The sequence below is a fragment of the Arvicanthis niloticus genome, chromosome 14, assembly GCF_011762505.2.
Source record: "Arvicanthis niloticus isolate mArvNil1 chromosome 14, mArvNil1.pat.X, whole genome shotgun sequence".
Taxonomy (NCBI): Eukaryota; Metazoa; Chordata; class Mammalia; order Rodentia; family Muridae; genus Arvicanthis; species Arvicanthis niloticus.
Window position 1 is genome coordinate 5,121,736 of NC_047671.1, and position 68,265 is coordinate 5,190,000.

The 68,265-nt window shown below is 39.8% G+C and overlaps 1 protein-coding gene across 1 annotated transcript; it reads left to right on the plus strand.

The window, feature by feature from the left end:
- The first annotated feature begins 13,341 nt into the window (after positions 1–13,341).
- C14H18orf63 (chromosome 14 C18orf63 homolog) lies at positions 13,342–47,713 on the plus strand. The gene is made up of 12 exons (XM_034518528.1): positions 13,342–13,475; positions 14,535–14,613; positions 16,056–16,112; positions 19,864–19,975; positions 20,527–20,568; positions 21,889–21,965; positions 25,936–26,045; positions 32,836–32,932; positions 33,030–33,115; positions 34,680–34,863; positions 45,726–46,736; positions 47,630–47,713. Exons 1-12 carry the CDS (start codon positions 13,342–13,344, stop codon positions 47,711–47,713), a joined length of 2,073 nt encoding a protein of 690 aa, XP_034374419.1.
- The last annotated feature ends 20,552 nt before the right edge of the window (positions 47,714–68,265 follow it).

A 68,265-nucleotide genomic window follows, 5' to 3' on the forward strand; every position in this document is an offset into this window, starting at 1 on the left:
ATTGAAATTTAAGTCCTAAATAAGGAACAGCACTAGGCACAGCGCTGGAGCCCTCCCCAGGCTGGCACACCCCTGCCCCTACCCTTTTGTCAGGAAGTCAATTCCATATATAAATTACAGATATCTAAAACAGAAGTGGGGGAAACAGAAGACTGAATTTATTTACTTATTTTAAAAGCCCTTTGTAGTTTTTGTTGTTGTTGTTGTTTTAGGTCTTTTCGACAATGGCAATTAACTTCAGAAACATAATATTAGTGATAGCCACATCAGTGATTCTCCCAGGAAATCAGGAAGGTCCTGAACTCTGTAGGTGCTTGGACATACATAAGTTCCCTTTCCCTAAGCTTCTCCAGAAGGACCTGCTCATTGGAAAGTAAACATTGCTCAAAGCATTCCAAACCATTTTCATTGTTCCTTTTCTTTTTAACCACAATGAAACATTTCTGGTTGTAATTGTTACTCAAAAATACTTCTAACATAAATTCTTTGTATTAAGATACTAATCAGCTTGGTTCACATACAACATGTGAATATTTTATTTTCATCAACCAGCTAAACTATAATGTAGGAAAAATTCCCAAGAAATCCAATGGGGCATTGTGGGGATTGGATAGAGACAGAGTTTCTCTGTGTAGCCCTGGCTGTCCTAGAACTCACTCTGTAGACCAGGCTGGCCTTGAACTCTAAAGATCGCCTGCCTCTGCTTCCCTTTCATTTTAAAAGCACAGTTTCATAGAAAGTTACAAGTATGCAATAGATATGTCCTCTTTCTCTGCATCCCTCACCCAGTTCCCTCCATGACCACATAATCATGTAACTATGCAATACCAAAACAATGCAGCTCACACCTGCAAAAACAGCACACTAGAGACAAAGACAGGCAAATAGCAAGTTAGAAGCCAGCCTGGGGCTACCTAGTAAGTTCCATGTCTACCTTAGTTATATAGCCAGACTTTGTTATGAAGAGAAGGGACAAAAGAAATCCACACCAATACAGCAAGGTTCCCTCTAGTTTTAAGACTGGTGTATGTGTGTTTGTGACCTCCGTACACCCCAGCATAACTGCTCTGTAACATGCTCTAGCTGGCACTGTATTCCTGAATTACACTCACATCCTCCTGTATTATCCCTAACTCTGATAATAAGGAATATGTCTCATATTATATATTATTATATAAATGGAATCATACAATAACATATTTGAGATCAGCTTTCTCACTTGTCTTATTGTCCTTGAAATCCATCCCAGATGTGAACTGTATCAATAGTGATTTCATTGTCTTCATTGAGAAGTGGTATAACCATCCTGGCAGGAGTCATCAGATTGCTGATACCCCAAAACTGGAGTTTCCATATCTCATGCTGGGAGAAGGAAAGGACTAAAGTCTGGTGTCAGACAGAGAAGAAACTTGTCTCCCAGGAAAAGGATTTCACACAGTTGTGACAAGTTGTCAAAGCCCAATGCAGGGGAGACTGGAGCTGAGATAGGGCAGTGACTAGGCTTAGCCAGAACCGCTTAGTCATGCTTAACTTTTACCTTCTATTTAAACCTAAACTTCACGTCGGACAAAAATGAGCTGAGGTAGGGTGGAGGAGGTGGCTAGCTCTCTTTTTTTGTCCCTTTCCCAATGCTTTCTGCCATTCAGTATTAATTGTTTGTTGGCCTGTTGGGGAATATTGACTAAGCCTGGCTTGTTAGGGCTTCCAGGGCCCAGGCTTTGTCCATAACAGCTCCAATCATCTTTCACTGAGTGGATGTGCCATGTTTCAGCAGCTCGTTTAGAAATTCCCTGCTTAAGGAACGTTTGGGTTATTTTCAGCTTTTGTTTAACTACAGAAAAGTTGCTATGAGCAATTGTATACAAGTTTTGTGTGAATGTAATTTTTTATCTTTTAGCATAAATGCCAAGGAGAGTGGGCCAAGGAGAGTGGCTGTTGGGAAATACAAGTAACTATGTATGATCAGTTTGTCAGAAACTGCTAAGTCATCTTCCATGCCACATTCTTACAGCAATGCCTGAGAGACCCAGGTTCTCAAAATGCTCACCAGCTTTGTCTTTATTCTGTATAGTCCTGACTTCCATTTAATAGGTGTGCAAAGCAGAAGTCGTAAGATTCCACTTTTCTTTGCTTTTGTAATTTTGAGTATTGAGAGTATTTTGTCCTATAAAAAAAGAATTTTATGAATATACTAGTCTGTTGTCAGAACTGTGAAAAAATTTTTAACCCATTTCTGGCTTTTCCTCTCATCATCTCAGTCTTTGTCAAAGCAAACAGTGTTTATTTTGAAAATGGTCAATTTTTATTTAGTTCTTTGTGTTTGTTGTGGTGTTTTCTGCGTGGTCCAGTCTGGCTGGGAATCTACTGTGTAGCCTAGTCTGCTTCTAACTCCTGGTTAAAGAGCTCTTTCTGTTTGATTCTTGAGTAGCTTGGACTACAGGCATACCTTGCTAGGTACCAACTGCAACACAGTCCAAGCTTCGTTTTCTTTGTGTGGAGTAAATGACTTACACTGGAGTTCCTTTTTCTAGAATCAAATTGCTCAAGCATTATTTGTTGAGAAGACTTGAAAGGAGTAAGAAATGCCCTGCACATACCCTACAGTAATTAATACGTGGGTTATTTGTCTGTACCTAGCAATCAAACAAATACAGGAGCTGATGAGCAAGAGAAAGCACATGAGTGGTATTCATTTTATGTGCTCATGGAGATCTTCACAAGAGACTAAAGTGTGTGGGGGGGGGGGAGCAAGCAAGTCATACGTCAAGCCCTTTTATACATTTTAGATAAAGAACAATAAACTTTTGTGGCTATGGCAGGCAAATGGACCTCTGAACTCTGGTGGTCAATTCAAGGGAAGTCATTAGGAGATAGATAAAACAGGCAATGGAAGACAATGTCTACAAATGTATTGCTGAGATTTTAATGGAAATATCCTTCAGAAACAGGAGAGATGGCTGAGTCGTTCAGAGTACGTACTGCTCTTGCAGAGGACCTCGGTTCAGTTTACAGCACTCACCTAAAGCTGCTTACAACTGCCTGTAAGTTCAGGTCCAGTTGCCCCAGAGCCCTCTCTAACCTCCAATGTTACCTTCATGTATGTGGCACACATACAGACAAACAGGTGCACATGTGTACACATTTTTAAAAGAATGTTTTCATTAAAACTGTATGTTAAGTTAAGAAGAATTGTTTACTGTGGTCAGTTCTAATATATGAGCACAGAGTATTGACACACAGATTCTTCTTAGATATTTTTCATCTGCTCTTTTAATTTCATCATACAAGTTCTATGTGCTCTTCATTGGGTATATATCTAAATTATCATTTTTGCATAAACTTTTAGGTATTTCTTATTATTACTGTGTGTGTGATGGGGGGGTTACATATGCTAACAGCATGTATGTGAGAGACAATTTTGCTTCCCAATTTCCACCTTTGTGTGGGTTCTTAAGGATTGAATCCATGTCACCAGGCTTGCTGGGCAAGTGCCTTTTACCATTGAGCCATCTTGCCAGTCCTAGGTGTTCGTTTTTTAGCAATTATAAATGCTGTTGTATTTTCTCATATACACCCCATATTCATTTTCGATATATAATTACATAACTAGTTATTATACTTTTCTTGAGTCTGCACTTTGATGAACTCAGCTTCTTTGCATATGTCTTGAGATTTCCTTGTAGCTCACTATATCATCTTATGCCTTTCCTTTTCTTTCTTTCTTTTTCTTTTCTTTTCTTTCTTATTCCTTTATCTCATTGACTAGAACCATCCTGAAAGGTGACTATAATAATATACTTGCTTGCCGCTGCAGTAAAATAACTGGGGGAAACCACTTTTGAGAAGGACAGGTTTTCTGGCTCACAGTTTGAGGGTACAGTCCAACTTCTTGGGGAAGGCATGTCTGCAGGAGTTTGAGGTCGACACTCATGTTGTATCTGCAGTCAAGAACAGCAAGAGTGGCTGGAGAGATTGATCAGCAATTAAGAGCAACATCTGTTCTTGCAGCGACCGAGGTTTAATTCCCAGCGGCTGTCTATAACTTTAGTTCCTCTCCTGCTCTCTGCAGACACCAGACACACATGCAGGCAGGACATTCAGACACATAAAATACACGAAGCTATCTCTTTTTCAAAGAGGCAAAGAAAGTTGTCCCTGCCTATTCTGTCTCCCAGCCCCTGCCTTCCAAGTGCTGGAATTAAAAGTATGGATGTTCTTTGCTAAGTTGAAAAGCTTCTCTATGCCACCAGCTTTCTGAGAAGTTCTATCACAAGGAGGGATAGAGCTTTAACCTTGTCTGCCATCAGCAGAAATGGTCATATGATTTCCCTTCTTTAGCCTTTTCCTTCGAGGAGATGTGTTGTGTTTTAAATATTGAACTAGCATTGTGTTTCTAGAATAAACATCATTTGTGTGTGGTATGCGATTTTTGTGTATACTGTTGGGTTCTGTTTATATTTTGTTTACAATCATGTGCCTGTGTTTATGAGAGATGATGCTATCTCAGTTCCATATTGGCTGCTGTAGTTTGCAGGATTAAATATTGAGGGGATCTACCTTCATAAAACAAGGTGGACCTGTTGCCTTCTTTTAAGGAATTTGGTAAATACTTTTATGTAAAGATTTCTTGGGATTCATAGTTAAATAATTATATGGGTCTACTATGGATCAGCAGACTTCTTTTGAGTTTTTTTCTAGTTAAAGGACTGTTTATATCTGTTTCATAGTGGGTGAGTTATGATCATTTGAACTTGTGTGTATATGTGTGTGTGTGTGTTGTATATAAGTATGTGTCTATAATCATGTATGTGTGAATTCAGACATACCATGTGCCACTAGAAGACAAGGTTGGGTTCTCATCCCCACTTCACTTTATTTCAGATAGGGACCCCCCAACATCTACCTCTTTGTAAGCCAGGCTACCTTTCTTGGGCCTGAAAACTCCAGGCTGACCTATCTCCATGGCATACCTCCTCATAGTAGCACAGATATTATAGACACGTATCCTTGTTTGTGACTTTACGTGGGTTCTGGGGCTCTGAATTCTGGAGTCCTCAGGTTTGTACTGCAAGTGTTTTACCCACTTGGCCATTGTCTGAGTTAGGCTTTTACTGCTGTGGACAAACACCATGACCAAGACAACTCTTACAAGGACAATATTTAATTGGTGCTGGCTTACAGATTCAGAGGTACATTCCATAATCATCAAGGCAGGAGCATGGAAGCGTCCAGGCAGGCATTCTGCAGGAGGAGCTGAGAGTTCTACATCTTTATCTGAAGGACACTAGGAAAAGACTGGCTTCCAGGCAGCTAGAATGAGGGTCTTAAAGCCCATGCCCAAAGTGACACATTTCCTCCAACAAGGCCACACCTACAAATAGTGCCACTCCCTGGGCCAAGCGTATTCAATCCACCACAGCCATCATCCAAGCCCTGTCTGAACTTTTTCATTATGTGGTCACTATATGTGTGAGAACCTGATCATGTTAGTCACTTAATAATCCTTCTTACTAATGTAGGATCTATAGCTATGTCCTCTGTTGAATTCCCAATATTAGTAATAGGTATGTTGGATTTCCTTTTCTTTGTCAGTTTTACTAGAAGTTTGCCGGTCTTGCTCATTTTGTCAAAAGGACAAAAGATCAGCCTCTAGTTGCCTGTGTTTCTTTTTCCCTCCTCTCTCTTTTAAAATTTTATTTATTTTTGTTTAAAAGGCATTTTATTATAATTTTCTTATTTTAGCCACCCTTTCTTTGATTATTGATCTCTGACTTTTCCTTTCTTCACATATATGCATATAATGAACCATATTATAGCTTTTCCCTTGAAATCATAGGACCATCATAGGACAGAATCGCCCTATGACCTAAGCATAGCCTTTTCTTGAGGTTATGACAGCCTCTACAATTCAGTGCTTCAAACTTTGGTTTCAAATAACTTTTTATGTATCTCAAAACAAAACCTTGAACCTGGGGAGATATATCAGTGGATGAAATGCTTTCTGGGCAAACATGAGGACAGGAGTGTAAATGCCCGAAATACACTTAAAAGCTGGGTAAGTGTGTTAGCCTCCTGCCATCTGAGCTCTAGAGAGGCAGAGAGGCAGAGACACAAAATGCCTTGGGCATGCTGGCTAGCTAGACTAGCCAACATGGCGAGCTTAGGTTCAATGGGAGAGCTTGCCTCAATAAATAATGTAGAGAACAATTCAGTAAGACACACATCAACCTTATTTATCAACACACATGCACACACACCTTCACACCCACCAGTGCACATATACACACAAACCAAAACCAGTACACATATACACAAAAAAACAAAACCATCTTGGGATTGGTGACCTGAATCCTATCTTTACTTTTATCAGATGTATGATAAAAGTATAATGATGGCCTAGTTAGCAACTGTTGCAAGACATTAATTACTTCATGCTTCACAATGGGATCAGCACATTGGCATCAGTAAAGATTACCCAGTGCAATTGCTATTCTTACTCAATAAGACTTCCTTACTCTAAAACACAGGTATGAGGAAGTGGTCTACCTGGCAAGGTACAGTTAACAGGCAAATTTAGAAACAGAAACCTAAGAAATTTAAAGTTCATAAATATTTACAGACACCATATGACTACTACAGCAAAAATATTGTAATAAACATTTAGAAAATCAATTCTACTCTTAACCTTCTACAAATAAAAAATATACTCTAAGAAATATTTGTCCCACCCTCTTTCCCTGATTTCCTTACCAATAAACTTTTCTACTAAAATGGACTTCAATTTAGATACGAACACATCTGCATAGAATTGTGCCTTTTGAGTATCATGTTTTGATTTGCATTTCCTGGTAACTAAAGACCCAATATTTCTTTAAGTGCTTCTCTGTTAGTTGAGATTCCTCTTTTGAGAATTCTCTGTTTAACTCTGTGTCCCATTTTGGGGGGTCATTTGGGTTGCTGGTGTTTAGTTTCCTGAGTTCTTTATAAACTTTGGATATAAGCCCTCTGTCAGATATAGGGTTGGTGAAGATCCTTTCCCAATCTGTAGGCTGCTGTTTTAACCTATTAAGAGTGTTTTTTGCCTTACAGAAGCTTTGCAGTTTCCTAAGGTCCTATTTATCAATTGTTGATCTTAGAGCCTGAGTCACTGGTGCTCTGTTTAGGAAACTGTCTCCTGTACCAATGCGTTCAAGGGTATTTCTTGCTTTCTCTTCTATGAGATTTGGTGTATCCAGTTTTATGTTGAGGTCATTGATCCACTTGGACTTGAGAGATTCCATCTTACACCAGTCAGAATAATAACTAAGATAAAAAAACTCAGGCACATGCTGGTGAGGATGTGAAGCAAGGGGGATGCTCCTCCATTGCTGGTGGTAGTGAAAACTTGTGCAAACACTTTGGAAATCAATTTGGCAGTTTCTCAGATAACTGGGAATAGCTTTACCTCAAGACCCAGCTATACCACTCCCATCCCACAAAGATACTTGCTCATCTATGTTCATAGCAGCTTTATTTGTAATAGTCAGAAATTAGGAGCAACCTAGATGACCCTCAACTGAAGAATGGATCTTGAGACTATCATTCTGAGTGAGGTAACCCAGTCCCAAAAGGATATGCATAGTGTGTACTCACTTATAAGTGTATATTAGACATGAATACAGGATATGCATACTACATTACACAGACCCAAAGAAGCTAAACAAAAAAGGAAGGCACAAGCAAGGAAGCTTGAATCTCACTTAGAAGGGGGTATAAAATAGTCATAAGAGGCAGATGGCGGGAGGGAACTGGGAGGGAGAGGGGGTGGGAAAAAGAATGGGGGGGGATGTTCAGGATCAGGTGTGGAGAGGGACAGAAAACATGGCCAAATGGCCATGACAATGAATGGAAACCTGCAACTGACTAGAGTGGAAAGGTAGGGGGCATCTCTGGGAAGAGACAGAGACCTTGGATATGGAAGATGCCCAAGAATCAATAGGAGTGACCTTAGCTGTGAGTCACAGCATTGGAGATATAGAACCTGAAGAGGCCACTCCTGTAGCCAGGTAGGAACCCCAATGGGGCGATATGGACACCAATCTACCTATAAAACTTTTGAATATCATGTTAATGTAGAATATCTTTTCCTTTCCAGAAATATCTGCATATTTAGTTATAGCTAAATAATTGTCCATCTAACAGAAGTAATTCCAAACTTTTCTAAAATATGTATTCATTTAAAAATAAAACATCTTGGTCTCAAGAGATGGCTCAGCAGTTAAGACCACTGACTGCTCTTCCAGAGGTCCTGAGTTCAATTCCCAGCAAACACATGGTGACTTACAACCATCTGTAATGGGATCTGATGCCCTCTTCTGGTGTGTCTGAAGACAGCAACAGTGCACTCATATATGCAAAATAAACAAATCTAAAAATAAAAAGGAAGAATTTTAAAAACATAAAAAATTAAAACATCTGTTTATTGGTTGAAGTTGTTTTATCCCATGACTATTCATAAACACTAACAAAGCTACAGAGATTCCTTTAGGGTCAGAATGAGGAATTAAAGTACACTAAACTATCATATCTGACCATACAGCTAGTAACAGTATCTGGAGACATGGTCATTCGTAGGGAAGAGCACACTGATCTGTTATCCAATTCTAAACTGTCCTCCCTGAAAACATGCATACTGAACAGGGTGTGTCTGTGTTCCTAATAACAATTAATGAAAAGAAAAGCCATAAGTTTGAAGGAGAGCAGAGATGGATGTATGGAAAGGTTTAGAGGGAGGGAAGGGAGAACCGCTGTAATAAAATTATAATCTAAAAAGTAGACAACATTTTTTAAAAGCATTTGGAGTACATTTGTGATCTAGAGCCATTTATCACAGTAACATTAGAAAACTAACAAGTTATTGTATATAGGACACTGTGCTATAAATTAATTTATATTACATAATTTTGCATAGTTTTATACAAAAACCCAAATGTTTGAAGAAGGGGAATTATTGATTTTAGCTCATGGCTACAGAGCGGTCAATGCAGAGAGGTCTGGTCCCACAGACTTGGACCAAACAACATGGGGTGGGAGCACGTAGCAGAGGATAGTAAGCTAATGAGAGGATGCAAACATTGAGGAAAGGACTGGGGACCAGGTCTAACTTCTAAAATATATCTCGACATGTTCCATTTCCTCTAGATGGGCTTACAATACTAACGTTTACATGATAGCTGAGGGCCAACCACACACAAGTCAAAGGTGAACATTTTATTTTCACACCCTAAGAACACTCTTTGGCACATTTGCCTATATGTCCCTCTTGGGACAGAAGCAGGGCAGTATAAGTAATTGATTATTGTAGGTATTGGTTTAAATGGTAAATTTATTTATAACTCCTTTGTCTTCAGCATAAACTGTAAGAAGCATGGAAGTCTTTTTATTCACATGTTAAGTACATAGAGTTGTTTCTTAAAGGAAGGGATGCAGGCTGGTGAGACGGCTCAGCAGTTAAGAGCACTGACTGCTCTTCCAGAGGTCCTGAGTTCAATTCCCAGCAAACACAAGGTGGCTCACAACTTGATCTGTAATGAGATCTGATGCCCTCTTCTGGTATATCTGAGAACAGCTACAGTGTACTTATATACATAAAATAAATAAATAAATCTTAAAAAAAAAAAAAAAAAAAAAAAAAAAGAAGAAGAAGGAGAAGGCTGGGAGCAAATGTGTTTACTAGCCCTGCTGACCATTGCTCCATCTATGTGGCTGAAATGCTTCTGGTATTGGGTACTCCCCTACAACTTTATCATAAGCTTGTTTTCTCTCAGTCAATCTGTAGGACCTATTTGTATGCACTTTATAAAGATTTACGTATACTCTGTGGTGATCACAGAATTGAGTTAATTATCATCAGAATAAGTTCTCACCAAATTGTGCTGTGCTTAATTAGTCCTAAAATAAATTACTTGGGGTCAAACTTCAGGAGTTTGAACTAACACTGGCTACTGAGTCATGATGAACCAACTACTCTGGCTTGTCACTCTGCTGGCCAGGGTGGTCGCAGAGACCCCTGCAGCAAGCAAGAACAATATTAAAATAATATAAATAGGAGAATTCCACATACCATACGTAATTATACAAAGTGCTTAGGAACCCTGACAGTCACAGGACTAGAGACAATGATGACAATCAAGCCAAAAACTAGGGGATTATCTCAACGGTCCTCAAAATCAATTTCATCACCAATGAATTGTTTGGCTTTGCTTAGAAAACTATCACGTATTTTTAAACAAGGCCACACAGACTTTTTTTTTCCTTTCAGAATTGTAGTACCATGATGATGAACTATTAGCATACTTAAGAAGCAGAACTTCATATGAGTTGCTTATATACAAAATCCATTAGTGTTGGAGGTCTTAATTATCAGCAGTTAGGGTGAGCTCACTGGTGGAGATTTTTTTTTTTCTGGGCATGAATTCTGATAAGCACATTTTATCTGAGTCGTTTCGGTCTTGAATCTTGAAGAATGTTACAAGTAAACTCTGTCTCAGTAATTTGCATGTCTGCAAAGAGAAAGCTCTTTAGAGTCTTGCAAAAGAACATATCGAGAAGAGCGAATCTCTCATTACTTCCCAACTCTCGTTTTCTGTGCACCTAACAAGAATGAGCTCACTCCGGGATTACTGTTTTTTCCTACTCCGAGTAAATTCTTCTGGGACAGAAAATACTGTTTGCTTAAATGCTCCATCATCACACACCTAGAAGAGCAACCGTGTATGGCGTGTGCTTAATAACTATCTGTCAAATGAGTCAGAAGGCCACATTTCAAGCTTTTTAAGACTTTACAGTTGGTGGAGCTTTATCCCCACAATAGGAATTCTGGAAGTTGCACAGAGCAAAGGAATCTGAGAAGAAAGGCATCCAGTAACCAGACTGGCTCAGCCAAACTGTGTAGGCCGCTGCTTCACGGCTGTCCTTTTGCCCTGCCCCGGGTGGGCACCACCCACTCTTAGGCATCTCGGTGACCTGCACGATGCTAATTGAACTTTGGATTTGATGGGGGAAAGCCCAGGGGTAGTACTGAGTGGTAACAGAACATGTATTGGATAGCAGGACTTGGGACATGCTGGCACAGCAGGCCATGCTGAAAACTGCTCCCTACGCTGAGATGGTACCAAAGTACAGCGGAAGGAAACAAGGCAGTGTGGAAGGCTGTCAACAGAGAGCATGCTGGGAACAAGAGATGCACTGGAGCAGCCGCCAAAGGCCATTATAAAGCATGGATAAGCACAGGGCCTCTGGGAGTTCTAGACCTGCTGGGAGCACATGGCCCAATGGGAGCCGAGAGTCGATAACGGTTCGATTCTGACAAGAGCCCTCTTCTGCTAGGCCAGCAGTGACTGGGTGGGTGCTGCCTGAGCTGAGTGAAATCCTAGCCTGTTGGGGCCTGACCCCAGTGCTGACCCTGCAGGGAGCAGGAAACTGCCACTGTCCTGACAGGAGCCGGGAATCTGACAGGAGAGCAAGCGGGGCAGGAACACAGCGGTGAACAGAGCGGGAAAGTGGGGTGGGAGGGGAGGACTTCCCAGGAGCGTATAGCGCAGAGCCTGATGGGAGACGCGGGGCCCGAGCGCAAGGCCTGATGGGATTTCGAGCGTGTGGAACTTGGCGGGAGCTGTCTGAGGAGAGCAGGTTCTGACTGGAGCACGAAGCTTGCCTCGAGCACAGGGCATCCCCGTTGCTCCGTGGCTGCAGCACAGTGCTGAGGAGAGGACAGAGCGCCTACAGACTGAGGTACAGAGAGGGCAGGCGGCGGCGGCCATAGAGGGAGCAGCTTTGATGCCGGCCTGGCCTTTCTTGCCTCCTGAAGGGAGGCTGTAAAATTTATATATATATATATGTATTCTTTAACCTTGGAGTGGTTTACAGAGAGAATCTAAAATAGCAGAGCTCTTGGTTATACTTTTTTTTATATTTAAATTATGTGAGAGGCACCAGGCCTTAGGAAGCATGGTGCTTAGGATCGCGAGACTCCTGGGAAAGTCAACGGGCCACATTCTGAGGACTGCACCCAACACCCCGGTGTTGAACGGAGCGAGCTCTTTTTGATTAGCGCTAGCTTTAGGGCCAGGAGATTAGTACTCCATTAAAATTCATGTGTTTTGATTTTTTTTTTAATTAGACACTTCTAGAATCACCTTTTGAAAATTGTTTTTGAAGATGATGGAGATACTGCTGTCACTGAGAAAGTGGAGCAGCCGGAAGGGAACTTATTCCGAGGGCCCGTGGGAAGCATAAGTGAATCCAGAACTAAAATCTTACTGAAGAAAATTTCAAATGCTTCCTTCTGTGGTGTAAGTGAGCTAGGCGTGCTCAAGACGAAGGCATTCCTCCAATGAAAACAAAGGCTTTTAGTTAAAGAGATCAGAGTAAAGTCCACCCACACATCAGATTCCCGGGCTAGTCATTTCTTTTTAAAGAGAGAGAATATGATCGTGTTGAGTTTAACGTTCTAGAGAACAGATTGACCTTCCTAGCCTGCTGTACATTTACATACCAATTTTGTGAGATGCATGATATACATACCAAAGGGCAGAACTGAATTAGCAGCTTTTAAAGGCCCCTTGAGTAGATAGAGGTTTAAAGCCAAATAAATTGTTGGAAATGAAATCTACTTAACAGAGATTCCAACTAACATTTAATTTCATGTAAAATAAAAAAAACAATATATTCTTTAACCTTGAAGTGGTTTATAGAGAGAATTTTAAATAGCAGAGGTCTTAATTATACGTTTTTATATTTAAATCATGTGAGAGGAAAGACTTTGTTTTTCTGAAAACAAAACTTTAAAGATGGGCCAGGATCAGTAGAATAAAATTATTAAACACAATATGGCAAGTACCTAGAAAACACTTAGGCATTTAACAAATTAGTGGTTTTAAAATTATTATTATTTGTATTTAAATTAAACATTCAACTTGTGTTGTGTAGAACTGAAGATTTAGAATCTTGGGAGAGTGATGAAAGTGTTCTAATTTATTGCATGGTACATAACTCCATGAATATAGTAAAGAAAAAGCATTGCATTTTACACTAACTGGATAATTGCAGGTGGACAATATCTCAATAAAACTGTGCTAAATACAAGTGATTAGAAATGGTGAGAAAACTGTGGAGGTGAAATGGTGATGTTTTTGCTGCTAAAGTTTACTAATTTATTTTTTATTTTCTTATTCTAACATGACATCTGATATCATCTGCTGAGTTAGTATTGAAGCCTTATATGGCTAGAACTGTTTATGTGCTCTTTACTGTCGTTTGTTTTTGAAGGTCTGGTTCCTGAAACACAGTCTAGACGAAAATATGAGCGAGTCCAAGCCGCAGTCCCTGTTCTTTATCATCCTTCCGGATTTACATAAACTCTGCGCTGTCCAGATAATACTGAGCAGCAGCGTGGAAGAACTAGACATTAGGAGTACTCAGATAAAGATGTGCAGGTGAAAACATACGTCTTCTAACTAAGCTTTTAAACTTTAAAAACACCATTATTGTTATTTTAGAAGGTTCTTCTTCAAAAACATCTACTAAATATGTATATACACTTTGAAAGCCAAGAACCCAGGTATGTTGGATTTAAAGTGGGTCTTAAAATACTTGAGGTAAATATCTCGCTGTTGAGCTTTTATGTTTGTGACCTCTTGTGTGCTTTAATTTTTTTTTTTTAATTCTTGGGGCTGGAGAGATGGCTCAGCATTTGTGAGCACTGGCAGCTCCATCAGAGGACCTGGGTTCAATTCCCAGTACCCACATGTAATGACAGTTGTGAGACAACTGTCTGTGACTCCACTTCTATGGGATCCAACAGTGTCACAGAGGCATACATGCAGGCAGAACACTAATGCACATAAAACAAAAATAAATTTTAATTCTCTAATAGACTGAATTCATGAATTAAGTCAGGCTCCCCCAAACTTAGAGATACTAAGTTCTTTATAAGGCATTTAAAGACACTAAAAGATGAATATAATTTTTATACCAAAACATGACAATGGAAAATATTTCTCAAAGAATCATCTTGTAATACCTGACCCAAGATAATCTTTAAGGAACAGTTCAGCTGGGGCCTGATTATTAAAGACTCACATATATTAGTTCCTTTAATTGAAGTACTTAAAGAAGGACTCAAGAAAAGATTATGTTTAAATAAGTATCTTTAAAGAATAAAACTATAATCCCAGCAGTCTAGAGGCTGAGAATGAGGATCTCAAGTTAAAGGCATTGAGCACTATACAGTAAGATGCCGGAACAGGACAAAATGCTCAAGAAAGCAGTCTGGGAGTGTACCCTGTTTTGTATTCTTTCAAGTGCATCGGGAAGTCTGCAACCTCCCTGTTTGGGTGTAATTTAGTTATATTTACTGCAAACTACCTCTGAGACCTTGAAAATAACAAAATAGGTAGAAAGTGAGATTTTAGACTATTTCTAAATATTCCAGTAACATAGGAGTATAGAAGTAGACAAGTTCAGTTTGAAAATAATGTATTTCTTCTCCATAGGCAACTGCTACTTTTGCATGAAGATATTCTTACAGCACCTGTGCCTGGAATATTAAACCAAATTTCGATAGTGATGTCGGTTAGTACTACTGATTATTTGAGACAGTATTGATAAACAATAATTCAAGTATGGCATAAGAAAGTACAGATGGTTTACAAGGATTAACTACCCCCCCACCCATGTTTTAGTTTGAGTGAATGCTCCATTCACTGATATGCCTGATGTTTAAATCTACCTTGTGATTCTAAATTAACGTTTAACTTTATCTGGCATAAATGCAGAGATAAAGACCACTAATGAACAGAAAGTGTTATAGCACAATATCTAAGACACAATTTGCTTTAATGCATTTTTATCAGTATTTTAGTTATACTTAAGTTTCTTATCTCAGTAAATCAACTTTTTGTTATTCTTGGAAAATATCATATATGCATATAATTTATTCCTATCATATTCTCCCTCCAGTTTCCCCCTTCAAATCCTTCCATATATAATCTCTTCCTCCTCCCAACTTCATATCCCCTTAAAAAAATCCACTGACTCTAGTGCTGCCCATACATTCGTGGGGTAGGGCCATCTACTACATGGTCACCTAACAGGGACCACACCCCTAAAGAAAGGAGATTCTCCCTTACCTAGGAACCATTACTCAATAGCTTCTCAGCTAGATGTGGGAACTTGTGTGTCCCACACATTCATGCTGACATGTTGATTGTCTTGATTTTATGCAGCCCGACAAAACTGCTATGAATTTGTGAGTCCAGAGACCCCATAACACCCAGAAGAAACTATTCCACAGCAGTTCTCCCTGACCTCTGTCTCTTACCATCTTTCTGTCTGCCCCTCCCCGCCATGATGTCCCATAAGCCTTAGGTATAGAGAGTATGATATAGTTATCCCATTTAGGGCTGAACAGTTCATAGTCACTTACTCTCTGCACACTGGCCAGCTGTGCGTCTCTGTATTGGTCACCATCTACCACATGAAGAAGCTTCTGTGGCGAGGACTGAGAGCTGTGCTAATCTATGCATGTAAACATATATAGAAGACAGGTGATGCCCTGTCTGTTTAGCAAAACGATATCGACTAAGTTAAATAAAACTCTTTAAAAATTTAAATTTAAACTTCTATTTATGTCTGTGTCTAGACCTTATGTGTTTAGAAGTTTTAGTTTAAACTTCTATTTAGGTCCATGTCTAGGCAGAATGTGTTCTTTGTGTCTAAGCTTGTCTTGTATATTTAAAAGGGGTTAAGTACTTATGGGAAATTTATTTGCTTTTTTCCTTTATATGACTTGGAGATCATGTCAGTATCAGGCAACTTCACCTTGACAATGTACCTGTCACAGATCCTACTTCAGGGAAAAAAGTGGCTACTGCAGTGTCTTCGACGGTAGAGAATAGAAGGGTAGCGGGAATCCGTGCCCTCTGTTGTATTTTGCTTAAGATCTTCGTGTGTAACAATATTTTATTTTATTTCTATGTTAAGTCCTTTTTACAAATGTGGACTTTCTGTTATAGATACCATTTTTTAAATCTGGGAGACTTAATGCCTATATTGAGAAATACGGAGCTAAGGTATGTGTTTGGACTAGTAATAATATAGATGTTATATTGGTTGTATGTTCTACTTCTTTTATCAGTGTCCCAGTTTGCTTCCTGTTGCTGTGATAAAACACTATGACCAAAAAGCAGTTTAGGTGAGAAAAGGGTTTACTTGGCTTACGCTTTCATATCACAGTACATAATCAGTGAAAGCCAAGGCAGGCAATCGAGGAAAGAACAGAAGCACAGACCAAAGAGGACCTCTGCTTACAGGCTTCTCAACATGGCTCACTCAGCTTGCTTTTTTACATAACACAGGACCACCTGCCCAGCAGTGACAGCACCCACACTGGGCTGGCCCTCCTACTTCAATCATTAATAATAATAATAATAATAATAATAATAATAATAATAATAATATCCAAAGACTTGCCTAGCAGCCAATCTAATGAAGGCATTTTCTCAGTCGAGGTTCCCTCTTTCCAGATGACCCTAGTGTTATGTTGAGTAGCCAAAAATAAATAAATAAATAGCCAAAGTCTAACCAGCCCAGTCAACAAATAGAATTTGTACTATCTTTTTCACAAGTTTTTGTTATGCATGGGAAAAGACCTAGATTTTTCCAAACAATTGTTTTGTGCACATTCATGGAGAAACAGAGAAATTAATGGTTTTCTGAATTTTTAGACAGGAAAAAAAGTGAAATTCTGAGAGATGGAATTATTGCCACAATTACATAATTAATATATAGAGAAATAAAATTATAGATTGTGTTCTATACTGGTGAGCTTCTTTAAAGAGAGAAAGTTGACATGGGGGTGGGGCAGTACATCACAGCTTCAGAGGACTGAGCACACTGTGCTGGGAAGATGAAGCTGAGAGGAGCTGCTCACATATGTGTCCCCCGAGTGGGAGGAGAGAGAGAAAGGCCTGCATTCTCCTGCTTCCTGTTCTTTCCTCTTGCATTTCAGCCTGGCCTCAACAGCAGCCTGTGGGATTGCACCACACTGCTCAGAATGAGTCCCACCCCTCAGTCAGTTCTCTCTGGAAATCCTCGCAGACACACCCAGGAGTGTGCTTCCTAGTCCTTTCAGTACTTGTCAAGTCCGTCAGTTTGACAGTTAACATTACCCATCATAGCTATGAATCAGTTAAGATCCCTGCCATCAGGAATTATCAACTGAAAAACAAATCTCCCTACCTTTAAAAAAATTCTACTTTTGGCCAGGCTTGGTGACACATGCTTTTAATCCCAGCACTTGAGAAGCAGAGGAGGTGGATCTCCATAAATTCGAGGCCAGCCTGATCTAGAGTGAATTCCAGGACAGCCAAAGTCCAGGGAAACCTTGTCTCAAAACAAACAAACAAACAAGAAAACTTTTTAAAAAGAAGTCATGTCTAATTTTATTATTTCTTCCCTAAATGTTTTATGAAACTCAACCATAGGGCCATTTGCAATTTAGACTCTGAAAAGTTTAAATGCAATTTTATTTTACAAAAAATAAGGATATTAATTTATTTATTTCAAGGATTATATCCCTTTCATCTAAACTATCAAAATTGATTTGGCAGTCTCTCATTTTCTTTTGCTATAAAATCTGACGTGACACATCCTGACTTTTAACATTGGTTATATATGTGATCTTTTGATTTTTTTTTCTTTTCTTTTTCTTACTCTCTGATCAGTCTATCTAGAGAGTTGACCGTCATTGATGTGAAATTACTTTAATCCTGGCCCAGGGCTTCTACTCTGCCTTAGATCCTTTAGTTTTTGGATGAAAGACACACTCACAGCCTTTATATTTAATATGTCTTATTAAACAACACAAGAGCTGCGCAGCTGCCTACTCTCTGTGCTGTTAGAATCTATTCTTCTATTGATAACCCTGAGCTATTACTCACTGTTTACTATGTATTATCTGGGCTGATCTTAACTCCAGTTGGCCAGCCTTCAGGGCCATGCTTTTATGGCTCACCTAACCCATGCCAGCTTCTCCTCCCTCTTCCTCTCCTCCCATGGTGGCTTCTTTCCTCCATTCACCTTCTTCTTCTCCTTTGTCATTCCTCTCCAACCCCAAGCCCAGGAAACCTAAACCCCGCCTACGTCTCTTCTGCCCAGCCATTGGCTGTTGCCATCTTTATTTACCAATCAGAAATAACATAGGGGCTAAGTGCAGACTCCATGTCGTGGGGCCCCACATTACAACGCTAGCAAAAGACCAAACCTCAACGGGGATTAAGGAGGGTGGTTGGTTTCATTGATTTTTTTTTTCTTTTGTATTTCGTTGACTCTTTTTTTTTTTTTTTGGCTTTTCATTTATAGTATTTCCTTTCTTCTGCTTAAAGTGACCACTGAAGGTTGAGAAGTCATTCTCCTCTGACATAGACATGTTAGAGTTGTGCCTATTCCCTGAGTAGCTGGCTCTTTGACTTCCTAACACCTCTTACAAACAGGCTGCAGGTTTCCAAATGGGGCTTTCCCAGAGATCTTTCTGCTGCTGACTTCTCATGCAGTTATTATTTAGAAAGATATTTCATAAAGCTTTAATTTTTAAAAAAATACTGAGATTTTTTTTTTAAAAACTCAAGCATATAGTTTATCATAGATTTAGTAAACATTCTTTGTCATCTTGACAAGAATATGTATTCTGGTCTTACTGTATTAAGTAGTCTATAAATGTTAAATGGGTCTTGTTGCTTGACAATGATAAATCTACTAAATTCTTGTTGTTCTCTGTGTCAATTACTGGAATTGGAATATTGAAATTTCTGTAAATGTAGATTTCCCAGTGATTAATACTGGAGGAAAATTCTTGGCTCTCTCACTTTTCTACTTGTCTTTCTTACAGATTCCAACAAAATTTTCTGGAGTTTTTTGCCACACTTATTTAGCAAACAACTTTGAATTTCATTATAACCTTCAGCAATTCCCTCACATGTGTGTTAATCCTTACTCAGCAGAAAACTCAGGGAGCACTGTGCTGATCTGCAGTCTCCTCTCTGCAGAGATGGCCTCTCCAGCACTCTTTGGCCCCCTGTGGACCCTCGGCTCTGTCTCCTCAATCTTCAGAGACTAACAGACTCTCTGGATTGCTTCTTCCATAACTACAGCCTGGAAACACACTTTATACAATAAGCCAGGGGGAGTGATGGGGAATATTACCCCTCTGTAGAGGAAAAGCCATCAAGATACAGCTCATCTTGTTGGTCCCCTACCCTATGGAGAATAATTCTTTGTTCCATAATGTCTAATATTTGATGAACTATTGTTCCAAATAACTTGCCCAGATTTTTTTTTGAGACTTCAAGTGGGAGGATAAATCTGATTTCTATGACTTGGGAGTCAGTGAAAGCCTTAATATTAAAGATTAATTTTGAATAAGTAGATATATATTCGGTTGCATGTGTGCTTTTGTACTGAGCCATTTCTAATGTTAAACTAAAGGGAACAAAATGAAATAAACCACAATATCATTCTTGCTTGAGTCCCTCTGTGTGTAGTAGCAGGATACATGGTTGGAGACTCAGCACAGCTCTTAAGTGTAGGCTTAAGCGTGAGCAGGAAACTGGGCATATAGCATTGCCACAGTGGTAGCTCCAAAATGAGTATCTCTTTAAATTCTTTAGCCTTATGACTAAACAGTACTAGCTGTAGGAACAACTATAGTTTTAATCTAGAATTGCTTAGTTTATTGGATGTTAATCTGAACCCTGAAGACTTTGCCTGAGTTTATAGTTTCATAGCAATTTTCTCAATTTGCCCATCTTTTTTTTAACGTTTTAGATGGAGGCTCCACAAAGAGTAACTCCTGCAATTCTTCAAAACTGCCTTTCGTACTCACTCACAGCTAAACTTGCTCCAGCCTGGAATAGAACAGGTCATCTCTTGGTGCAAGGTGACTTTGTGTTTGCCAGTCATTGGGACTTTCTGAGCTAGGTTATTTCTAGTGTACCTCTGTTTTTTTATTTCAAGGATTCTTAATTTTAGAAAAGAGTTTTAGCTCCAACTCTAAACATTCTCAGACAAGCCCACAATAATCTTCTTACATGGGGATAATATACAGAGACCTGTTGATGCTAATTTAAAATGCTTTTATTATTTAATACTTGACACTTAAGAATAAATATGTTATGGACGATTTGATAAAATAAACACAGAATGTCAGTATTGTTGGACCTAAAGGGCCATCCTAAATTTTTGCTGAAGTCTGATGGTTTTCTAAGTATTTAATAGCAAGACATAAATTTTTGAATGAAGTATTGGGTATTTTGGCCCTTTTCAATGAAGAGATACTTTTTGAATGATTATATTTTTCTATGAGCTGTCATTACATATTTGTTTTATAATTTTCATAGCTTTGATACTTTTTCTTCAAATGGCTATATTTATCAATAATGATTATTTCAGTATTATAATAATGTGGTATATCTTGTGAATTTTTTTAAGGAAGAGATTTTCTTTCTAATATGGGAAAGCAAAGTGCAGTTGGTAAGTAAAATGTATAAAACAATAGACAAAGCATTAATATGATTAACAGTTGTTTAAAAACCCATGCTAGGCTATTACAGTCTTTATGATTACCTTGTGTCAGAAGATACTAACACAGAGTTATGATCAGAATTTCACCCAGGAAGTTACTTCTCATTCAAAATATATATCTACTTTCTTAAGAAAAAATTCACTTAATTGGAAGAAAAGATGTATTTTAATTTCTCTATTTATAAAAATGACTGTGAAGATCTTTAATTCTGCAAGTATTTGAATATATTTTCCTAAATTATATTATCAAAATTGTACTTCTTATATTAAAGCTTATTTTTATTAGAATTTTATTTTTATCCTGAAAATATTCTCTAAAGGAACATGACTAATCTTAAAGAGAGACTGTATGGTAACGTCCAATGTAATTGTTTGATTGTTGCATAGTTGCACTGAAGGTAGGTTGGTCTCTGTACAGTAGTGCTGAGGTAGCAGTGGGGTGGGGATCAGAAGCCTCCAGTGGGCATTCAGTCAGACATGTCAGGTTCCCCATCAGTGAACATAGTTTTCAAATCCTCATCTGTCGCTCACAACTAGTGCAGCAGAGCAGCCTGTCCTGCTGAACTGCGTCTCCTGTCTGGAGCTGGGTTTGTGCTCAGTTAGACAGTAGCAGTTGCTCTGATCTCACTCTGGACGAATCAGCTTGTTACCTAAACTTAGCTTCAGTCCACTGGCATGACATCTTAGCTAGAGCAGCAAGACAATTTAGAAGAGTAAAATTCTTGGGCTCCTGTTAGAAGATTGTTTTTATTTTGTAAAGATTGTTTTATTTACTTTGATAAAACTCAGAAATTGTGAGTGTATACTCGCTAAAGATTTACAAAGTAAATGCAGCCTCCTCACTGTTCCCCAGCTCAAGAAATGATGTGGTCAGCGTCCCTGAAGCTTCCCAAGCTCTCTTCAGATGCCATTACTCTGACGTGTCAGCACAGCGCTGTTTATGAAGCCTGGTGTGAGACCTCACTAGAATTTAATAATAGATGTCAGATTTGCAGAGACCCTTTAGTGAGTGCCCTTTAAACTGTAGGAGGGATTATTTTTCTTACTGTTATCCTGTTGGAGGAACTCCCTCCCACACACATCCATCTTGTTTCAAATCTTTGTCTTAGAAGTGAAATTTGTAGACTGCCAAACCTATGGTTCATTATTTGAACTTTACTATATGTATAAAAAACTGTTCTTAATGTATAAACTGATATATAAAGTAATTGCTTTACTTGATAGGATGGAATACTAACTCCAGAAAACTTATGGCTAATTCTTTTTCAGTATTAGACATCAATGTAACAGAAACGCAAGTTTGTCTAAGTATAGAAGTTTATACTATCAGATTGCCACCACCTGAGGTACAAAGTATTTCATTTCTATAAGTTCCTATATTTACTATATGATTAGTATATCTTATTATTAATATGCTACTTGATTTTAATTGTTAACATAGAAGCAGATAGAAAAAGTTTTGTTACCAAAAACATGCAATGTTCTCTCTCGTATGAAGGAGATGCATGTATACACACGTATATATGTATGTGAACAAGGAAGAGGGACTATTTGGAGGGAGAAGAAAGAGGCGAGAACCAGCAGGAGTACAGGGTAGACAAAAGAGACTCAAGGACAACTGCAAACAGAGTACAAATAGACACTTAAATGAAATATCTTAGTGAAGCCCATTGCTTTGTGCTAACGTTTAAAGGACTTAGTGGTTGTTTGTTTTTCCTGTTTGTTTGTTTGGCTTTGGAATGTTTAAACAGTCTCACTTTAGAGCTCACTGGCTAGCATTTGGTATCTGTCTGACTGGCCTTACACTTGTAAGTACCTTACCCCAGCGTCCTGAGTACTAGGATTGTAGTCAAGAGATACCATACCCAGATTAAAAATATATATTAATAAATAAAATGCATGCTGCTAAATATTTGACATGTCTATGTTGTTCTAAATTCTTCCAATATCATTTTGCTTTTTTAGCAAAGGTTTTACCATATTATTCCTGTCAAAAATATCATTAGACATATCCACAACATCACTACCTTATCTTGCCTCAGCACCAATTTTTGCCGCTTTTTTACTTCCAAATAGTAAAAACGGTTTCATGTCGTGGTAAATGCGCTCATCTTCTGCCCTTGACATTCTAGTAGCAGTTCACATCTCTTTTCTATACAGCATGCTTCCTGTCTGAATTCTTCGCTATTACTAACCCATAGCCTCTCACATAGAGCATTAGCAGTCACTCTGTACATGTCTCCTTTACTGGGTGCCACTGGTTCCTCAGTCACAGAGGAGGATGGAGGAGGAAACAGTGTTTTTGCTTTCCACGAATCATTTGGCAATGCCTAGAAGCTGGTTTTGGTTACCAAGGTATAGGGAGGGAGGATGTGATTTGGCACTGGCGTCTGTCAGGCAGAAGCAAGGAGTGTGTCTGAATGCACTATATACAGAACAGACCCACCTCTGCCCCAGACACAAGGTGCCAATAGTGCTGAGTTAAAAGCTTCCTTGGAAGTCCTGTTAGGAGAGCACAGCTACTCATACCGTGGGACAAAGAAAGCTTCTCCTCTATCAGTAAAGGCTGCTCAACCCATCGTGAAGCATTAGGCAGGACACACATTAAATGGCGAGGGAAGAAGGGGACACCTGCCTAGCCAACGTCATCAGCCTGGTCAGTCCTGGTGATTATGGGGTGACCGATGTTGTTCCTAGGTGCCACTCCCCACTCCAGCTTGTCTTGTATACATCTCTTCCCAGTGTTAAAAATGTGCTGTGTTCTCCAGTGACTGTAATGAAATCCCCACAGTTTCCTGTGATGGATGAGGTCCTCGTCAGATTGGTCCAAGCTTTCCGTATATGTAGTCTCATTGACCATCACTCCTTCCCAGTAGCCCGTGGGAATTGTTTCTCCAAGGAAGGACAGTCCCCATTCTTTCAAGTCTTGGCTTAAACTGTTCCCTAAGGTCTCTGAATGTGTTCTCCAGCTCTTCTTTCATGACATAATCCACCCTCACCACCTGTGAAGACTTCGAAGCTCTCATGGTCCATCTCTCTTTGTTCATGCTGTTGTTTAGACAAGTGTATCATGCTGGGAAGTTTTAGAGGAAAGAGTCTGTGTCTTTCTAACCTTTCTTTCATAGGGTTACATAACACTTGTCAGTCACTACTGCTAAATTTTTAGGAACTGAGGCTTGAATGGCATGAAAAACCACCTTCTAATTTAAATTATAATTTCAGTATTTAAAACCTATTCTTCTAAGTAGAAATTCCAGTACTTTTCTAAACTTTGAGACTATTTAGAGAACTTTTCAAGATAGCTTATTAGGATTCATTATAAGAAATGGTTCTTCAGCCCTTATTTTTGTTATTTAAAAAATTTACATTTCTCCAATAATAGTAATTTCTCCATTTTTAGACTGTGTTAAACTATACTATTTTCCTAAAACCCAGGTAAAGTGTCTAGATAGAAATTAATATGTATAAACTGCCACAAATTGATACATTCAGATTATAATTTAATCCGTAACTACACAAAGGGCATGTTTCAAAAAGGCATTATGTAATATTAACTGTTGCCTTGAAGTTTTAATTATATAGAAAATAAGCACAAGGAAACAAATGTGTGTTTATTCTACAGCCAGTTATTTATTGAGTATCATTATGTACATGTACAAAGTGTTTCCTCCCAAAGATTTTTATTAAGGTCAGAGGAAAAATCAGCATAAAGATGAGAACATTTACAAAATACTCATTAATATTGCACACCTAAAACATTCAGAGTTGGTTAAAATCACATTAAAATTCTCAAATCTTCATTTAATAACAGTGCTACTTTGAACATTCTACTTAATTTCCCTTAATCTCAGATTTTTTATAAATTGGAGATAATGGTATCTAGTTTATAGATTTGAGGAGGTTAATGAGATCAAGTACATCAGATGCTTCATATGGCATATGATATACAACAGAAGATCAAAATTGTTACAACTAAGGAAACTGAGACATGGGTTAAATAGTTAAATAGGTCACACAGATAATAAGAGAGTCAAGATTTGAGTTTTTCTTTGAACACTGTTCTTCACAGTGTCAATACATTTCTATTTGTAAATCAAAGCTTCCCAACCCAAATATCTGTAAGATATCAACATTGCTTAGAAAACTAAACCCAAATTTTTTAGATTGTTTAAGGTAGAAGAAATATGTATTTGTGAGTACCCTTCTCATCAGTTTGGTTTTAGTAGCATAGGAATACTTTTAAAACATTTCCGAAGTAAATAAATTAAGGGTTAGCATTCTCTTGAAATATAAATAGTTGAGGAATTTCTTAGTGTTCAGAATAATCTGTATTGACAAGAGTTAGTATTGTGGCTTGAGCCTCTGAATAGTGTTGGTATGTACTCAAGCTGTGTAAGCAGATGTATGTGAGAACCCACACATTCTAAACTTTTTGCTTTAATTCCTGCCTTTAGAATTGCACTTCAGATTCTGTTTTCTCTCAAGCCAGTCATTGTACCTGGTGCCAGTGTATGGGGACTCCTGCTCTCCATCTTTATTTATTCCTTTCTTCCTACTCTCCTTCTTCCTTCCTTTTCTTCTTTCATAGCATAGCTTAGGAACAGACTTCTCAAGCACAGTACACCACATCAAAATATTTACCTCTTGAGGCTAAAGAGATAGCTCAGAAGCTAAAAGAATGTATTGCTTTTCTGGAAAACTGAATTTGGTTCTCAAGACTCATATCAGGTTATTCACAATCACCTACAATTCCAGCTGTAGGACATCTAAACCCTCTTCTGGGCTTCCTAGGCAATCAACTCCTCTACATATATACACATTTTTAAAAAGTTGGCATTGTGGTACATATTTGTAACGCTAGCACTGAAGTAACAGAGACATGTAGTAGATCCCTGGACCTTTCTGGTTGGAAAACAAAACAAAACGGAATACATTCCCAAGGTTGTCCTTTGGCCTTCTCTCACACATGCACACATCTCCACATATATAGACATTCACAGAGATACAATTCCTTTAGACGAATTTGACTTCTATAAGTTAACATAATAAAATTGATTGGATCAAGCATAAGATACAAGTTAGGGTTTAGAAGATGAACAGGAAAGCATGACCTAACCTATTTGGCATACTGTGCAGGGGAGTGGTAGGATGTGTTGGAATACTGATTACCTCATGGAAAGTGGATATATACATGATTCTAAAAAAAAGTAAATCACTAAAACATTTATTAACTACTGTCAGTTTGTATTGCTTTAATGTTTCTTTTTCTGTGGCAAATTCTTTGAGGACTTATTGAAATCTTATTTCCATTAAAAGCTACAGGAGTTTGATATTTCTCAGCATATTATAGAGGATTTTCATACCAACCAGAATGCTATCATTGAGAGACATTCCATTTTAAGCAACTGGTGCTACATCTTGCCCAGGTAAGTTCTGAGGTAGTGATGTAGAGCTGGGGTAATGGCCACCTTTCACCACTGTGACCATAATATCTTAGAGACACACTTAAGGGAAGGAAGGTTTATTTGGGCTTATAGTTTTAGTTGGTTCAAAGTATCATGTTGTGGAAGTCATGATGAGACAGCATAGTTTATGTTATCAAAGGCCAAGAAGCAGAAAATAGAGAATGCCAAGGCTTGGCAGGCTTTATATTTTCCATTTATCTTTGTCTGGGTCTCCAGGCTATGGAAATGGATACCCACATTTAGGGTAAATCTTCAGTTAATCTTTTCTGGAGTTTTCCTCACAGAGACACTGGGAAGTGTTCCTCAGCAATCACCCAGGTAATTCTAAATTCAGTTAAGTTGAAAATGAAGATTAACCATCAATAGTGGATTCAAAATATAATAATTTTCTATAATTTTGCTTCTTTAACAATTTACACAAAACTATAAACTACTTTGAACTTTAAAAACATAATTATAACACTAAAAAGTACTGGAGCAAGGCTGGAGAGATGGCTCAATAATGAAGGACACTTGCTGCTCTTACAGACACCATAGTTCAGGATTCATCACCCACATGCTTCCAGAGGACCTGGAATCTGGGCCTGGCATCTTCTGGTCTCTTGAGCAGACACACATGGGTGCACATACATCCATGTAGGCAAAACACTTTAATACATAGAAAGCAAAAGTGAAAAGTACTGGAGCAGCTTTGTTGTGAAACAGAAGGCATAACTTGTCCCCTTGAATTATTAAAATAATTTGTTTTGCGTTTACATTTTTGTTTGTTAGATCTTCTTTTAATAAATACTAAAATTACCAAATTTCTCAATATCATAATAGTCTTAATATCAAAATTTATGATTTTTTACCTAATAATGATTTATTATAATTAAATCTAAACAGATTTTTTTGTATTATCATTAGAAAAAAATGAATTGTTTCTGAGACAAAAAACTATTAAGAAGAAATTTTAACTTGCTCAGGAAAGTTAAGAGCTTATACATGGTAAAATATTGAGGGGAAGGGCATGATTCTGACTCGTTTACTTCTTCACAGACTTCTCACAGGTGGGAGCTTTTTGTACTTTGGTTTTGTGAATATTTGTGATTGGCACATTGTTTGCAGCAGTTTGACTCAATGTTTCCTCATCACCATTTCAGTTAACAAGATTTAAAATAAGTAAAGACCACACATAGTAAGCCTGCAGTAAGGTAATTTTTGATGATAAAAGTTGAAAGCATTTCATTAAGATCAGAAACAAGACAAGAATTTCACTTTTACAGCTTCTATTCAACATAGTATTAGAAACTCTAGCCTATTCAGTAGGAAAGAGAAGAAAATTAAAGGCATTGCAATTGGAAAGGAAGAAGGTAACCATTTCTGTTGCCTGACAATTTGATACTAGAAATAGAAAACCATAAGGATCCCAACAAAATCTAGAACTATGAAGTGAATTTTAAAAGATGCATGCTATAAATATCTATAGTATCTGGTGCACACTTGTAATTCCAGAATGTTGGAAGCTGAGATAGGAGGATAGTGAGTTCAAGACAAACCTGGATTACACAGCAAGACAGTGTCTCAAAATACCACCAACAATAAGAAAACCCAGCAGCATTTCTATACTTTAACAAGAAACAATCTCATTCAAAATATCTACCCAAAAGACATTGTATTGACTCTAACCAAAGAAGTGAAAGTTAAAATTACAGAACATTTCCAAAAGGAATTGACAAAGACAGATAATTGGAATGAGAACTCAGTCATGGATTAGAAGAATTAGAATTGTGTGTCCACAATACTGGCAGTAATCTATAGATGGTATGTAATCGCTACCAAAATATGTCATTCTTCAAAAACTATGGAAAAATTCATTCTATGTAGAAATAAAAGGTCTCAAGGAGCTAAGCAATCTTAGAAGCATCACACTCTGATTTTAAATTATCCTACAAACTTGCAGTAATTAAAACAATATGATGCATATACACAGCCATATAGACTTAGAGAACAGAACAACATGTCTGCAGGTAAATATGAACTTATGATCAATGGATTTTCATTAATACTTCCATGAAGACAAAATAGAAAAGATGGTCTTTTCCAAAGCAGTGCTGGGAAAACTGTATATCCACAAGTAGAAGGATTAAATTAGACCTGTATTTCTCACATTATACAGAACTCTAATAATGTACTGCTATACAGAAAATCATTGTGATTTTGATATAAGGATGAGTTTTAGTATATTGGTGAAAACATTGTACTACAAAAGTAGAAATGGATCAGTAGAACTGCATCACTAAAAAGCTTTTGCATACCAAAGAAAACAGTCAAAAGAATGAGTATCACCCATGAAGTAGGCGAAAATAGTTCTAAACCATATTTCTCTTAGAATATTTTATGCTTCTATGCCAAATACTGGATAATTTATAAGCAATACAGACATTTCCCATATAAGTCTGAGATCCAAGTGCCAGTATATTTTCTGATAAGAGTTTCTTCATCACTATTCCCTAGTGAATAAGTAGAGACAGTGTCAGAAAAACACACAAAAAGGCAAAAATTACTATTTTGTAAGGCACTGAAACCTGAGATAATTGCATCAATATATTCATTGTGAGTAAAACCTTTACAGCCTACTTATATCTTAAAATGGTTACAATATTAATTAAATTTAGGAGGGAGCAAACACAGCAGTTCTTGTATGTCTATACAAGAACTCAATTCAGTAGCAAGAAAACAACTTGATTTTTCTTTTTTTATTGGATATTTTATTTATTTACATTTCAGATGCCATCTTCTTTCCCCATTTCCCCTCCCTAGAATCCTCTATCCCATCCCCCTCCTCCTTTTTGCTTTTATACCATTTTAATTACAAAGAAATAGACATTTCTTCTTTTTAAAGACAGAATCTCACTGGCTATTCTAGAACTTGCTATTAGACCTTGAACTCACAGAATTTCACCTTCCCCCTGTCTCTTGAGTGCTGGGACTAAAAGCAGGATCCACCCAACTTAGAGAAAAGAAGATATCCAGATGGCCAATAAATACATGATGAAAACTTCAGTAATAACAATAGGGAAATCCAAATTAACTTCATAGTGAGACATCACCTCATATCTATTATAAATGGTATTATTAAAAAGAAAATATCAATAGATATAGAAAGATGTTGACAAAATCCAACACCCCTTCATGATAAAAGCTCTAAAGAAAGTAGAACTTGAAGCATACTTCAACATAATAGCCTCTATATAATGACACACCCACTAGCCAACATCCTAAATGGAAAAAAATGGAAAGTGTTGAGGCCCACACTCGGCCTCAATGCTTTGCCTCAACACTTTTGGGGCTAAGTGCTCTGGTCAAGAGAGAGTGTGGCTCTTGGGGCAAGAGACTCGAAGAATGGAGACAAGACAGGGTGTGATTCAGTCTCTTCTATTTTCTCATGTCTCCCCTCTTGAAGGGAATTCTGAGGTATTTATATACACAAGCAGGAGAACACAGGTGAAAACACTTTACCACGTGCACCATACAGCTGAGGTCACTAAACAGCAAAACAAGCTATGTGGGATAAACAATATATTTATCAGAGTGTGCTTCAGCTGTTAGAGGCTTTTGAAAACCAAGTCTTTCATCAGGGTATATGGTTCCAGATGGCTGCAAAGTTGATCTAGCCACTTTCTACTAAAGTCAGCTCCCAACAGGTCCCCCTTTTTAAATTTTTTTCAAAAGGGAAGGCTGGGAAAACTTACGGAAACCGTGCCTGTCCTAGGTTGGAACAAAGGACCCCAGCCTCACTTAAGATGGTGAGGCCTCCCTTATTTTAGGGGCAAGGGTCTCGATATGCTCTCTTACCCGTCATTGGCTAACCGGCTTAGCACGCAAGTTAGGGGTTAATCCTCATCAGTCTTGATGACAGAGGTTTCAGAGTCCCCTACTTCCAGCCTGTAATAGCGGACCTGTATGGGTTTCATTTGTTATCTGTTGCTGTACCAAAGCCATCAGTTTGAACAGCATTAACCCAAGAGACAAGAGACTTAATATCTAAACCGTTGATATAAAAGCAACACTCTTTAAGGCAACACACAACTTCCCCTGTTGGAGAAGTGAAAGGTCTAAGCCTTGTACCCACAAATTTATACCAATGAAATCCTTGAATTTTGCATCAGCTTAGTAACAATTATACAGATAAAGACAGCCTAATATTAACCAACTCAGTCCCCAAGTCCAGGGAATTGGGGCGCCGACTCCTCATTAACTTCTTCAAGCTGAACATGGGCGTTGACTTTTAGAAGAGGGATGAGGGGAAGGGTAAATTGATAAGCATCTGAAGTCTGTCTTAACTGCATCCAGCTGGAAGTCCAGGGCATCAGTGAACATGCAGGTGATAAGATTCATTCTCCAAAGCTGTGTATTCTGCAATATACAAATCTCAAAACAAATTTTAGTATCAAGATAATTATTTTGATTCTCTGAAATCTAGAGTTCTGGAGGCCTACCTCTGTCATGTCTGATCCATATAATTCTGGAAGACATAACTACTACCTTAATGACCTCATCAGAAAACTCATAGAAAAACTTTCTCCAAATTAGCCTTTCCTTAAGCCAGTAACCAGAAAAACCTTTACATTGAGTTTTTATCCAGAAAAATATAATTATATAACTCAGAATCACACCCATTTTGAAAGTTAAATCAATTAACATTATCATTCTGCTTAGCTCTCTGTCTAGAGCAGCCTTCTATTTATTCCTCGCGTCTTTAAAGCCTTTTTCATCTGTTTTTACTCACTTATTTCTTGCCCCATTTTCGTTACTATAACCTTTATTTATCTGTTTGGCTCTCTTGACTCAGAGCAGCCTGCAATTTACTCCTTGCATCTTTAAAACTTTTTTCATCTGTTTCTGCTTATTTTTTTCTTGCCCTGTTTTTGTTACTATAACCTTTATCTATCTGTTTGGCTCTCTTGACTCAGAGCAGCCTGCAATTTACTCCTTGCATCTTTAAATCCTTTTTCATCTGTTTCTATTTACTTATTTCTTGCCCCGTTTTTGTTACTATGCAATCACCTTTGTTTCACTTCCGAATTCAGCCAGCTCCGTCAGTCGACTGGTTCTCCAGCGCAGGGTGTCTTCCACTGTATCCCGCTTACTGGAGTTCAAACGTTGAGGGTCTGTCAGTTGGACTGGTTCTCCAGCGCAGGGTGTCTTCCACTGTATCCCGCTTACTGGAGTCCCTGTTCAGGCGCCACTAATGTTGTGGCTTTTACTCTTCCTCAACGCTTTTGTCGCTAGGTGCTCTGGTCAAGAGAGAGTGTGGCTCTTGGGGCAAGAGACGCGAAGAATGGAGACAAGACAGGGTGTGATTCAGTCTCTTCTATTTTCTCATGTCTCCCCTCTTGAAGGGAATTCTGAGGTATTTATATACACAAGCAGGAGAACACAGGTGAAAACACTTTACCACGTGCACCATACAGCTGAGGTCACTAAACAGCAAAACAAGCTATGTGGGATAAACAATATATTTATCAGAGTGTGCTTCAGCTGTTAGAGGCTTTTGAAAACCAAGTCTTTCATCAGGGTATATGGTTCCAGATGGCTGCAAAGTTGATCTAGCCACTTTCTACTAAAGTTGGCTCCCAACAGGAAAGCAGTCACATTAAAATAAAAATGAGAGTAATGTGCTCTATCGCCATTTCTTTTCAATATAGTCCTTGAAATCCTAGCTAGAGAATTAAGACGAAAGAAGGAAACTAAAGGGATACAAACAAGAAGTTAAAGAATCCCTTTTTGCAGATGGTATATAGAAGAGGTCTTAAATGTTTCTGTGTGTGTGTGTGCACATGTGTGTATGTATATCCCACATATGATATAGACAGATGATAGATAGATAGATAGATAGATAGATAGAATATGTTTTGATTCAGTTACCCCACAGAGCAGTGTAATGCTCCCACAAGGAGACTTAGACTATTTAACAAAATCCTCAATGTCAGGCAGGGGCTTCTTCTCTTGAGTGATCTGGGAGTCCATTGCTCTTTGCTGCATAACAACTCCTGAAGCTAGTTGCCATGTGTTAGAAGGTGCTATGCACTCTCATATTCATTACGCCTCCATTCACAGTAGCTGAAATGTGGATACAACCTAAGTGTCCCTCTAGATGAAATAGGAAAAGATGTGGTTTGTATAACAATGTTGGAAAATTCAGCCTTAACAAAGACGGCAATCCTGTCCTTAAGTAAAATAAGCTACACAGACAAATTTGTGTGATCTTATATGTAGCATCTATCAAGTTGAACCCATAAAACCAGTATAATTGCTATTATAGAAGGTATGCTGGAGCTTTGGACTAGACTAGAGAAATGCTTATTAATGGTAATCTCAGACATGAGGAATAAGTTAAAAACATCCATTGTATAACACATTATACTTAGTTCCAAAGACTGTTCTTGGAAATCTCTACAAATAGATCTTAAGTATTTTCACCACAAAACATGTACAAATGTGAAACAATGTATATGTTAATTTGATTAAGGGATTCCACAGCTTATTTGTATTTCAAAGCATGCTAAATATATCTTAAAATTTATATCATAAGATACAAGGTTTGATGCAATTGTATTTTGAACTACGTACAAGTGATTAGTTTGTTGTTTGTATTTGGATAGTAACATATTTGCTAGGTCTTCTGGAATACTTTCTAAATCACTTCTCAAATAACATTGAACATTAGGCATTGACAAAACATTGTATCAATTTTTATTTTTCACAGTATGAAAATGGGACAGATAATAAATATTCTTCATACTGCACCCCCTGACTGTCCCTTTCATTCCTTCGAAGATTTCCAGAGGCACTGGGATGACCTGGTAGGAAGCAAATATGTGTCGCACTAAATTTCATTCTTGTCATGAACCTAAGAATAGCCTCCTCCAAAATGATTTACATTGTGTGCTTAATTTATAGTATGGCTATAAACTTCCAGAAGACTGTGGAGATATGAAAATATACTGCAGCATCCACTTCAAAATGATGAACAAAAGGACCTTCACGTATCCTTTGAGCACCAGTGATAGCAGATGCTTTCTGTCTGCCTTATAAGCCAAACCCTGGCCATGCCTCATGCTGTCATTATTCAATGGAGCCATATTTTCTGCACAGTTGTTTTAAGTTTAGCTTGGAGAGTATGATTAATACGATTTTTTTGTGTGTGTGTGGCTGTTTCTTTGGGTGTTTTTGTTTTGTTTTGGACACAGGTCTCATACAGCCCAGACTGGCTGGGAACTCATTAGCTATCCCAGACTATTCTTGAATTTCTGATGTTCCTGTCTGTACTTTTCAAGTGCTGTTATTATAGACATACAGCACATGTCCACTTTATGTCAAGGATATGATCGAATCCAGCACTTACTGCAAGATAGGCAGCTGAGCTGCATTCTGGCCCTCTCTTCTTTCAATAAAAGATACATCATCACTTAATTGTTTCTGATATGAAACCATGTTGGCATCAGGAAGGAGGCTGAGATACGGTCTTGTTATGTAACAAGATAGGCTGAGATAAGGTCTTGTTATGTAACTCAGGCTATCCTTGAACTGGTCATCCTCCTGCTTCAGCTTCCTCAGTGCTGGAATTATGACCATTCCAGGCTATAAGGAAATAGTCCTTAAAGACAATAGTCCTTAAAGACTATTGTAAAAACTTAGACAAGAAAAGAAAATTCAGAATAGAAAAAAAGTACTCACATATATTTCCTAATAGAATGTGAGAAACCAGTCATGGGATTCTCCTTAGCCAAGAGCTCCCCCCAGTGTTTTCGGATGTTATTGACAGGGTTAAATTACAAGTTACTGAGCTCGTCTTCCTTTTTAGAAAATCTGAAGTGCACTTAAAACAGACTGCATTGACTTAGGAAAATGACTTTCTGAATACTGCTTTAAAATATACACAGACACAGAACACAGGTGTTTAGGTGGAACTCTTAAGTCTTACTTAACACAGCTTTCACCTCTCTGGCAGGCTGGGATTTAGAAATAGAAGAGCCATAGTGTTCTCCCTATGCCTTTCATAACCCAGATAATCCACATTAAACCTACAATCGACACTTGCCAGAAATTCTCTTTCATTAGGGGCCAACACTATCTCAAGTGTTTAGATTTCTCAGTAGGAAAGAAGCCTTTCCTTGAAGGACTGCCTTTGAAGTTTGAAAATAATCAGGTGATGTGTTTCTTCTCTTGGCAAAGTCTTTCCTTGTTTTTGAAGACAGGAGCAGTTTGCTGTCCACTATTTTGTCTCTATACTCTGCACAGGTGATGGCACATTCGTTAGATCTTTTCTGGAGCACCGTTATCTCCTCTACTTACAGTTCTATTTGCATAATGAGGACAATGATTCACCATGATTGTGCCATATCAAAGCCTACTACATCACACACACACTGTGTGTTAATAAATATAAAGTTAAAATAGGAAGAAAGCCTTTTAGCTTTGGCATCTGTAGACTATAATGTAAAAACAGAAACTGTTTATCTGCCCTGTCAACATTAACCCCTTTCTAAAAGTGAGAACGGCTGTGTCTTGTAAACAGAAAACTTCACGTTGTTCTTTAACTGTGCTCAGGTACCCTCTCAGCTGCATCAGAAGTCAGCCCATTCAGTTCTTCCCAAGAGTGGACTTGGACGGTGTGTTGAAAAGCTTCCTTTCAGATTTAAAATCAAAACTGCCACATTTATGTGGTTATCCCATAAAGATGACAAATAAGCCATGCTATTACACACAGGAGCTAAGCAGACCGCAACTACAGGTAAGACACACTTCATCTCATCCAGTTTGGCACACTGACCACCCCTTTTTTGGGTCTCTCGAATTCTTCTCATGAGTCCAGCATCTCACAGGTGTTGTTTGTTGTTACTGGTACTTAACTGTTGGCCCTGCCATTTGGTATTATTATATTGTATACAGTACACAGTAGTTTCTGATATGTTCCATACATATCTAGATATGCATGAGCTGGTCACTGGAGGTTAAACGAGTTTTGTTAAGTGTTTATTTAGACAGATGAACTATGGGTACAGGCCTGAGCAGTAGCAGTTGGGCGCCTGCTGCCCACTAGGTGGAGCTAGGAGAGGATTTCTCTGAAACACCCAGCAGGAGAAAAGCAGTCGCCAGTGATTTCCTCTGGATTGACTTCAGTAAACTAGCATATCTGACTCCCTGTAAATGGAGAAGTGAAAAACGAATGAAAAATGAAAAGTGAAAAATGGCTATTTGCATTTTCTGCTGCACCCCAGATTTATCAGAAAAGGGGAAGAAGACACAACTTCTTCTGAAATCAGATTCTGAACTTTGATGTTTGCTAGGGCTGGAAATATTTAGGGAAGAGGATTTTAGAGTCTGGCTTTGGTGGTGGCGGTGGTGGTGATGATTATCTTATATAATACATCCCAAGCAGTCCTCCAGAACCACTCCTCTTCTGTTTCCCTTCAGAGAAGAGCAGGCTTTCCCGGGATATCAACCAAACATGGTATAAAAAGGTGCAGTAAGCCTAGACACAACCCCTTGTGTCAACACATATGCCATGTTGAGTAATTATTCATGTGTTCCAACGCAGCATCCTGCTCTCACCCTCCCTACAATAACCCAGCTGTGTTCAGAAAGGTAACATGGCATGTCCTGGGGAGTGGTCTTGGTCCTTACTAAGTATACAGCATTAAAAACTAGGTTTTAGTTATGTCCAGTTTTGAACTTTATGCAAATGAAAGCACGGTGTTTGTGTTTCTATGTCTGACTCTTTGCTTTAGAATAGTGTTTGTGGCACTCGCCCATGCTTTAACACTGTGCTTTCATCGCCATGTATTTATAAGATGATGCCATAGTTGGTTTATCCATCCAGAATATTGTTGCTTGGCAACTGATTGTTTGAAGGCTATCTGCAATAATGTGGTAGTGCACACCCTCTAGGCTTGTGTACATGAATCCCAAACATGTAGAATCAGTATTGTATGCCAAGTTGAGGGCACATGACAGGCTATCTCCCAAAGTGGTTGCAGTGTCTTGTGCACCGCGTGCTGTTGCTCCCTGCCCCTGTTCATATGTGGTATTGTCGATCTCTACCTCAGCAATTCCAGCAGACATGCTCATTATCATGTGCTTTTAACATTCATGTACTTAATTAATTATGTATATTGGTTATTTGGATATCACCTTTGAAGGGCTTGTCTACCATTTTTCATTTATAGGTATTCTGACAATATGTTAGGTTTAAGTTCTTTATCATCTGTGTAGAGTACTTTGTCTCCCTCCATTCTGCAACATGCTTTCTTTCTCTTAATGGTATTTTGTAATAGCAGTTTTAATTTATAGTCTAAATTACCAGGGTATTTCTTTATGATAGCCATACTTTTGTCTCACTTTTTAAAAAGTGCATTCCAAAATCATATATGTTTTTTCCATGATGTCACACAAACATCCAGTTAGAATTTATATTGTATATAGTGTGATGTGGTAATCAGATTTTGTTGTTAATTATGTATCTGTTTGTCCAACCAATAATACTGAAAAGACAATCCTTTCCCCCAGCATCCTATAGTAACACCTTTCTCTTAAGACAAATACCTACGTAGGTCTCCGAGTTATCATCTATCTTGTCGCGGCCCATACTGCCCGGCTTTGTGGGCCAAAATGTTGCGGCCTGCTCTGCTCCACGCTTGGTGGCCACTGTGTCCTGGCCCAAGCTGCCGCTCCGGTCCGAGGGTCAGGGTCTAGCGAGAGAGAGAGTGGGGATAAAGGGGAAGAGACACGAAGAATGGAGACAAGACAGAGATTCTGATCAAGTCTCTTATCAAGTCTCTTTTATCAAGTCTCTAGTCTTAAGTCTCTTATCAAGTCTCCTTATTTGACTCTTTTCTCAAGTCTCAAGTCTCATACTAAGTCTCTTTTATTGAAGGGAATTCTGAGGTATTTATATGCTTTTGCCACGTGCCTTGTAGGTGTTGATATGATGTAAGCCTTTCAGGCGTCTATAGTGTAGATAGCACGTGCACTGTGTGCCTTGCAGGCGTGGATAGCACGTGTGCCTTATAAGCATGTATGGCGTAGATAGCATGTGGACAGCATGTGAACCGCATGCCTCGCAGGCGTGACTACCACGTGCACCTTGCAGCTGGGGGCAGTAAACAGCAAAACAAGCTATGTGGGATAAACAATATACTTATCAGAGTGTGCTTCAGCTGTTATAGGCTTTTGAAAACCAAGTCTTTCGTCAGGGTATATGGTTCTAGATGGCTGCAAAGATGATCTAGCCGCTTTCTGCTAAAAGTCGGCTCCCAACACTATCTCTGATTTATTCTTGCAGAAATATACTTTTAAGTTTTACATATAGCAAATAGTGTTATATGACCATTAATTTTTAAAAGATGTTTAAATCTAGTGAAGCATCTTCGCTCTCTCTCTCTCTCTCTCTCTCTCTCTCTCTCTGTGTGTGTGTGTGTGTGTGTGTGTGTGTGTGTGTGTACCTGGTGATTGAACCTAGGACTCTAGACATAGTAGGCAAGCGCTCTGCCACTGAACTCTTATCTTCAGCCCTCCTTTACTCCTGGACACTGGATCTCACTAGGTTGTGCAGGTTGCCCTTGATCCTCCCACTTCAGCCTTCTGACTGCTGGGATTATAGGCCTGCAGGACAAGCCCAGCAGCATCTCAGGTCTCCCTGATCCAGACATCTCATTTCACTTTGTCAATTTATGCCTACTCTTAGATACATGTACATAGGTGTAATCACAGATATTATTGAGTTTTTTATACATAGGTGTAATCACAGATATTATTGAGTTTTTTAATCTACAACCTTTTTCTATCTCTTTTGTATTCAAATATACTTCTAAAATATTTCAATAATATTACAAAGTTCTGTACTTATGTTATATTTATATTTATTTATATTTTGCATTTGATAGTTTTAATGTCATGAATGGTTTCTTAAACTTTTATTTATCTTTTATTTCAAAATATTTTTAGATTTCCACTGCTTACTCTCTTGAACCCTCTGCTTCTTAAGAGTATCTTTCTTAGGGATGAAGAGATGCCTCAGTAGTTAAAAGGGCATATTTTTAGGGACCCAATGCCTCAAGCTGCTGTAAGCACCAACACCACACACACAGACACACACACTACCACTATTACTACCACCACCAACACAAGAGAAAAATAGAGAATTTGGAATTGCTTGTGTTCCTGGTGACTTGAACTTGACAGTGTATTTTATACGTGACTCAGGCTGTTACCTTAAATGATAAGAATCACTGTGGGGCTACTGGATCTTATTCAATGTTCTCTACTGAGAGAACTGGAACCTGGCAGCAGGATAGCATTTTCTTTCCTTCAAGGCCCCATGAGTCCATGAGCACACTTCGGATAAACTTCTGTATCGTATCAAGTGTTGTGGAGGTTCTACTGACTGCCTTCTGTGCTGAAGCATAGCTGACAGATAACACTGTCCTTGTGTAAAAGCTGCCTCTCTGTCACTGAGCTCATGATCAGGATGACTCACTGGAAACTGTATTTGGAAATCTACCAGGAGCCAAGAGCACTGCAGAGATCACTCACACAGCTACAGTCTCTCTGTGACTGTGCAATGAGTCAGCCTCTCTTTCCCTGACTATGCTATGGGTCAGCTGTTTTCACTTGAGCTGGTTTCTGTTGACTGCGGCTCCCCCTGCCCTGCTGATTAGACTTTCCTGTGCTGAGCTCTGTGGCCAAGCATCATACCCCATGCCATTTCCTTCAGCTTCCATTGTTTGTCCTCAGCTCCAATTTACCAGAGCAAGTGGTATCTTTTGTTTTAAGAGTTTGTTAATATTTATTTTGTGTGCATGTGTGTTTTGCCTGCATAGCTGTTTGTGCACCATGTACATGCTTGGTGCTGGTGGATGTGGGCTGGCATGTGAGTTCTGGGAACTGAATCTGGGTCCTCTGCAAGAACAGCAAGTGCTCTTATCCACAGAACTCTCTAGATAGCCCCAGCTGAGGCCAGCTTTTCGGGACTGGTCACATTCATATCACCTGTCACTAGCCAGCCTATGGATTGTATTCTTGGTCAAGGACCATCCCACTGAAATATAAAACTTTTTAAGATGAACATTTGTGGCTACAGACAAGGGCACTTCCTGAAAAGGGAGTGTAGAGGACAAATGCCTTGTTTGATACCTGTATTATAGTCTAGGGTTTCAAATAGGTATAACTGTTGTGTTGCTTTTCTTTTGAGCACGGTCTTACCATGCAGCTTTGGCTGTCTTGGAACTCACTATGTAGACTAGGCTGGCCTTGAACTCACAGAGATCTACCTGCCCCTTGAGCACTGGGATTGCTTAAAGGCATGTGCCACCATATCCAGATAGCATAATACTTTTTAAAGTTAGGTTGCTTGCCAAGTCCAGTCGAAGGGATTGTTGTGAGTACACACTTACATCATGCATTCGTGTTGACTACTTATTGCATACTTCATAGTTTACGCCAATATCTGTTCTGTGAACAGTAAATCCAGACAATTTGCTAAGTTCTGCTTCATAGATATGTAAAAACACTTAACTGAAACCCTTGTCTTCACACTGCTATTGACAATAAGAATTTATTCAATTTTATCTGCTTTTTGTGTGCCAGCTGCTTTTATGTATACTTTCTCGTTTAATTCTCAGTAGTGGTTGTTGTGATTAAGAATTGCTTCCTCAGTGTTGCAAAAGGGCCCATAGCACAGAGCACAAGTATCTTAACCAATATAAAGTTAAACACACTTCTGACTCAACACTGAAGCCCTGACAGAGTCTTAGCCTGATAACAGAAAAAAAGAAAACAATGAGCCTTAGATCGTGACCAGGAGCACAGGCTTTGAGCAGGCTGTTTAGGTCGGAGTCCCTTGTCATTGGAATTGGAGCAGACCTTTGATCCTGTACCTTAGTGTCCTCGGCTGAAAGAGGGCTGAGGTGACAGTGGAGGTTGTGAGAGGATTTGTCTCTGATTGGACTGTGGGAGCACTCTAGGGTGGAGTCCAGGACATACTTTGTCAGAGGCAGTCCTTAGATACACAGGTGGATCATGAAGGAAGGAGAGAAATTAGCAGCCAAAGCAGGTTCCAACAGTTGTGACCAGCCCTGTCAAGAAACCATTGCTCTTCGTAGTGACAAAAATAGGCTGCACAACTCCTCTCTAATGGCAGCTGATCTTTTGCAAAATTAAACTAGCTGGAGTACTTAGCCTGGATAGGTTTGCTTTAATTATGGAAATTTTCAAAAACACTTAAAAGAAAATGAATGATAAGTGAGGTGTAAAATGGATGTTTGAAACAAATATCAGATAAAATGTTATTTCATATTATATAAAGCCTGTAGAATGTATTTCAATCACATGCATCATTTAAAAAGCATTTTATAATTTTATATTTTACATCATTTATATAATTAGGCAAGTTATTTAATTTATATAATTTACACTTTACATTTATAGCCCAATGTCATTGCTATACCCACCAGAATGAATGATAATTCTTTAGTATCACCAAACACAGGTCATGCCCTGGCTCTCATTTATCACAAAGATTTATTTTTAAGAGTTTTGTCAAGTTAGAAACCTAAACAGGACCATTTCAGATCATTTGCTCGTTGTATCTGCTAATCTCTTTTATTACACAGCATATTTACGGCTCTCATTTGCTAGGAACAGGAGCACTTGCCCAGGAGGATAGTCTCCATTTTGGATTTGAGCACTTGCTTCCTTGTGTGTTATGTCATTCAAAGCTAACATAGTCTTCCAGCTTCCATATTTCTTATAAGCCAGGGGCTCTGCCTTAAGCACGATAGACAAGTGTGGTGCCACGAACACACCCAACTTTAATAAATAGTGAGAATCTGCTCAGCCAATCTGGTTGCTTTTCAGTTTTCCCCTCCACACACCGCCTGTTACTTCCTCTCCTATCCAGCACTAGGATAGGAAGATTGTGACAACCTGGATTAGTTATCTCCAGGTGTAGCAATCACAGGGAGCGTGGGGGGGGCAGTGGGGGTGTAGATGTGTATGTGGGGGCAGTGGGGGTGTAGATGTGTATGTGTGGGGGTGTAGATGTGTATGTGTGGGGGGCAGTGGGGGTGTAGATGTGTATGTGTGGGGGGCAGTGGGGGTGTAGATGTGTATGGGGTGGGGGCAGTGGGGGTGTAGATGTGTATGGGGTGGGGGCAGTGGGGGTGTAGATGTGTATGGGGTGGGGGCAGTGGGGGTGTAGATGTGTATGGGGTGGGGGCAGTGGGGGTGTAGATATGTATGTGGGGGCAGTGGGGGTGTAGATGTGTATGGGGTGGGGGCAGTGGGGCTGTAGATGTGTATGGGGTGGGGGCAGTGGGGGTGTAGATGTGTATGGGGTGGGGGCAGTGGGGGTGTAGATGTGTATGGGGTGGGGGCAGTGGGGGTGTAGATGTGTATGTGGGGGCAGTGGGGTGTAGATGTGTATGGGGTGGGGGCAGTGGGGCTGTAGATGTGTATGTGGGGGCAGTGGGGCTGTAGATGTGTATGTGGGGGCAGTGGGGGTGTAGATGTGTATGGGGTGGGGGCAGTGGGGGTGTAGATGTGTATGTGGGGGCAGTGGGGGTGTAGATGTGTATGGGGTGGGGGCAGTGGGGGTGTAGATGTGTATGTGGGGGCAGTGGGGTGTAGATGTGTATGTGGGGGGCAGTGGGGTGTAGATGTGTATGTGTGGGGGCAGTGGGGTGTAGATGTGTATGGGGTGGGGGTGGTGAGTTGCTAAGCCTTAGCATATCTCTTTTTGCCTCAACTTATTTAAAGAGGCACGCTGATAGATACGGGTATTTTAACAGTTAACAGGAAGGAAGAAGAGTCTGTCCTGATTTTCCCACATCAAATGTCTGGATACAACAGAAGGACTTTCCCCCTCAGAAAAATCTAAGCACACTGCCCAGATAAATGGTAGATTTCTCAAATTCCTTTTAACAGTTACCTTAATAGTCAGCCACAATCATATATCTATAAACTTAGTTTATATAATTTCTATCACTATACAAAGTTGTATGTATTATATGTCAGTGCTAGAAACTAAGGTCAACCAAGCTTCATCTTCCAGTGACTAGACAAATGATATGTATAGTGAAGCATATTAACCAACTCGTGGCTTCACACTGTGTTACCATGTAAGAATTCTGTGAATTATTTATGCTCTCATCTGCTGTTCACATATGTTCTTTCTGTTTTTCCATACATTTTGAATATAAACCTAAAAGTTTCCCCCCTTTTGGCTATGTACAGTCTTTTAAAAATTAAGGCAGTGAGTAAATAATACATCGACAGCCTCAGGAGCAGCACAGCGTCCTGGAAACCCTCCTCACTGGCTGCATCAGCACTTCTCAGTCAAGCAAAGAAGAGCTGGGGTGAAAGTAACACCTCTCAGGACAGACACACATTCTCTCAGAACGCATGCAATTTGTCCTCATCCAAATCTGTCTAGAGTTTTTCTTTGGGTATCTCAATTAATGGGTACATTTTAAAAAATCATACAGGTTTATGAAACCCAAGGATCAAAAATAGGAAGTGTTCTTTGCTTATCAATAATTAATTTCAACTTAGTTCTTAAATATGTTTCTTTCAAGGCAATGGAAAAACATTTGCTCTCCAGAGTAACTCCATCAGTTTTGACAAATATCTCTTGGCATTTGGTAGAATTTCAGCCAAACTGAGCAATCTTTCTTATGATGGCATCTGTGTGCTTACTTACATAGCTTGTACAATGCAAGGTCAGCAGTCTGTGGAAAAGTATGTTGGTTGGTTATCTGCTACTCTCCAATAGAGGATGAGCAGATAATGTCTGTCTTAGGGTTTCTACTCTTGCACAAATATCATGACCAAGAAGCAAGTTGAGGAGGAAAGGGTTTATTCAGCTTACACTTCCACATTGCTGTCCATCACCAGAGGAAGTCAGGACTGGAACTCAAGCAGGTCAGGAAGCAGGAGCTGATGCAGAGGCCATGGAGGGATGTTACTTACTGACTTGCTTCCCCTGGCTTGCTCAGCTTGCTTTCTTATAGAATCCAGGACCACCAGCCCAGGGATGGAACCACCCACAATGGTTCCACCACTACTCTTACCCTTGATTACTAATTGAGAAAATGCCTTACACCTGGATCTCATGAAGGCATTTCTTCAAGGGAGGCTCTTTTTCTCTGTGATAATTCCAGTTTGTGTCAAGTTGACACACAACACAAGCCTGTACAATGTCTGTCTGTACTGGACACCCAGAAATCTAATGGATAGACAGTGCAGTGTCTGCCTGGTAGTGGCTGAGCTCAGTCAAAGTGTTTTATAGTTGAACTTCTTAGCAAAGCTGTCGCAAATGTTACCCCCCACTCCTTTCAAGTAGTTGATATGTGTTTCTGATTGGCAGTCAATCACAAAGTCAACACCCTAAGTGCAAATTAGAAAATGGCACTTCAGCTTTATAGGCACTTGTTTCAGAAGACCAATGGGAAGAGTAGAATAGAATGCAGGGTTAGCACCAGTCCACCATGCCCACTAAGTAGAAGCCTTCCTTCTTCACCTGAGACAATGGTGGTAGTCCTTGCTCATGTGCATAGGATGTCTTAACAAGAAATGCTATGCAAGGTTTTATTAAACAACTTTGGGTTTTATGTTAGTGCCCTTGTACAGAGACTATTCTGAAGAACATCTGTAACCCCTTTTTTATTCTTCAGAGGCATAAGAATTGTGTTTCCCCAAAGTGTATATATTGAAGTCCTATTTTTAAGCCACTTCATTTTTATGTGCCTTGTTATGCCTAGTAGATAATTGGATCAATCTTATAATTTTCTGTGCTTGTTTATAATTCTGATCCCCCAAAACTCCTGGTCTCATCTCAGACTCATTCCAAAACTGAAACTCAGTTGAAGAAGGAAAAATTAACTCTTCTAGTTTGCATATTATTTCTATTACTTTTACATTTTCTTTTTGCTTGTGACATATTTTTAATCTGTAAGGGTAAGAAGATACATCTATGGTCTACATTTTACCTTCTGTTGATAAATACCATGAACAAGAGCATCATGGCAGTACAGGAGTACTGGACCCACCAAATAACAGTCAATCACTGAGGAAACTCAGAACAGGAATTTAAGAGCAGTGGCAGGTACCATGGAGAAATAGTACCTGCTGGCTTGCTCCCCAATTGCTAAGCTTGCTTTCTTATATAACCCAGGACCACCTGCCTAGCAGTGGCGCCACCCACAGGGGCCTGGACCCTCACACACTGATTAATCAAGAAAATACCTCCACAACAGGCTCATGGGCCAGTCTTATAGAGGGACTTCCTCAGCTAAGATCCTCTATTCCCGAATGACTTTAATTTGTGGCAAGTTGACAAGAATTAACTGGCACAATTGTTCTTTTTACAAAAGCTAAAGCTCAGTGTAGGTTTATTTCAAAATACTAGGACAGAGTACTTTGAATATTTGAACAGAGAAGCAAACTGTCATATACCTCCAATGGAATAGTCAGTCACAAGAAGGGAAAATCTGGTACAACATAGTTGAATCTTGGAAAAATAGTATATTAGGTGAAATAAGCCTGGCCCTGAAGAAAACACTGTAAAACCCTATATGAAGCATCTAGAATGGCAGACATATAGCAAAAGAAAATAAATCAGGAGTTACCAGAGTCCCAGAGACTCTGGAAATGTGAATTATTATTTACAAAGTACAAAGGTTTTGGTTTTTGTGTGGGATGAAGAAAGGGCTGGTGATAGTTCTAACACCCAGCTCAGTGCTAAGTGTGCTTGAAGCCTCTGAATGATGCACCTAGAATGGTTCAATGCTAACAGTTTACTGATTTTTGTTTGTTTTATTTTAAATATGGAGCACTTTGTGAATTCAGCTGTCCTTCTTGTGTAGGGTGCTAATCTAATGCTAACTTGCTCTGCATTGTTCCTTTGTCTGTCTGTGTGCTCAGAGTGAGCATGGGAAAGTTTAATTGTATACATGCACAGAGTTTTCAAAGAAGAGGACATGCTTGGGTCTCTTTGATGTATCTTACTAGTCGGTTGGACAAATACTTGCTGAGTTACTCCTAGGCACCAGAAACTGTAGCAGACAGTGAAAACCATCAGACCTAAGACTCATTGCTCTGTCTGAAGTCAAAATCTCACTTAAAGATCCCGTACAAATGAACCCACACTTCCATTAGAGTTCTTTCAGCAAGTATATCTTAGTAACTTCAGAAAAGGTAAGAGTAAATAAGCCATAGTTCTTCCACTCCAAGATGCCACTATCTATTCGGGGAGGCAGGACGTGGACATTAAGCTCTCAGAGCTCACTGCTCATGGGAGATGAACACAGTTTAAAGCAGTGAGAAGAGGGAGGACTGGGAGCCAGAAGCTTGCCTGAGCACATCTGGAAGTCAGTGTAGACACAGGGGTAGCTGTGTGTAAGCTTTATAGTTTATTGACTTATGGTTATAATGTGCCACAAGAAACATACAGGTTACACCAGAAGGCTCAGTTATATTTTCTTTCTCAACTGTTCTATGTGTTTTAGTGTTACTTTGTATTCTTATTCCAATAATTTGTATTTCTTTCTCTTATATTATTATTACATCTTTAAATTGCGCTAATCTCTGTCCTTTCAGGAAAACAAAGTCAAACCATCCAATCTGACCACTAAAAAGCTCTTCCGAGCTTCTCTTACTCAAGCCACGTTGGTGAAACCCACCAGAGCTCTAAATTTCATCCCACAGTCAAGAGCCACGGAGCACAAGGTGCAGCCTTCTGTCAGCCACCAGAGGTCAGGCTTGTTCTCAGCCGGCTGCCACCAGCCTGGGTCTTTGCAGGACAGAAAGCCCCCCTGGCCTCTCAAGGCACCAGGGCTACATCTGGAAGAGTCAGAGCTCAGCAGAGAAAATACACAAGTCGGGAGCACAAACCTCTGCTTACAGAGTAACAGAGCCCCGGCATTCATACCAGTTTTCCAAAGGAAATCTGAGCAAGTGAACAAAAACATCTCAGCACTTAGCACCTTGAAAAGAAAACAGAGTGGGGTTATAGAATCTACCATCTTGGCACAGGAAACTAGTGTTACACAGGGAGGCAAACCAAGTCTAGGTACAGCCACTCGAAAAAGACCAAATAGCAGCAGCATTCGAGTACTGGCTGAGAACTTGAATCAGAAGGGCTCCAAACCTTTGCAAGAAAAAGGCACCAAGTTCTACAATCGGAAGAAGGAACAGGCCTCTTCTGATGTGAGACAGACTGTGCACCTTAGAGAGGCTAGACCACTGTCTACTAGTGCCATGACACAGATGTCAAGTAACAGTTTAGCCGTGATGAAAAACAATGTTGACATCCACACTGGTGGAAAAGACAATCTAACAAGTAGATTCATAACACAAATTTTGGGGAAAAGCCACGAGTCCCTAAAACTCAAAAGCCAGCCACACATTTTTGAATCAGACTTAGAAACTGAAGACTTCCAACTCCAACAGCAACAATTAGCAAATCAGATTAAAGAAGCCAATGCAGCTGAACACAGCCTAATAGAGAGCAGAGCATCCCACAGCCGCAGACAGAAATTATGTCTTGAGTCTTCAAGGGCCTCTACGAAGCGTCGTTCCGATGCGGCACACCAGAGGCATAAGAACCAGGTAAAGAATCTGGAAAATTCATCCTCAGCTGGACTTTTAGACCCTTAAATAAGGGTCTGGGGCTGGAGAGATGGCTCAACAGTTAAGAGTACTGGCTGCTCTTTCAGAGGTCCCAGGTTCAATTCCCATTCCCCACATGGCAGCTCAGAACTATCTATAACTTCTTTTCCCTCACACATGCAGGCAAAAAACCAATGTAAATAAAAATAAATAAATTATTAAAACACAGAAATTTATTTTTAGAAAAAGGAATGTAAATAACTTGCCCAAGTGGATGTAGAGACATGCTATTTAGGAAAGCCCTCTCTGCTCCATCCTAAGGACACCTAACCGTCCATGGTTTACCAAACATTGCAGACACAGGAGCAGAAAGGATGTGATATCTGTATGGCAGGAGACTATGAAGCAGTCTGGACATGGCACGGCCACTGTGCCCTCAGACTCACTGTAGTTATGGTTTTCCTCAGGAGACTGGGCCCACCGACATTTCAGCATAGACAGGGAAGACCTCACGAGTCCCCACCCAGTCTGAGAGAGCCTGAGCTCTCCTGGTTGCTAGGGGCAAAGGTTCATTTTCTTAGTGCTGTAGTCACGGATAAACTACCCAGCCATAATTACTTGCAAATAACTCCCTATGCTCATGAGGTAACCAAAATTAAACTCAGTTGCTCACCAAAATACAGATATCCGGGTAGGAGCAGGAGTTGTTTTAAACGGCTTTGGTGAAAGAAAGAGGATTTGAGAAAGTACTGAATGAAAGTGACCAAAATTTATTATACACACGTAAGAAATTGTGGACAAATTTTAAAAAGGGAGACCAACTCTCTTAAGAAGCAAAACTGTTAGTAATATAGTTAATTGGTAACAAAATGGTGTTCTTCAATTTGATACAGGTTTCTAATACAGCAAAACCCAAGAATTCCTTCAACATTTCTGAAGCTGAGTACAGTGTGGAACAGAGACTGTCCACCAGGTAACTGCAGTGACGTGCACTTACTTTCCTTAAATTACTTATGTAGAGATGGATAAGCTTAAATTAGCCAGGAAATAGGAACAGCACATCCTGTGAACAAGTAACTATCTTATGTTATGTATTCCCAAAAAGGAGTGGCATTGAGAAGGGACCCCTCAGGCTTCTTCTCTTTAGTTCTGGAGTCTCACCCACTAGGAATCCAACACCAGTACTGCTGACATAGCAGCAGTGTGAATATGAAGGACTCTGATCCCACTAACATGGCTTTGTGCTTGGGCATGACCCAAATAAAGACCTTAAGTGGAGCCCAGAGATGGTTGTCAAGTTAAAGTCTACTCTCGAAGTGCCAAGGTGCCAGCTACGCTTAAGCTTCAGACTTAATTCTCACTTTGGGTCCCTGGCATCAAGTCCACAAAATTGTACATCTGGAAATAGCATTTTACTCCTTGTTGCCATCTGTTCTATTCTAAGAACAAACACATTGCTAAGACGTCCACAAGTATTCTTCACATAAGACTATTGGCATACATTCAGAGTCTTTAAGAGACAACTGAAAAACCATTTTTTCTTTTCCAAATGGTATTTTTTTCTATAGCTAGTAGAATTTTCAACATGCTTTGAATTAGCTAAAAGGTACATAATTCTATTCCTATGTATGCCATGGTGTGGTATTTTATGTAGTTTTAAACATCTTCATTTTAATGTTCTCATGTGGTGAAGGAAAATAGTGTATGTGCCTTAGAAATGGCAGCTTACATTTTTAGAGATAAATCTGTTCTAGGTTCTTTCTTATTTTGGATTACTTAATGTCTGACACAAAGTTAACATGAAATCACTCTATTAGGAAAACTAGCATAATGAGAAAATTGTAGTTATATAGTGATCTATGGACACTATTATCACCTAACTATCAGCTAGACATGTCTGTAAAAGCTTTTGAGTAATGTGGAGTAGTTAAGTAAACAAATTTTAAAATTGGGGACTGGAAAGGCAGCTCAGCAGTTAAGAGCACTGGCTACTCTTCCAGAAGACACAGGTTCAATTCTCAGGACCAATATTGTGGTTCACAACTATATGTAACTCCAGGGGATCCAATGCCATCTTCTAGACTCAGTGGACATCAAACTTGTACATTGCACACAGTAATACATGCAGGCAAAACAGCTATACATATAAAATAATACATTTCTAAAAGAGTAAAAACCACCTCCAACTGCTCTTGCAGGGATAACTAGGAACACGATGAAGTTTCTCCAGACATTGCCTGTGGCCAAGCCAACAGCCGTGTCTACTCTTCTGGCCTCTCATTTTACTCAACGAGTCTCTTTTTAATTTTTGCATAGTATTTCAATGGATATGGATATGCCATGTTTAACTAGTTCCCTCTTTGTTGATGACATAAGCCATTTACAACTTTTCAGCATTATAAGTCACATAAATTGTTCTGTACAGAATGCTGTAAGTTACCGAATTTTGTTATGTGATACATTGTTTTTAAAGAAAGACTTTCACTCTGTAGCCCCAGCTAGCCTGGAAGTTGCTATGTAGACCAGGCAGGCCTCAAACTCATAGAGATCCACCTGCCTCCACTTCCCAAGTTTTGGCATCAAAGGCATGAGCAACCTTACTCAATGTAGTACTTTTGATAGTTGAAATACCTTTATTTTGCCCTTACTATTTTATTATTGCAATTTGTTTGAAGTGATTCTATTTTATTGCCAGAGTTTTGGAGCTTCCCAAATCAGTAAAGATAATACTAAATAAATAATACAGAGCGTGGCCCACTAGCAGGACTAATGAGAACTGTTGGGCATAGAAATCTCCACTGCAAGTAGGGCTCTAATTCTGTAGTGAAACTGACCTCCCAAATCAGTAAAGATAATACACAGTAGTGTGAAGAAACCGAGTGCCGTCACCCAGGTCTGCTGGTTGTTAACATGTAGACACTATCATCTCTTTTCTGCCCAGGTGCTTCTACTGTAACATTTTAAAAGCATATTCAAGGAATTGTATAATTTTGTTCATGGACATTTCGTAATATAACTCTAACATAAGGTATAATGGACATTTTAAAGAAAAGGATATGTATGAACATTTATACTGTACATTTTGAGAGTTCCCCTATGTTCGTCTCCAAAGTAAGCATAGTATTTATATGAGAAAAGAGATTCTGCTTTAGAATCAGTGTTCCTTCATAATCTTGGGCAAATTGTTTTACTGTTTATTTAAGGGGATAGATGGTGTTCTATATTGTCATTAAATTTTACTTTTGTTCATATATATATATATATATATATATATATATATATATATATATATATATTCAGAAAGCCCAAGAGGCAAGAGGTCAGTTTCACTACAGAATTAGAGTCCTACTTGCAGTGGAGATTTCTATGCCCAACAGTTCTCATTAGTCCTGCTAGTGGGCCACGCTCTGTGTCCTCTCCTGAAATGGACGGACTTGCTCTGAAGGTGAGTCTAGTCTCTAGCAAACTCAGACTTAGGGTTATATATGTGATGAAGCAAGTGTCCAGACTCGCCTGTGTGCCCTCCACAAACAATTCTCCAACATAGAAAGGAACGAAAAGGAAGACACAAATAGTGTTCTTCAGATGAGAGTTTTCCTCACTTCCAAACATTTTAGGCTTTAATTATATTTGATAACACATAATTAGCATATATTTTAAAAGTCAGAACTTATTATTGAAAATCCTACTACAAAAATATATATATATATGTAAATACAAAGCCAAAAAGCAAGCTTAGATTGAACTACGATTGTTTAAATATGACTTGCTGTTGCTACCAATTCATCAAAACACTGCAGTTAAACAAAAGTGAATGTAACTCTCACTCCTGGAGTTATGCCTACCAATAATTTGCTCTATACCTTTACCGTGAGCCCTTCTGCTTTTCAGAACCCTCTAGTTCCCAACCTATCCTCATAAGAAGAACGTACATTTAATTCAGAGCCCCTTTTAAGCTCTCCTTTCTCATGAAGTCCATGGTATGGATTGCTAGCAGGACACAGTAAAGACTAGGACATTGTTTTGCTTGTGTAGAAACATGTTTGGTTTTGAGAGTGGTGCATTTAAATATGTATGTGTGGTCAGGCACACATGGTCATTCTTGGACAACCTTTCCCTGGCTGCTTCCTGGGGCTGCTCCATCACTACGCCTTAGGCTGTGAACGTGTCATATTACTCAGCTAAGCACAGTAGTTAAAAGATAAGTCTATGGCTGAAGCAGTGTTTCCCAGTGTTTCTTAAAAGAGTCTTAATAATCCCTCCTCCTCTATTAATCTGAACTATTTAGAACTGACAGCTATTTCTTTTTTTCTTTATAGACAGGGTGTCGTGTATCCTCTGTTGGCCTGGAACTCACTAGGTAGTCTGAAATGACTTTGAACCTCTTCTTCCACAGGGCTAGATTACAGTATGCTCATGTTTGTCATGCTGGCGATTGAATCCAGAGCTCTGTTCATCTTGGCTTTCAGAAATTGAAATCTTTTAAAAATATTTATTTAAATGTTTATGAGTGGTTTTGCCTGCATGGATGTATGTGTATCATATGTGTGCCTGGTGCCTGAGAGGCCTAGAGGCAGATACTCTGCCGACTCAGCTATATTCCAAGCACTAGTATCTCATCGAAGGTAAGTTTTCACATACATGCAAGGGGCTTGTTATGCCAAAACGAATCTATATGAGTCTGTTTCCTTACACATATGTACACACACAAAGCAAATTCTGTGCTCAAATTTACCAGAGAAATCAATGAAGATCTTGGTTTAGATTAAAGATTTCAACTTCTGGGAGCATGAGATAAGTCAGCTGTTAAGAGCACTTGCTCCTCTTGTCACGGGTGCAAGTTTATTTCCCAGCACCATATAGCTGCTCAAAACCATCTGTAATCTGGGATCTAACACCCTCCTTCAGGCCTCTCAGGCACCAGGCACACACATGATACACAAACATATATGCAGGCAAAACACAAACACAAAATAAATATATTTAAAAGACCTCAATTTCCGAAAGCCAAAGTAATTTCACTGCCAATTGGAAAAAAGCAAATTTTCCTTTTTTAGGTTTGGATTCTTTGTAATATGGACACCTTCCAAAAATTCATTCCTTATTTTTCAGTTCCATATTACAGGGCCATTACAGTTTTAAATCATAAACAATTTTATGTTTGTCTATATCCAGAGGCTTAGAAATTAACCACCACACCAAAACAAACTTATGGAAATAGACCAAAATTAATGCCAAGAATCATATTTATAGTTACATAAAAATGTTCTTCATGTATTTTAGCTGCTTACTATATTTGTATTTGGTTTTATATTTTATTATATGTTATAATTATTTTTACTTTATTTTTATTTATACTAAATGTTGCAAATAAAAATTTCAAGCTTCTCAGTGGTTGGTTTTTATTTGACTAATTTATCAACCAATGTTTACTCTCTGTTTTCAAATGACATATGATTTGTTTTAATGCTGGACTGCTAATACATAAGTATCTGTTGGTGGTTATGAATAGTCAACATGAAGACTTAAAGATGCATGACCCTTATGTATTCATGCTTAGAGTGTTCATGTTGTATGTTATTTCAGATGACAAACAACAAAGGCATTTCAAACGGATGCATTTTTCAGATGACAGAGTAAGTTACAGAGAAATGGAAGGGCTCAGGTGCCATGAGAATCCCTTTCCCACTGTAGTTAATTTCCTAAAGTAGATTAACTCCTTAGTGCATCGTTCAAAGACTTTCATTTTTTCATTTAAAAGTTACTCATTAGCTGGATGGTGGGGGCACACCTTTAACCCCAGCAACTGGGAGACAGAAGCAGAAGGATCTCTGAGTTCAAGGTCAGCCTTGTGTGCAGAGCAAGTTTCAGGACAACCAGGACTACATAAAAAACCCTGTCTCAAAAAAATCAAAAGTTATTCATTAAAGTATTTTCTATGTGCCAAGCATTATGAGGTTTATAAGGAAGTGGTGATATTGCCCTACAGCAGGGAAAGATGAGATTCCCTAGCACAAAGAACAACCTGTGGTTCAAGATCATCAAGGAGCTTAGAATGGCTGGAGTGCAAAGAGCCAACCAGAGAGTGGAGCTGACCACTTGGGTCCCATGGCCCCTGGAAAGAGCATTGGTCTATTCCAACTGGCATGGCCTTGGGCTCACGGAGTGGTCCAATCTAACAGGGTTTGGCAGGATACTCTAGCTGTAGTGTTATGGATAGACTGGGGCTGAGGGAATGGGAGAGAAGGTGGTAGACCAGAATCCAGGCAGATGAAAAATGCCAGGACCAGCATGGTCGCAGTTAAGGAAGTTAAAAAAAAAAAAAATGGTTCTGAGGCTGGAGATACGGCTCAGTGGTTAAGAGCACTGACTGCTCTTCTAGAGGTCATGATTTCAATTCCCAACAACCACATGGTGGCTCACAACCATCTGTAATGGGATCCAGTAACCTCTTCTGGTATGTCTGAAGGCAGTGAAATCTACTCATTTACATAAAATAAATAAATTTTAAAAATTATTCTGGATATATTATGAAGGGTAGAACCCATTGGTTTGGGGGTTGAGGGTTTCAGTGATGTCAAGAATGATTCTAATGTTCTCAGTTTGTTTACTTGAAAGGAGAAGGTTGTTTTGTTTTTGTTTGTTTGTTTTTTAAAGCAGATTTTGGAATAGAAAGAATAGGATTGGCTATTGAATTTCACAGTGTATAGGCCATGATGACCCTGATGAGCAATTTCTCTTATCAAAGAAGGCAAGAATTAGGAACCAGCCTCCCTAATAGTGGAACCTGTGCTTTCTGTTGTCCTCCACCTGCATAATGTAACCCATGTTGTCTGAATCAGGCAGGAGCACAGGGGTTTTGTGCCCCAATCCTTACTTGATTCTTCTATACCTGAAATTGTTAATAGGTGAAATGAATAACGATTATAAACCATTAGTAGGAAAATCCTTTATTTTCAAAAGTAGAATGATTACTGCTTTCACCAAAGTATTTCAGTTTAGTGACAAATTAACAAGCTTATAGCACCTAAGATGCACTAGAATTCCTTCTGCTTGAAACACTAACAAAAAGAGATGGAAGTGCAGACATTTGTGATTTTGTTTAAAGTGAAATTTTGTAATTTAGAAATAGTTTACAGTGGTTTGACTGGGAATGACCCCCAATAGGCTCATATGTTTGTATACTTCATCATAGAACTGTTTAGGAAGGATTAGGGGGTGTGGCCTTGTTGGAGGAAGTGTGTCACAGGCTTTATCATACCATTCACAGTTAGCTCTCTTCATCATGGTTGTATCTCAGTATGTAAGCTTTCAGTTGCCATGCCTGCTGCCATACCCCTCTCCGTAATGGTCATGAACTCTAATCTTCTAGAACCATGACCCTCAAAGTAAAGCCTTCTTCTTATAAGTTGCCTCAATTATGGTATCTTATGATGGCAGTAGAAAAGTAGCTAAGACACAGCTTATACAATTTACAGACACTACTCTAGGCCCTAATATTTTTGTATTATCATTATTCAAGACAATTTTTAAGTGTTTACAGTTAATTTTCAAGTTTAAAAAAGCTTTCTGGTGATTATTGTTATTTATACCAAACCCTGAAAAAATATATGATAATAGTTTGTTAAATGCATTTTGTAATTAAAAATTTGCCACCATTCTCCATTTAAATTTCATACTATGAGGAAATTATGGTAAGTTTGAGGTAAGAAAACTGATGAATTTCCAAAGTCTTCTTAATCCAGTACATCTGAGTGGCAGGATCAGGCTAAAATGCAGGGTAAGATCCATGAGAAAAGCAAATACACCTCCCCTGAGCTGAGAAAACCTAGAAGCTGGTCTGGTATGTGACAAAGACAGGTGACACTGCACACTAATTACAGTCACCTGCACAGTGGTGGCTTCCCCTGTGCTTTCCTTGTCCTCCTCTCACAGAAAGGGGCGAATCTAAGAGGGTTTTTGAAAAGACTTTTTACAAGTTAATTATGTGTACGTGTGAGTTTATGAACATGTGAATCTACGTGTCTGCAAGGCCCTAGGATTCTCTAAACTGGAACTGTGAGCCACATTGGTTCAAGGAACCAAACTCAGTCCTCCGCAAGGATGCTACACACACATTTACCTGATGGGCCATCTTATCAGCCCACATTCAGAGTTTTTATAATCCAAAGTCCAAACAGCTTCTGGTGCTTCCCCTGTTAAGACAGGCAAGCCCTGCACAGCCCACAAGGTATGCATGCCCCTGATTGCTGGTGCTATATGGTAAGCTGAGCCCTTTTCCAGGAAAGATTGTCCTACTGTAGTTAAGCTCTAGTCTTCATTAGGACAGTTTGCAGGGGAGAGCTCTAGCGTCATCCGGTGAAATGTGTTTCCTTCTCTGAAATATAGAAAATGGAAGAAGAAATTATTTATCTTCCTGATCTGGTACTAATGTGGGAAATACAGTCTATTGGCAAGAAGGTATTTCTCCTGTACAAGGTGGGGGTCAGTTTGTATAACTGGCAACATTTCAAAATGCTTCTCTTAGGTAGAACTGCAATTTTACCCTATATCTATGAATAATCAGAGTTCTCAGGAAATGTCATTGCTGAGCTAGCTAGAACTAGAGTATGAATTTTACATATGACCTACTGTAGCATGAAGTTAAACGGTCTGATTACATCAGGCCATTTAAGGAATTTCCATTAGAAAAAGTAGTGAGCAGTGAATTGAGCTGTAGTCTTGGCCTACAGTTGTCTTGTATAATGTTTACCTTATGGGATTTGTTCCTAAGAAGTCAATTCATATGCATTCTGATATGAAGCATTAGCTCGTACCACCTGTTTCCAGTTCAGTTAATACATAATGAAGATGCTAAGATGCAGGCCTGAGAATAAAAAGTGGAGGTAGGGAGTTTCATATTAGGCATACATATAACCAGTGTTGACCTGAAATAACTGTGTATCATTTTGATGATTAACTATAAAGAACAAGAAAACCAAAAACTTATTTTTAAGAAACTTAAAATGCAAACACGAGTGTTATGATAAGAGCTTTTGAGAAGTAACTAGAGTTTGGCATATCGATCGACTTATCTAATGCACCTAACCTCAAACTTACCCAGAAAAGTAGGAGATTGGCATTGAAAGGCTAAATTATTTAAGAATTCATGGAGAAACATAATCTATATCCAGTCAGTGTTGTAATGAGAAGAAAAAGGTACAGTTCACTCAGGACCTTATGGACACCACCAGAAGCTTCTAAATGCCTCCCAGAGAGCCCTGTTTGGGTCATCTATCTCGCACCCAAGCCACCTTCAAATCGCCAACACTCAGAAATTGTATGAGACAACTCACTCTGTAGACCAGGCTGGCCTCGAACTCAGAAATCCGCCTGCCTCTGCCTTCCAAGTGCTGGGATTAAAGGTGTGCGCCACCACTGCCCGGCTCAAGCTTTATATAAACGAAGTGGGAATCTATCCCGTTACACCTCATAGCTGGATGGAGTCCCTCTTCAGCTAGCTTTCCACACACTGAGTACTCAACTACCTCCTAAGACCACGAGACTACATGCAATTAGGTCAGAACTGTGTATGGGAGGTTCAGGAGGGAGTAATTGGAAGGTTATTAAGTGAGGGTACAATGAGCCTTTTTGCTCCCTCTGATGAGGAGGATGGCTGCTTTGCTTGGATTATAGGGCTCTACAAGAGAGGAGAGCAAAGCTCCGGAGACCCCAAGTAGATCTGTACACTGTGTAGAATATCCGTCTAAGTGTTAATTAGTGGTTAGGGAGTGCATGATGAGTGTTCGTCCCAAGAGACCCACGGTTAGTTCTTTCAGGGATCCTACTGCCCTGTACCTTGTATCCTGTTCTTACCTTGTTATAAGACCCTTCAGTTTTGTAATTGTTCTTCTAGAATTGTTCTGAGCTCTGCTGGGTTTCAGACTCTGTCTTGTGTGGATAGAGGTAAGGTAGCACTAATCCATACTGACTTTCCTTGAAGACAGCTGAGACTATAAGAAGAAAGTGGCTTGCTTATGCCAATAGAAAGCAAACCGGGACAGACATTGGTACCAAGAAGTGGGGATACTGCTGTTGTGACCATGCTGTTCTGAGGAAGGATTATGCAAGGATTTTGGAGCTTTGGGCTGGAAAAGCCATTGACTTCTCAGAGCTTGGTGAGTTATTCTGTGAGAGCAATGGGGTTTAGCTTATGACATTTTAGACATTCAGAGATGTTTGTGTGGGTTTTGCAAATGACAGAGGCAGAGAAGTGGGATGACGAAGCACTCTGAGGCTCAGAAGATTGTGAGTCCCAGATGTCAAGCATTGCATTACAAGGTTTGGAGCTACCCTGCTGGACATTGGGTTTGCTTAAGTGTGATTGTTTTTATTTCCTGCATCTTCCCCCTTTGAACTAAGAAAGTATTTAATGGGCATGGTTTGCTTTGTTTTTTGTATTTTAGTTTTACAAGGACATGATTGAAAGAGACTTCGATCTTTTAAGTGTCAATTTTTTTTAGAAGATTGGGTTGTACTACTTTTTATGTTGTGATGTTAACATGAGTTTAAAAGGGGGTCAGTTGTTTATTGAAAGTGTTTCTAGCAGTTTTACATATATGTCTATTGGATTTTAACTTCTGTTTTTGTCAACTAGACACAAACTACAGTCACCTGGGAAGAAGGAACCTTATGAGGAACTGCTTCTCTTAGGCTGTCCTGTAGGCGAGTCTGTGGGGCATTTCCTTGATTAGTAATTGATATGGGAGCCCCCATCTGAGGGCCCCATCACACCATAGTCAACACCCTCTTTTGGAAGTGTTGTTAAAGGAAGGCAACTGCTCAGGCCAGGGGAGAAAGCTAGTAAGCTGCATTTCCCCATGGTCTTTGCTTCAGATTTTGCCTCCAGAATCCTGCCTTTAAGTTCCTGTCTTGGCTTTTCTCAATGATGGACTTTAGTCTGTAAGCCAAATAAATCTTTTCTTCTCCAAGTTATTTTTCATCAGTGACATTTCACAGCAACAGGAAGAAAGCAATGAAGGAGACTTGGCCTGGCATTCTTTGTAATACATTACTTTAAAACATGATATAACAAAAGTGTAGAGAAGACATACTAACATGGTCAGTTTAAAGGATGTGAGGACAGCTTCTGAGATATCTCTTCAGAGTCAGAGCCTTCTTTTGCAGTTTTTTTTTTTTCCTCTTTCAGCATTCCTATGTAAACTTACTTCCTTTAGGAACATGTATTTCACTCAGTGGTGAGGGAGGGATTCAGGGCGGCACATGAAACTGACATACTTATCGACAAAGCTCTTTAAAAATATAGATGTGTAGAAGGGGGCTCTCTACTGTTTATCTTTTGAGAATTGTTCTTGGATGATTTGGGGCCAATGCCTAAAAAAATCTTCCTAGCATCTTCCTAGCTTACAGTGCTGAGACTTATATGAGAAATAACTGTTAATTTCTCACAGTTACCATCAGAATGGCCAGACACTCAGCCTCATCATCAGAGAGTCCAGTGTCTCCCAGAACAACACATTTCCCTGCTACCATGTGTGTGGTCAGTGGTGAGGGATGGAAGGTTGGATGCATGAGAGCCCTCTGTATACTGAGAACCGATGACATGCTTTTTCAGACAATTCCATGAAAACTCAAAAAACTTATACAAATAGCAATCAATGGTTATGCCCTGTTTTTATAAGTTATCTATAAGACAAAGGACTTTTATATGTTATAAAGTAGAGCAATCTGCCTCTTTCCTTCTAAGAACTGGCTTCAGTACTTTGTAAACCAAAGTAACCCACATTCCATATGGGGCTGTAGGAATGAAACAAAGGAAGGAATTTTAGTCATATTTTTCTCTGACCAGATTTTCCACATTTCATTATTTCTTTGCCACTGTTGTCTTGCGTTCCCTAAGGAAATAGCGAGGTGGAACTGAAAGCAACAGAAAGTAGGATATTTGATAACCCAGGCTGCAGATACCCAATCGGGTCACACAATGATTAAGTTTAGCTCTCGTTAACCTGATTTCAAGTGCAGCTCTGTTCTGAGGGATAATGAGAAACAGGATGTTTGTTCCACATTATCAGAAAATATTTTCATCAGAACATATGGCTTTGACTTTCCCTGCCTGACAGGAACGTCAACATGACACAGCCATGCTCTCCTGTCAGAAATCACTGGTTAGCCCATCTGTTGTACCAGCTCAATGAGTTTTATGTGGCTAAAGAAAACATTCACCAGCATTCCTTGCTGCCCTTTGCTGTACACATACACACATGCATGCTTACCAGCCCTAGCTGTCCTACCTGGGAAGAAAGGCGCCGTGGCCACCTGATGTTGAGAACTGTAAAATCCTTGACAGGTTGCCTCATTCTTATGTTGCCTTGCTCAAAAAGAGGCCTCAGAGTGGAGGTAAGCTGTTTGAGCCCAGACGGCAAACTCTGAGACATTCGAAGTTGGTTCTCTAACAAGGCTGTGTCATTTCTTTGGGGAAAGTGATGGGAATCAGGGGATAAGAAATGAGGATTTCCAAATTAAACTCGTTTACTGGTTTTGATTAAGCAGTAATTTCCCTGGAAGCCTATAGATATGCCAGATGACTTCTCAGCATCTCTCCAAACTGCCTGCCATGTACTGTGTAGCAGAATGTTAGAGCAGAAAGTGGCCTTTCCCCCCAGAAACCCAGCCCCCAAAATACACGAGGAAGGAACTGAAGTGTGGAGTTCCGTGATAACTGTGAAAATAGAGAACATGCCTCTAGAATCTCATTTTCCTCCCTTAAAAAACTAAACCTTTTTGTTGTGGAAAGTATCAAAGACTTAAAGAAGTTTATGTATATACGTCTATGTATATGTTACTTGAAGAATAATATTTGTTATAACTCAGCAAATGGTAGTGAGTGATAATGAGAAATAAATATGAATGAATTAGAAATAATAACAGCGAACCTGCCCTTTTCTGATTATACCAGCTTCTGGAGAGCGGTTATTCAGATCAAATCCCAACACAGTGGAATAGTTAAGTCTCAGGCACTGCCGGTCCTACCCACACCACAGCTGTCCTGCAACACTATGTAATCATACTGCAGACAGAGTGGCAACTTCAGTCCTTCTGTGAAGAACAGTAAAAGCAGAAGCTGATGGACATGCATAGAAGAAATCTGACAGTCTGTCTGGACAAGACATGGCTACTGCTCACATCAACCCACAACAGCTATGGTTACCGCACAAGATGAAGCCAGCCAAAATGTCACCCTGGATGAGAAGGAGCCCTTGAGGCCACACCCCTTTGGGAGGAAATATTGGCAGTTAATGGCTGCTGAGGGAGGGACAGTCACTCTCCTTTAGAGAAATGGCTGCTACTAGGTTGCTCGTGGCCCAGTAAATGGCCGCACAGCCCTGTGCTAACTGTGCACAGTGAATTATTAGTAACAATAAAAAGACATGAAGTTAGGAGGGAGATGGGGAAGGAGGCATTAGGGGGAGCTAGAAGGAGATAGATGTGGATGACCATAATCAATACACATAGAATACTAGAAACTCTGAAAAACCAAAGGTAAATTTATTTTCAATTTTTTAAAATCCTGTAAATTCTTAAAACACCCAATTTTAGGAAATTTTGTTACATTTTAAAAGAGGAAACATTGTAATTGTCTCTGAGCATGTTACTGTTTGAAAGAAGAGGGGGGATAAATGGAGAGCAGCTGTTGAGCAAGTGTAGCAGTCATTTGGTAATTTGCAACAATTTTAACCTAAAACAGCTTGGAAGCCCTTCTCGTTCTCTTTTGAAGTGCATTTATTCTTTGGGTACTAAAATTATGGTCTCTCCCACTTAGCTGGGAATTCATAGCCACTGTGTCCCAGGTCTGAAACATCACTTACGTCTCTGTCAACGTCCATCCGGCTGCAGTTTTGACTCCCTCGGTCCTCATTTAGCCTCAGCCTAATGAGAAGAAATGTCATTCTGCCCGTAATATCTCTAATGAACATAGGAACTTCCATGTGTGTGATAGAGCAGAGCCAGGACAATGACAATTAGTCTTCCCACGTGAATATCTTTTAGTCGATGTAAATAAACTGTTGGCTCCTCTGTAACCAGCCACCAGGTTTTCCCTGGTACAGCTGAAATCCCATGAGACGTTTTTTACAAGTTTTCCAAAATAAGATCACTTTTAACAACATTGTGTTCTGGAAGTTTCCCCTGGCTTTCTGTCACACAATCCCTCATATACTCAAGGTGGACTTGGGAGACTTTCTCTCTCTCTCTCTCTCTCTCTCTCTCTCTCTCTCTCTCTCTCTCTGTGTGTGTGTGTGTGTGTGTGTGTGTGTGTGTGTGTGTGTGTGAAATCGTTGAAGCTGATGGATAGCTTTATCTAAAATGAGTACGTGGAAAGAAATCCACAAATGAATATATTTGAAGAATGCTCGATGGGAGGAGGAGTGGAGACAGATGGGGCCAGCAAGGTCTGTGTTGAGTCAACAAAGAGGCCCCCAGTAAAATGTTAGTCATGCTGAGGTTCAGGGACACCATGGGCTACATCTTCAGCTCACTGGCCCCTAAGAGTTACAGGAATACCGGGTTACAAAGCTGCAGTTTCTGTAGCCTAGAATTACCAAAGGATGTGGCTGTCCTAGAGGACCAAGGGTCATGGGAAGAAGACTGGCATATGACTTGATGAAGAGCAATGGAGCATATATGATGTTGCCACAGGCACTTAGAAAACAGAGCTGGCTTCCCCTTCCGGGGTGTGCCTCTCTCTGGATCATTAAAGAAGATTTTTCTCTGTGCGCCGGAGATCTGAGAGAACTCTTGAGAAATGGACATGGGAGACAAAAAAAAAAAAAAAAAAAAAAAAAAAAAATCCAAACTGAAGAGGTAGAATGTTCCAGGTTAGTGGGGGAACAAGCTCAGCTAAAATGGAGGATGAAAAAGGCTGAAAAGTTAAGAGATTAAGCTGTGCTGGGCCAAACCGTAGGGTGGGGCCTTCCCAAAGCCATGACTTCATTTTACACATCTGCTGCCCTTCCATCAGTTGGGGGTAGAAAAAAAAAAAAAAGCAGACATCCTCAGTCCTCACGCTGAAAGAGAGGGAAAGGAAAGAAAACAAAGGCAGATGTTTTCCAGCAATGGGATCCAGCAGCAGGTCCCCAGATACCTCTACTATCCCAAACTGATTCATTCAACAAGTCTCTCTCAAGTTCCAGAGTCCTTTGAATGTTGGCTTATTATCGAATCACGAATTTCAGGTAGGAATGAACCCAAAGTATATGTAATCCAGAAAGCTCTAAACAGAGACCTTTCTGAAACCTATAGAGGGTGAGCACAGGACCCTGAGACTTGAGTGAGCGACAAGTCTGGTGTTTCCCTCCTGTGGCTAGAGCACTCATTGTTAGTTGCCTAGAGCCAGAGGCAGGTTGAAGCCTTTTCCAACTGTGCGCAGGTGTATACTGGCAGTCTTCCAACCCTAGAAGCAGTAGCATTATTGGTGGTTCAGGAAGATGTATGTTTGGCAGAGCTAGCCATGGGAGCTGGGTGAGAAGGGCAAGGAACAGAGACCTGAGCAACTTGGTGAAACTAGCTGTGGGGGCTGGGCAAGACCACTGCTGCTGGCACAGGGCAAGGAGCAAGTGTGCATTTTAAAATTACACGCAACATGCTGTCTTTGCTCATGGCTCTGCTTCAGGACAGAGGCGTGAACTGTGTGTTAACAGATGTCCAGTGGGGAAAGACAGTGTACCCTGTTCCTGCAGACACTGGGGACTCTCTAGAGGACTCATTGGTCTTTAGGGAAGCAGCAGATTCTTCCTCACCAATGGAAAGCAAGGAGTATGACCCAGTCTTCCCTCAGTCATTCCTGGTAGTAGTGGGATTACTGCACGATCATCCAGTTGCACTGATAGGACCTTTCAGCAACTCTCACACTGGGGTCTCAGCCCATCTAGTTCCTCCACGCTCCAAGGTCGACTCAGTCCTCCATGTTGCCTGAAAATTCATGGGAGATTCCAAAGAGTGGCCCTACCCTCAAAGACTGCCAACAAGGACAAAACAATCTATCTGGAGGTGAGCATTGGCCTCCGCTCAGTGGACAAACCACAACAACCACATCTATCCTCTCTGGAACCAAGGTGTCTCTCAGGGGACTCTGCACCCTCTCCAGTTTCTCTTTATAGTCTCTTTACTCGGACTCCTCCTCTCCTAGGAAAGCAAACCTGATTAAGGTCACCAAACCAGGTCCTCAACCCAGATCAGAACTCTTGCCAGGAAATGATCTGTCTGCAGGCCCCTGAGAAGTGTAAATTAATTCCTGAGTGAGGAGAGCTTTCAGTTCTATTCCCTGGAGAGCTGTCCTAATACCAAGATCCTCAACTTTCTCCAAGTTATTCTAAGAACTCAAGGCCTCCAGCAAGTGATGAAAAGCTTTACTCAAAAATCTAAAGAGCTCAGGGGAAAATCTAAAGACACCACTAGTATCCGGGACACTTATCTACATAGCTCTGCAGATCACATGAGCCGTGTGATGCTCACAAACATCTGACTGCTCAGAACTTGAACCTCAGATCCACCCTGAAGACCTGATTTTCAAAGGGACCCTGACTTTTAGGATGGAGAGCAGACTTGGCAGAAGACGCATAGAGAAGCAAGGCTGTGGAAAGAGAACAACTTCCAAAATACTGTCGTTAACTTTCTCACAGAAGAGGGAAATATTTTACCTATGAACACGAGTGAAATTATTTCTCAAAAAAAAAAATAGCAATAAAAGAACTCTTGGTGGCTAAACCAAAATTTAAAATACATAGAAAAATTAGAAATGAGGGCAGAGCAGCGTGTGATCATGGGGGTGATCAGTCACCAACCATCAGGGAAAGATGTAGGATTTTCCCTGCCCCGCTGCATGGTGTAGCCTATTCAGAAATCTAGCAGTTAAGAGGACTATTCAGTTTGTTTAGAAATGGTTCAAAATAAGACAATATTCCTTCTTTCTTTCCCCAAAATGTTAGTAATTTCCTTTATGGAGACCTAAAAAGAAAAGCCAGCTCAGCATCTCAGGACCTTGCTGTATAATATCTACGCCTCTCTTTACAGACAGAATATATCCAGTAGGTCAGCCGCAGACTACAGAGATGGAACAGTTCCCTAGTTCATGATGAGTCTGAGCCTTGTGTCCCATATAGTTCCTTACAGTCAGGTGCTTCACAGAATTTTATGTCAGGCCCATGCCTGCCTCTCTCTCTCTCTCTCTCTCTCTCTCTCTCTCTCTCTCTCTCTCTCCCTCTCTCCCTCCCTCCCTCCCTCCCTCCCTCCCTTCCTTCCTTCCTTCCTTCCTTTGTCCTGGAACTCATTTTGTAGACAAGGCTTGCCTCAAACTCAGAGATGCACTAGCCTCCGCCCCCGCCACACCCCGCCCCGCCCCTGCCCCGCCCCGCCCCTACCCCACCCCTGCCCTTGCCCATGCCCATGCCCTCCTGCTCATGCCTCTGCCTCCCAAGAGCTGGGATTAAAGGCCTCCCAGCTCCATCTTACTTCCTTATATGATTTGTTTATATAAAATTTTAAACATCACAATGCATAGGTTATAAAAGAGGACAATTGTGTTCCTTCCCGACCACTCTCACTTTCATCCGCAGTTTCCTCCCCAGTGTCGGGTCCTTATCAACATCTTGTGTACTTTCTAGTGACACTTTACCTGTGTACAGGAATATCCCTGCTCCCCCACACCCCACTCTCTATGGCTGCATCTTTCTGTATCATTCTGATCATGCTCTATCGGTAGTCAATATTTGGAGGTCTGCTTTGTAACCGAGCATTATCTAGGATTCCCTCTATAGATGTGTGGTAGTTCAGCCACCACTCCACTGATGACTACTTGAATCATACCATCTCCACTGTTGTCTTTATGCCCTGGACATTCCTGCTGTGTGCTGGGGGTCAAGCCGAGGCCCTCATGTGCTGAGCCTTCTGATCTGTGGGTCAATCAAGCTCATGTCCTGAGCCTCATTTTCACTCGTTGAATGTTATATACCACAGGGCCAAACTTACTCTCAGGAATATGCTGCTTCCCATATCTGTCAGGTTATCTGCTATATAAATTATTTTAAATGTAACTTTGGGCCGGGCAGTGGTGGCGCACGCCTTTAATCCCAGCACTTGGGAGGCAGAGACAGGCAGATTTCTGAGTTCGAGGCCAGCCTGGTCTACAGAGTGAGTTCCAGGACAGCCAGGGCTACACAGAGAAACCCTGTCTCAAAAAACAAAAACAAAAAAAAAAAAGTAACTTTGACTCAAAAAAAGAGATCCACTTTTAATATTGGCAGACATCTTCACATAAAGCCGCATGTCACAATGCTGTTCATCACAGAAGATTTACACTGAGAAAATAAAAATGACTAAGAAAACCACCAAATATGGCATAGATGGAAAAGAAGATAGAGAGGAAAAAGCCCAGAAGCTAGACCAAAAAAGAATTCTGTGAAAAAGAAGTGAGAAAGAGAAGAGAAAAGTTGGGCGATCTTGAAATCTAAAAGAGAAGTGAAATTTATTTTTAAGACAGAATTATTGAAAGGAGTGGTAAGGAATATTTTTGGAAAGTAGGGGCTTGGGTTTTTTGACTGAAGAATCTAACACTGTAGGTAAAGTTTTCAGCATGTAAAGGTTCAGAACACTGGAGAGCTTTGTTTTTTAACCCCACGGATTTGCAGAAAGAAAAACTAAGCAGTCACAACCAAGCAGGAAGCTGAGCCCATCACAAGACAAAGGCAAAGGTATGGCAGAGGAGCTCCTTCTTCTCTGCTGGGGAGTAAAGTCCGTGTCTGACTTAGACGTCTGTGCCTAGCCCTGGACTGTCACTCAGAGCACAGCAACAGTGAGTCAGACAAGCAAGGTCTGAAATAATTAATGTCCCTGTTTTCTTTCTCAGTAACAAGGAAACATGCTCTTCTCAGTTGGCCTGAGAATCAGAATGTCTTTGTATTTCCCAAATTGTTCTTACACAACTCGCCTTGTGTCATTGATGGTCATGTGTAGGAAAGGGACTAAGACTGAGAGACCAGTACACCAGGTGGTAGGTTTCTTTGGAAGCAGCATAACCCTTGGGTCGAAATGGGCATCCATGAGATCCATCTGGTACTACAGATGCTAACACAAAGCCCAGTACCCCTGGAAGGTGAAGATGTTCAGCACCTCCACCTTGACAGACGGGAAGCCGGTAGTAGTACTGGTGTGCAGCGGAGCAGTGTCAGTGTGTGCCCATGCCCGGGATCCTGGCCCCTCTGATGGCCCACACAGCTTGTCCTCATCTGGAAAGAATCTGGAGGCTTTGAGATGTTCATTTGCATGTTAACACAGTTGTCCAGACAATCAGCTACACATTAATTCTTTCTCTTTCGTTTATCAAATCCCATGTTCACCCCATTGGATGAGTTTACACTTAATTCTTTTCTTGTTCTAGGATATGATGCATGATACTGTATGTCCTTTAACATGTGCTAATATTTTTTTCAGTGCTAGAGACCAAGGGCCTTGTATGCCCTAGGCAAGCACACTACCACAAAGCCCCACCCTAATCCTCACAGACAGCTTACTAGAGAAATTGGCATGTGCTGAAGTACATATAGAGTTGTTCTTTAAGAAACTGAATGTGCTTAAACATAAAGAAAGAAATTACAACCGCTTTTTGAAACATTGCATCTTTTTGTTTAACAGTGAAGTTTAACTAAATAAATCCACAAGCCAGATCATTATTGTAGGTGTGTATACACACACACACACACACACACAGACAGAGGATCATCATAACATAACTAAAAGCAAAATTCCAGATTACATCATAATATAACTAAGCTTCAAATAACTCGCTAGAACTTTGCAAGATATAACAAGAATATTTTGTGCAATTTAGCTTCTTAAAAAAAAAAATTCTTGTCTGGGTGTTGTGGCTCACACATTTAATAACAGCACTTGAGAACCAGAGGCAGGAATATCTCTGAGTTGTAGACCAGATAATGAGATTCTGTCTCAAAGAAAATTCTGGGATGGAGCCAGAGAGATTGCTCAGTGGTTAAGACCACTGATTGCTCTTCCAGAGGTCCTGAGTTCGATTCCCAGAAACCACATGGTTGTTCACAACCATTTATAATGGGATCTGATGTCCTCTTCTGGTATGTCTGAAGAGAGCAACAGTGCACTGACATATATAAAATAAATTAATAAATCATAAAAAAGAAAAAAAGAAGGAAGCAAGGAAGGAGGGAAGTCAGTTCTGGGAGATGGATCTCAAAGGTATACTGATACTTGTATTTATTTGGGAACTTGTGTGGCACAGTAAATGTGGGGATTTGTATGAGAAATGTCCTCATAGTTCCATGTATTTGAACACTTGATACCTACTGGGTGGTACTGTCTGGAGGGCTATGGAATTATGGGACCTCTAAGTGGTAGAACCTTGAGGGAAGAAGCAGGTCACTGTGGACAGGCTAAAGATTTATATCCTGGTCACTCTCCCTTTCTTCTCCCCTAGGCTAAAGATTTATAGCCTGGTCACTCTCCCTTTCTTCTCCCCTCATGTCCCGGCCTGAGCTGCCCCACACTTGGGAGCCAAAATGTCCTGGACTGCTCTGCTGCTCCGGTCTGCAGGTCAGGGTCTAGCAAGAGAGAGAGTCGGGGAAAGAAGGGGAAGAGACTCGAAGAATGGAGACAAACCAGAGTGTGTGGTCAAGTCTCTTTTACTGTCTCCCATTCACTATATTCACACCTCCTAGTGACACTATTACAAGGAAATCCTGGGTATTTATAAGCACAAGCAGGAGAACACAGGTGAAGACATTTTACCACATGCACTATGCAGCTGGGGTCACTAAACAGTAAAACAAGCTATGTGGGATAAACAAGGTGTTTGTCAGAGTGTGCTCAGCTGTTGTAGGCTGTTGAAAAACAAGTCTCTATCAGGGTATATGGTTCCAGATGGCTGCAAAGTTGATGGCTGCTTTCTAGCCGCTTTCTGCTTAAAGTCGGCTCCCAACACCCTCATCCCTCCCTCCTCTCTCTCTCTCTCTCTCTCTCTCTCTCTCTAATTCTCTGTCTTATGTTCTCTGGGTCTTTCCCTCTTGCTCTCTCTTTTGCTCTCACTCTCTCCTGCTCTTGCCCTACTCTCTCTGCTTCCTGTGTGTGGATGGATATGATCACCCCCTCTGCTAATATGCCCTTTCTTGACCTAATGGGCTGTGTCATCTCTTGAAACGGAAGCCAAAATAAACCCTTTCTCCCCATAACTGTTTCCAAGTAGTGTAGTACAGCAACAGAAATGTAATATGTGCAGTAAATGTCTAAAAGAGTTGGAGATATGGGCAAACTTTAAACATAAAACTGAGGATATTTTAAAATAAATAATAGTCACTGATCATAGTGATTAATGGTGGCAATCTGAGGTTGCTATAGTTGCTGGGTATATGTCCTTGCAGAAGAGCCTCTGGACTAACAGCCTGTGGTTCTGGAACTCTTTTTGGCTGTGACTATCATACAGAGAACCCTTCCATTGGACCCTCAGTTTTAC

Coding starts and splice junctions, on each gene's coding strand:
- C14H18orf63 (XM_034518528.1), top strand. CDS start 13,342: ATGAGCGAGTCCAAGCCGCAGTCCCTGTTCTTTATCATCCTTCCGGAT. Junction 13,476..14,534: donor ACTCAGATAAAGATGTGCAG/GTGAAAACATAC, acceptor TCTTCTCCATAG/GCAACTGCTACTTTTGCATG. Junction 16,113..19,863: donor TTGAGAAATACGGAGCTAAG/GTATGTGTTTGG, acceptor TTAACGTTTTAG/ATGGAGGCTCCACAAAGAGT.